The sequence below is a fragment of the Cyanistes caeruleus genome, unplaced genomic scaffold (genome assembly GCF_971803275.1).
Source record: "Cyanistes caeruleus unplaced genomic scaffold, bCyaCae1.hap1.1 HAP1_SCAFFOLD_11, whole genome shotgun sequence".
Lineage (NCBI taxonomy): Eukaryota > Metazoa > Chordata > Aves > Passeriformes > Paridae > Cyanistes > Cyanistes caeruleus.
Genome location: NW_028255883.1, coordinates 1,342,172 through 1,411,077, shown reverse-complemented (window position 1 = coordinate 1,411,077; position 68,906 = coordinate 1,342,172). Strand labels below are relative to the sequence as shown.

General features: G+C 52.4%; 3 protein-coding genes across 7 annotated transcripts in view; 1 reads left to right on the top strand and 2 right to left on the bottom strand.

Annotated features, from left to right (window-relative positions):
• Nucleotides 1-3,804, top strand: part of LOC147647302 (uncharacterized) — a 4,564-nt gene extending 760 nt beyond the window's left edge. Inside the window, exons 1-8 of one of the 2 annotated variants that reach the window (XR_015281626.1) lie at nucleotides 1-325; nucleotides 448-498; nucleotides 703-1,069; nucleotides 1,625-1,801; nucleotides 2,058-2,205; nucleotides 2,389-2,617; nucleotides 3,165-3,299; nucleotides 3,586-3,804. The exon at nucleotides 1-325 is cut by the window's left edge and continues 760 nt beyond it. Coding sequence is in view for 1 of the 2 variants with exons in the window: in XM_086872309.1 (XP_086728435.1) it covers nucleotides 1-325; nucleotides 448-498; nucleotides 703-1,069; nucleotides 1,625-1,801; nucleotides 2,058-2,164 (1,027 nt within the window). In the remaining variant the exon portion in view is untranslated. Of the gene's footprint in view, nucleotides 326-447; nucleotides 499-702; nucleotides 1,070-1,624; nucleotides 1,802-2,057; nucleotides 2,206-2,388; nucleotides 2,618-3,164; nucleotides 3,300-3,585 lie in introns of those variants that run through there. The other variant, XM_086872309.1, reaches the window with a different exon arrangement.
• Nucleotides 3,805-22,145: 18,341 nt separating this feature from the next.
• LOC147647301 (serine/threonine-protein kinase pim-1-like) lies at nucleotides 22,146-28,542 on the bottom strand. Of its 4 annotated transcripts, XM_086872317.1 has the most exons (9): nucleotides 27,756-28,542; nucleotides 27,576-27,626; nucleotides 27,005-27,371; nucleotides 26,273-26,449; nucleotides 25,877-26,024; nucleotides 25,465-25,693; nucleotides 24,783-24,917; nucleotides 23,989-24,496; nucleotides 22,146-23,941 (listed from the first exon to the last, which is right to left on the bottom strand). In XM_086872317.1, the coding sequence occupies exons 1-5, from the start codon at nucleotides 28,311-28,313 to the stop codon at nucleotides 25,918-25,920; spliced, it is 1,260 nt and encodes a 419-aa protein (XP_086728443.1). In that variant the 5' UTR covers nucleotides 28,314-28,542; the 3' UTR covers nucleotides 22,146-23,941; nucleotides 23,989-24,496; nucleotides 24,783-24,917; nucleotides 25,465-25,693; nucleotides 25,877-25,917. The 4 variants fall into 4 exon arrangements, with proteins under 4 accessions (XP_086728443.1, XP_086728442.1, XP_086728444.1 ...); XM_086872316.1 differs by having other exon boundaries at nucleotides 22,146-24,496; XM_086872318.1 differs by having other exon boundaries at nucleotides 22,146-24,496; nucleotides 25,465-25,645.
• Nucleotides 28,543-37,668: 9,126 nt separating this feature from the next.
• Nucleotides 37,669-42,930, bottom strand: LOC147647300 (olfactory receptor 14C36-like). The gene has a single exon (XM_086872325.1). The coding sequence runs from the start codon at nucleotides 38,731-38,733 to the stop codon at nucleotides 37,801-37,803; it is 933 nt and encodes a 310-aa protein (XP_086728451.1). The 5' UTR covers nucleotides 38,734-42,930; the 3' UTR covers nucleotides 37,669-37,800.
• Between the last annotated feature and the right edge of the window lie 25,976 nt (nucleotides 42,931-68,906).

The following is a 68,906-nucleotide window of genomic DNA, read 5'->3' as shown; positions in this document are numbered from 1 at the left end:
CGCGGAGGACACAGGCGGTGCAGCCGTTGCCGCCGCCTCCGCTGCGGCTTCCCCGGCCCGAGCTCCGCCGCTCGGCAGCGCGGCCGCTGGCCCCGAGCCGCCGCTGTCGCGTTCCAAGGAGCGGACGCCTGCGGATGCTCGGCCCGGAGAGGTCGGGGAGCGCTCGGGGGCCGTTCCTGGCCCCGGGCCGAGCGCTGACGGCCGCGTCTCGCCCCCAGGGAATGCGCACAAGGGCCCGAAGGAGCGGTACCGAGTGGGTTCGTTGCTCGGCCGTGGCGGATTCGGCAGCGTCTTCGCAGCCACGAGGCTCTCGGACGGTGCCCCGGTGAGCAGCGGGGCCGGCGGCGGGCGGAGGAAGAAGAGGAGGAGGAGGAGGGGGCGGAGGAGAAGGCGGGGGCGCTGCGGGGTGGGCATCAAGCTCAACTTTCTGCTGCCCCTTGCTCGCAGGTGGCCATGAAATGCGTGCCGCGGGATCGCATACGGCACTGGGGCGAGCTGGTGAGTGAGCGGGGCCAGCGGCAGAAGCCGGGGCGTGCCGGACGGGGATGAGCCGGGGCCCGGCAGGGTGGGAGCCACCAGGACACCTGGAGGGAGAGCGGGCGTGGGGCCAGCGGAGGGCACAGAGCATCCCGGGCTGGCTGAGGGCTCCCCGAGCCCTGGCACGGGCTCAGCCCCACTGACGGCACCGTGCTCCTCCCGCAGCCCGACGGCACCAGCGCACCACTGGAGATAGTGCTGCTGGACAAGGTGTCCACAGGCTTCTCCGGTGTGGTGCACCTCCTGGAGTGGTTTGAGCTCCCAAACAACATCGTGATGGTGCTGGAGCGCCCAGAGCGGTGTCAGGACCTGCGGCATTTCATTCGGGCACGGAGGTTCCTGTCAGAGGAAGAGGCGCGGGAGCTGTTCCGGCAGGTGCTGGAGGCCGTGCAGCACTGCACCAGCTGCGGGGTCCTGCACAGAGACATCAAACCTGAGAACATCCTGGTTGACCTGGACACCGGGCAGGCAAAATTGATTGACTTCGGCTGTGGCACCTACCTGCAGGACACAGCCTACACTCAATTTGCAGGTGAGCCCACCCAGGAGTAGGCTCCCGGTCCCGGCATCTCCTGGCCCAACATCTCCTGGCCCAACATCTCAGGGCCCAACCAGGGTGTGGCAGCAGGGATTCTCCCAGGATTGGGGCAGGGGCTGGGGCAGCCAGCCTGACAAAATCCCCTGTGGGTGGGGGTAGCAGAGAGGGGGAGCCAGGACCTGTGCACCAGCTGGTTTGGTGTGCAGGTGAGAATGGGCTTGGACTGCTGTGCTTCCCTGCTTTGCCTTGGTTCATAATATTTTTTGGGCAATGCCAGCAGGGAGGATGTGGGTATGGTTTTTCCCCAGCACTGTGAGCGGGTTTTTCCTTTGTGTGCCATGGTCGGGCCTTGCCAGGGTTTCTGCTGCAATCTTCCAGCACCAGTGCCTTCTTTTCCAACCCTGGGTTTGTACACAAGTGCCAGGTGCTGGCGAGAGGGCAGCAGGTCACCCCGTGTGCCACTGGGGCAGCCCCACATGCCCAGGGATGCTGGGCTCAGGCTCTGGGAGCAGCAGCATCCCCCTGATGAGCTCCATCCGTATTCCATAGGAACACGATCATACAGACCCCCGGAATGGACCAACTTCAGGTGGTACTATGGCGAGGCAGCAACCGTCTGGACCCTGGGCATCCTGCTGCATGAGATGGTCTGCGGGAAGCACCCTTTCAGGAGGGGCAGGAACATCAGCTGGGGCCAGCTCCCGCTGCCACAACGGCTCTCCCAAGGTGGATCCTCATCTCTGGGCACGGGGGGAACACCAGTGTTGGGAGACAGCAGCGGGCTCGTGAGCATCCCGCTCTGGCAGCTGCCGAGGAGGTGGCACATGTCCTGCTCTCCTGCTCTCCTCCAAAACAGAGAATTGATGGGAAAGTTTAGGCCCAGCTCTGGGCACATCCAGCGTGGCCTGGGCACGGGTATAGTGAGGCAAAGCAGACAGGAGCCTTCTCCAACTGACCAGTGGTTTGTGGTTTCTCTCCCCAGATTGCCAAGTTCTGATCAGGCGGTGTTTATCCCTGCACTACTTGGACAGGCCCTCATTAGAAGACCTGTTCAGTGATCCCTGGATGCAGGATATTCATCAGCCATAGAAGAAGGGAGAGAGCCACGGGCACAGTGATGCAGGGACCTGGTAAGTTACAGCTCCACACATACCCTGGCAATCAGAAGCAAAGAAACCCAGACTTCTTTGTCCTGCCTGTGTCACTGCACAGGGCTCATCGAGTGAGAACACGCAGCCCTTGTGCTGGAGCTGAGCTGCTCTGCCCAGCACTGGTGGCCGCCATCTGAGCTGGTTTTGCTTGTCCTGGTTCAGTGACAGCCGGGCCCTGGGCAGAACCCTGACAGCCTGGTGTCACCCCAGGGAAGAAGGAGCCCCTGGAGAAGCTGCACCAGGTGGGGCTGCTGCTGCTGCTGCTGCTGGGGACATGGAGGACAACAGCAAGGATGACAACCTCTTCCTCCACCTGGCCAGCGGCAGCTGGCGATGATGGACTTTGATTCTGGCACCTTCTTGAAAGCCAGGCTCCACAGAGAATTTTCAAGTAAGTCCAGACCCAGGGGGATGCTCCCAGATTTGTGCATTGGCTGGGAACCAAAGGTTTCCCCTTTGCTGGGGTGGATGCAACTGATTCTTCAGTGGCTGCCCAGCTGGTTTTTGGCAGGGCTGGGGGTGTGGGCTGGGGTGGTTACGAAATGGGAGTGGGCTCCTGGTCCTGCCAACAGCCCCCAGCACCCTCCGTGCCCCAGGCTGGGGCTGGGGCAGCCAGCCCAACACAAACAAACCCCCATGGCAGGAGCACAGGTGGGACTCCAGAACCTGAGCACGGCTGCTTTGCTGTGCAGGCAAGGAAGGGCTTGGGCTGCTCCACTCCCCTGCTTTGCTTTGGGATCACCGTGATTTTGGGGGACAGTGCAGGGGGGAAGGGAGAAAGCATGGGCTTCCCTCACCCGTGGGTGGGTTTTTCCCTAGAATGTAGGGGTTGTGCCTTCCTCAAACTCCTGACAGACATAAGATTTTTTACCTTTTTTCTTCTTTCCCCTTTTTGTCTATAACCTATTTTCATTAATTTGTTGTTTGTTTTTCTAAAGGAAGAATTCTGGGTGGGGTCCAGTCTGGATCGGGAAGTGCTTGGGACCAGCTGTGGTGTGGATGGACTGTGCCCTTGGAGAAGGCTGAGGACATCGTTTGGGACCAGCTTTTCTTCTGGCAGCAGATGGTGTGAGGTGGGTCCTCATCTCCTTGGCATGGGTGGGACAAGAGCTTTTGGGAGATGGCAGCGGGCACAGGAGCATCCCGCTCTGGGCAGCTGCTGAGGGGCTGGATCTGCCGTGGCTGGCTGCAGGCTGGGCACATGTCCTGCCCTCCTGCTCTGCTCCCAAAGGCAGCAGTGATGGGCAGCTTTGGGCTCAGCGCTGAGCATGGCCAGCATGGCCTGGGCACCGTGGCTGGCTGGGACAAGGGGACAGGAGCCTTGAGCTGACGGGCGGTTTCTGGTTTCTCTCCTTGCAGCCGGGCTCTGCGGATGCTGAGGCTGCTCTGGGCTCTGCCAGGGCTCTGCTGGGCTCAGCACCGGGCCGGGATCAGCCAAAGAAGAAACGATGTGACCTCCAGCAGAGACTTGAGCATTTTGGCAATGCAGCTCAAGTCTGCAGAGTGTCCACCTCCAAAGGAAAACATGACACCCCCCCCAAAATTAAACTTGTTCCATAACTTCTGAAATTACATCAATCTGGGATGACCCCAAATGTCATTCTTCAGCTTTCTCAAGCTGTAGCTCAGCCCTTCTCTGAACAGTTCTCTCCCCCACCTGCCTTTTACTACACAACTGCTCCCTCCTTTCCCCCAGTGATTTCCCAGCCCATCACAATCTCCATCACACTGCAGCCTTCCTTGATGCCCCTCACCACGAGGAAGGCCAAGCCCCAGGCTCAGGAATTCATCCTGTCACTGGCTGAAGAGCAGCAATGTCTGTCAGTGACAGGGGCCCTTGGATGTCTCTGAATTCATGGACAGAAGGGTCTGTCAGTGCCAGGGGCTCTTGGATGTCTCTGTATCCATGGACAGAAGGTCTGTCCTTACAAAGGTTTCCATAATATCTTTGTACCCATGAGTATGGAATGAACACAGAGGGTGAAAGTGTCAGTCACGTTGTTTGCACACTCCTTCCTTTCCATACAAGACACATCCATGCACACCCCCATGTATAGCTATATTAAAAGGATAGGGATGGATAGAGATTTCCCACAGAGCTCTAACTTTGGCATAACTCACCTTGTAAGCCATGGCCAGGGGATTTTTTTCCCCAGCTCTGTGTGAGTAGGTGTCCAAGAACTGAAGGGAACAGCATTTAGAAACAGTTTCAGGATTTCTAGGCAGTAAAGGGAGCTGACAACCATCCACATAACTCACCATATTCGTCAGGATGGGCTGCTGGTTCTTTAGGAATATGGCACAATGGAGACACGAGACTTGGGATAATCCCAGCTCTCTGTGGATCTGTGCAAAGGTGGAGTAGCAGAAACACCTTGTGTCTTCTTTGGGGACACAAGGTCCAAGGAGCTGGGCTGGTGGCAGAGTGTGACCTGGGCTGGTGGCAGGTGAAGTCCCATTTCATGACATCCTGGAGTGGCACAGGACAAAGCTGCTGAACACGGGCACACGCAGAGGGGCCAGAGCAGCTGCCTTTGTCCACCTGGAGCTCCAAGGCCAAACTCTGAGCAGGCATGGCTGGAAGAGACTCGCAGGCTCTTGTCGGCTCTGTCTGTGGCTAACAAGGCTTGCTGGGGTCCTTTTCCCTTCGGCTGGAGAGGAGCCAGGTCCCAGTCCCTGAGGGGCACCCAGGCTCCTGGCTGGAATTGGTGTGGAAGTCCCTCAGTGTCACATCAGCCTTCACATGGAGCCCCGTGGATCAGCGTATTTCCCCAAGGGGCCGTTGGGGCAAACAGGGAGATTTGGTCTGGCAGCATCTGTAAAACAATATCCCATCCCATGGACTTGTTCTGGCAAAGAACACTTGGCTGCAGGGACATATCCCCATTGTTCCTGCCCAGGTCTCAGGATTCAAACCGTGATGTCTTTGCCCAGAGCTGTTCCTTCAGCTGGCTCAGGAGGGCCATTTGGACCTCTGGACACACATTCTGGCCCAATTATTAGGACTGGTGCATCCAAACATTTTATCTCTACAGTCAGTGCTGACTGGAGGTGGATGACCTTTTTCCACAATCATTTTTAAACTGTAATATCAATATTTGTGCTACCCTGTCATGGGGTTGAATAATCCAATCTTGTTCATTATTTTTACAGAATTATTTTAATTTCTCCTTGATGATCTGCATCAATTCCTCTTCCCATGACATGAACCCTCCGCAAGGCCAAGCTCCAGTGAGCAGTTACCAAACCAAAGTGTCCAAGAGGAATGTGAATTCCTGTTTCAGTATTGTTAACTCTCATTTGCTTCTGATTTCTCCTAATGAATTCCAGTGCATGAAGGTCCAGCCCTGCAGCCTCTGGCGTGGCCCTGGCAGGGGCCATCACAGCCAGAACAATTTCCCAGGCAGTCCAAGTCTCACTGCCCACGGCTGTGTTTGCAAATTGGGTGCAGCCATGCACACCCAGGGGTTTCCATTTCCCAGTGGGCCCATTGTTAAGGGCATGGAGCACATCTGGGAGATGGGGTCTCCACCAGGACAAGTTCCTATCTCTCCTCATTTTTTCAACTTCTTTTTTAACAGCCCCTTCACCTGTGCAACCAATCCTGCAGCTTGTGGATAGTCTGGTACATGAAAAACCAAGCAGTCTTAATCACTGTGTTTTTCACAGGAACAGACAAAGCATTTCACATCACAGCATCACCAATCCCTATAAAAACAGGCAATTTCATCCCTTCCCCCTTTATTCCATGTATACAATTCACAAAGTTTACCACTGACATTTGGGTCTTGGCCAGTTCTTTTTTGTAGTATTTTTAGTGTTACAGTGAGCAGCCAAAGCTAAGAAATTGGTATTGTCAGCATTATTTAACATTATTAATTTTTAATTATGGATCCTTATATATATTATTGTGTTATATATTCATTATTATTATTGTTGTTGTTGTTGTTATTTCACTTGCAGAAACAAACCTGAGCTCAAGACTAAAACCTTCTTCTGGACCTTCATGTGGGAGCATTCCAAAAACACTTGTTCCTTCTGTTGGTGCTGTTTCCAATGTGCCATTAACAAAATCCATCCTCATCTTCTCAAACCCACAAGTTCTTTTCCTTTTTCCACATGCAATTTTTGGATGCATTTTAAGATTGATTTTCTAACATATGGATATTATCTAGTATCAATATCCAACTGAGACAGACAAAGACTCCTTAACTGGTTTAGGGTTAAAAAGTGTATGTTTATTAGCAGTGCTGGGTCGATGTGTCGGGTCACCCCTTAATACACAAGGCCCCAAATACAGGTGAATACAGGCTTTTTATTTACAGAAGTACTGAATACAAATACATATTCATAACCCAGTTACCACCCACTTTTTGCTTCCTATGCCACTTAGGAAAAAAGCAATTAAGCATGCATAGTTTGATCTTTGAAATGGGTCACTGGTCTTTTTATGGGGAGGGGTCACAGAAGGGAGGAAGGGATATGGCTCTTCCTCCTTCTGACCTTTCTACCTTTTCAAAGCAAAGTGACAAATGGACCCTTGGCTGGGCTCCTAGATTCGTATCTTCAATGAGTTTCTGATGTGCAACTGTCTTCTGCTCTTGAAGTTCTTTACCAGATACTGTTTCTCATTAGAAGCCCAGGTGAACAAGCATAAAGCTTACAAAAAATTAGTTATTAGCTAATGATTAAGCTCTAATTTAAGCAGAGCCTCTCTACCTTTAATTTTAGCAAGGCCCATCTATTTATTTTAATTAGATTTAGCAAGGCTTCTTTTTCAATAAGGCCTCAGCTTCTTTAAAATCTTAAATTCTTCAAAGTTTGTGTCTGACCACGCCCCTCTGCTTTTTGTGTGTTTTGTTGTAAGAAGCCAGAATTTGATGGTTTCAGTCCTGAAGCCAATTCTGCAGCTCCTACCTTGTGGGGAACCCCCCAGCAGTCTGTGGTCTGTTGTGGAGAGCTGGAATTGGCAGGTTCTAATCCTGAGGCTGATTCTGCAGCTGCTGCTGCCTTGTGAGGCTGGTGTTGTCCCTGTGCAGGCCTAGGTATTTCTCATGCAGCTTTCTCTTTGTAGGCTACAGGAAAACTTTAGGGGAAAGTATTTGATTATCTTTCCTTGGTTAATTTGTTCGTCACCTCCCTACACCTAAGATGGACTTGATGTGAAAAACTGGGACAGGGAGTAATTGGTTACTAGAAAAAAAAATGTGATTGGCTTTAGGCAGTGGCATTGCTTGCCACTGAACTGGATCATGTTTGAAGGGAAAATGACTGGAGCAAAAGGAGGGAAAATGGTACAACAACAATTGGCATGGACAGTCCTCCCACAGGGATATACAGAGTCCCTGGTTTTGTTTGGGCAAGCTTTGCAGAAAATATTGGGAGAGTTTACTCCAGCCTCAGGAGTTAGGTTGTTGCAGGATGTGGATGATTTGCTTTGTCAGGGGAACAGGAGAAGGTGGTTGAAGAGGCTACTGTAAAGCTACTTAATTTTCTTGCTAAAAAACAACTTAGAGTGTCTGAAAAGAAGGCCAGTTCGTAGAAAAAGAAAAAGGTCAAATCTTGAGCTCACATTCTAACTGGAGAGTTATGGTGTATTGATTCAGAAATAATACATTTATATTATTAATTTATAAAATTATTATTAATTTATAAAATTAATTTATTCAGAAAGAATACAGGGGATTTTATAAGTACCATTACCCCAGACAAAAATGAGTTATGGCACTTTTTAGGATTGGTAAGGTACTGCAGAGTATGGATTGAAGATTTTTCTGTTGTGGCCAGACCTTTATATGACGTTTTAAGCCAAGACAATCCTAATGTCATGGTATAGACACCAGAAGGAAAGCAAAGCTTTAAAAAATTAAAAGAGAAAATGGTTAATGCCCTAGTCTTAGCTCTTCCAGTCTCAGAAAAGGAATTTAAACTCTATGTGGATGTTCAACAGGGTCATGCTAAAGGAATTTTGGTGCAAGAGCATGGGGGAACACGGAGGCCTGCTGCCTGTTTTTCTAAAATGTTAGAGCCAGTGGCCAGAGGCTGGCCCCATTGTCTGCAGAACTGTGCAGCCACAGCTCTGATGGTGGCTGAGGCCCGAAAGCTGACAAGGGGAAGGTATCTGATTGTTGAAGTTTCACATCAGATTAAAGCTTTGTTGACTGAGAGAGCCTCTGAGTGGATGACCAGTGCTAGGTTATTACAGTATGAATTTTGCTTAATGGAGCAAGAGGATGCAGAATTTAAAAGTGGGGAAAATGGTTTACAAGAGATGGTAAACAGTGGATACGTAAAGCTCTGTCCTTACAGTTGCTAAAACAACTTGATGAAAGAAGTCATTGAGGCTCCCAGGGACTGGGAAGAACCTTCCTAAAAATATATGCTGCTCTGGGTCTTTTTTCACTCTGGCAAAGCGGGCTATTGAGGGTTGTTTGATTTGTGCTAGAACCAATAACAGAGTTACAAAGAAACTTGCCAGGGGAGGGAGGCCTTGGGCTGTATGTCCCTTGCAGAGATGCCAGGTAGATTTTAGTGAAATGCCTCAAGTGGCAAGATTTAAATTTCTCTGCTGATAGTGATAGTAAAAGATTTTAAAATCATAGCAATTCAGGGATATAGAAAGAAAGTTAGGCTTGGCAAACCCTGGGAAAAGTAGGCCCTGGGAAATGTTAGGCCTTGTGCTTGCTAAAGATCATGTGAAACTGCACCTGTGTAACCAGTATATGATAAATGATACAATTGTTAGATGTGATTAGATAGAATTATTGTTAGAGAACATGAGAAACAATGTTAGGGGCTTGAGAGGGGATCATGAGAAATCCATGCTTGGGTAAAAACAGTACATACAATAGAACAATGTAAGTTTAATAATTAATATGTAAGTTATATAACAATAGAGTATAAAAACATGTTCAGCTCAAAACCAAGGCAGGTCAGATTTGGATATGTGTACTCCTGACCCCCAGAGCTCTTAATAAAGCACCTTCATATAATCAGTCCATGATTGGGTGTGTTCCTGAACACTAACAATAGTATATCAGTTGACAGGTTGGCCAGAAGCATTTCCATCCCTTTCAGCAACTGCAGAGTCAGATATTAAAGTATTTTTGGAACTAATAATTCCAAGATATGGGATTATGGAAGCAATAGACTCAGACAGGGGAACTTATTTTACAGAAAACATTCTCAAAGGAGTTATGACAGCTTTGAGGGTCCAATGGAACCTCCATACCCCCTGGCACCCCCAGAGTTCAGGCCAGATTGAAAGGATAAATGGAGAAATAAAGAAACACCTTCTGAAGCTAGTAATAAAAACTAAGATGCCGTCAGTCCAGCTCTTGCCACTGGCTTTAGCAAAAATAAGGGCCAGACCCAGGGAGGATACTCAATTATCCCCCTTTGAATTGATGTTTAGAATTCCTTATCCTTGTAATTCTCAGCCTTGTGAGCAGGTAGAGATAAGTGATATATATTGGAAACTGTTTGTAGCCCGGATACTATCTCTTGTGAAATCTCTTTGACAAGAAGCTCAGCTAGCACAGACCCTGCCTTTAGACTTTGGTGTTCACAACATCCAGCCAGGAGATTGAATCCTAGTGAAGGAGTAGAAAGAAGCACCAGCAGCAGCAAAGCAGCGCAGACCTGTGCAAGTGTTGCTGAGGACAGAAACAGCCGTCAGGAGAGCTGAACACGGGCAGACCCATCACACTCGAGTCAAGGTCTCTTAGGCCCCAGAAATTCAGACACCTCAGCTAGAGGAGAAGCACAGGAGGCCGCCACTGATGCTCCACAAAAGTGGACTAGAGCAGTAGCCAGGACATCAACATCAGGGGAAGCCCTGTGTGCCTCCCACCAACTGGCTGCTGAAACAGTTTGTGTGGGCATCACTTCTCCCAAATCTCCAGCCAATCCTTGCTGTCATTGTTTTCTTTATGTTAGGATCTTTCTGTGCCTTCACTCGCTACAGGTAGTGCAGAAGACAACGTGAAAGTAAAAATTAAGTTAGGAAATTAAATTTCACCATTAAAATGTTTGCCTTAATAATCTTAGCTTTATATTGTCAGCCAGTTGATATTGAAGCCAAAAGTAGAAAAGCAATTTTTTTAACCTTAAGAGATGAAGTAGCAAAAACCTTTAACCTTATAAATTGTTAAGTCTGTGGAAGGCCAGAAAGATCTGAAAACTGGCCATAAGTGGCCAGCCCAGTCAAAGCTAAACAGTGAGTTAGGTCCATGATAAAGAAGATTTTTGAGATGTAGACGGAAATCCATGGCGGCTTCATTCTTCTGAAAAAAGCATTTATTGTCTAAATAGAACAAGAAGTAAATATGTGGGAGAAAGTGTTTGTGACTAGACTTTAGGTTTAGATTGTTAGACCCCCTTATAATTGTTTCAGATATCACGGCAAATAGAATCAAACGCGTATTCAGTTCACTAATAGTAGCTAAGCAAGGTGTTCCTTCCATAATTACCAAAAAGATTCTGAAGGCTATGAAGCAGTGGAAAAAGAGAAGGCTTTTTGGACCCCTTATTTTTAAGCTGCCCCCAAAACAATTTCACAAGCAGGACACACGTTTTAGATGACTATCAGTGGAAGTAGCAACACCAACACGAAACTCAAACCCTTTGTAAAAGGTTCTGCTCCAGATCTAACAGAACAGATCTAAAATGTAACTGCAGGTAGAAACCTCATGTGACAGCTTAGAAATACAAATACTATCAGCAGAAGAAGGGAGAGTGTGTGGCAAATTATATGATAGATAAAAGGTGGTGAAACAAATTACAAAAGCAATAAGAAAGTTAACTCATGTGTCAGTCCAAACATGGAAAGAATGAGAATAAGGCATGTTTTGGTGGTTACCTAGTAAATTATGGGTTTAACAAATGCTTTTTCTTGTGCTGTAGCAACTCTAATCTTTTTAGTATGCATGATCCCCTGCTTAGTACAACTTATTCAACATGTGATGAAAAGGATGCCGGTAGTAGCCATCCCTACTACTGCAGGAATAGCTACAAAAGGGCAGAAACTGATGTCATTGCAAATAATTGCAAAACAAAGAAAAAAAAACCCCAGGAACAATGAGCCTCAATGAGTCAATGAAAACTAATGTTTGTAAAGACAATTATTAAAAAAATTAAAAAAAGATTGATAGGAATGAGAGATTTGTGTTTACAAACAAGCTGTGGGTCTGCTGATAGATAAAACTAGCACTGAGATATAAAAGAAACAATGGGAAAGATTCCAGTGATTGATGAATGGAAAAAAGATATTTCACTTTACAAACAAACTGTAGGTTTGCTGATAAATGAAACTGGATATGGAAATACGAAAGAAACAATGGGGAAATACCATAAATTTCTGAGAATTAAAAATTAGGCGGGAGGGTTATACATTAGAGGGGAATGTTAGGTATCAGGCACTCTGGGAAATCTTTACCTCTCAAGTACCTCAGCCAGTGGGGAAAGAGGGAGGGACATGCGGCCAGGAAATTAGGATAAAAAAGAGGCTGCGTCCTCCAAAAAACTTGAGAGACCCCAGGGGAATGGCCCATGGCCTCTCCCTTTATTTAAATAAAGTAAATGAGTCCTCTGTCTCCTTTTTGGACATCAACCTCTGGTGTTTGTGGATTAATTTTCCTGACACCTTCATGTCCCCAGTGAGCAGGGGATGGCTCTGGGCAGGGTCCCTGGCCAGGAGCGGGCCCCAGAACGCCTCTGCCATTCAAGGGCAATCTCGTCTCTGCTCTTTCTCCTGCCCACCTTGCTTTGCCTCTGCCCACTGCTCCTGGGGCTGCCCTTGGCCAGGCAGCCTCAGTGGCAGCCAGCACTGGCTGCAGCCCCAGCGGGCTCCCCAGGACAAGGCCCAGCAATTAAGAGGCCAAAGAAAGGCCTGGGCAGCAGCAGAACTCTCAGCAGAGTGATTTGGGCAACCAAGGACTAGCCACAAGTGCACAGCAGCCTCACTGGGAATGTTTCCTGACTATGAGCAGCCTTTCAAGAAGCTGTTTGAGGCTGAGATCAGCAAAACACTCACCCTTCTCTCTTCCAGCAATACCAGATTCCAGCATAGCACATCATCAGGAAAAGTGCTCCACCAGCCACAATGGCCATTAACTTAATCAAACACTGTGTTCCTCAGCAGAAAACTCTTCTCATGCTTCTCCAGATATTGTGAGCTTGTCTGGTGGTGCTGGCTGCATCTCTGGGAGCAATGGGCAGCGTGAGCCCGTGCTGTGCTCCACTGCTGAGCTGGCAGCACGCTGGATACGGCCAGGATGTTCTCTGTTTCCCCAGAGCCGGGGCCTGCAGGCACCTTGCCACCCCTTGGCACAGGCTGTGCCAGCCAACAGAGCCCAGAAGGCTGAGAGCAGAGCCCGGGGTCAGTGCAGCTGCTTGGGCAGTGGCTCCTTCCAGGGACATGGGCCAAGCCCATCCTTGAGCAGCCACTGCCACCCCTGACCCGACCTGCCCAGTGACAGCTCCCACAGACTGAGAAGAAGAAAAAAGTTCCTTTGTTTGTCTGCAAAAAAGTTCTTTTGTTTATTCCCACTACCTGCAGGGTCCTGTATATAGTAATGCTCTTGAGAATCTGATTATTTTAAAATTTTTTGGTATTTTTTTGTTTGTTTGTTTGTTTTTTGTTTTTTTTTTCTTTGAGACATATGAGACAGTGTTACTGTTTTTAGATTTGGTAGGTCTGTTTTTTCTCTTAGAATGTTTGTTTTCTTATAAATCCACATGTAAACTTATTTGTAGTTAGGTATTTTTGTTTCCCAAGCAGTTATTTTGACAATCTCTTGTTCACTTCTTAGTTAATTTTCCATTTATAAACAATTTTGACTCTGTTTTCATAGGAATAAAAAGATCTCAGATAGCTGTATTTTTAATTTTGTTGACATTCTCTCTCCCTGCTCCCAGCTTTTACTATTACACATTTTGAAACATCCCTGAGGATAGGTAGAGTTATTTGGGAATTGCTTGGTTTAACCTGGGAAATGGATTATTAATTTTGGTTCTCTAAACCTACATTGCTTCCAGCTTCACAGCCACAGTCCTGATATGTTGCTCACTTCATGGACGCCTGTGTGAATTGAAACAATGTTTGTGAGGCAGCTGAAGAGTTCAGGCTTCAGGAATTAAATTCCTGGGAGGAAGAGGAGGAAGAAAACATAAAATCCTGTTTGAAAGATTGTTTTTTCGTTTCTAGTATGCCAGAAGTATGGTAGGCTGCAGCTGTCTTCCAGTATCATTGAATTAGAAAAAAACTCTCTCCAGGGCAAATTCTGCAACACTTTGCCTCACAATCCATCAGCCTTAATTACACAGAGAGGTTGGTGTTAATTACAATCCGATTAGAGCAAATCAACATTGTGTGAATGGCAAGGAGAATTTGCTTCTCAACAGATGAATATGTCCCACTGAATAATGAACAAAATCTGCCTTTACTTGGAAGAAAGTAGGCATGGAGCAATGCAGTGTTTGTGTTTTATCCAGTGATAAATGGGGCAAGAAGCTGTAACAACTCACCTGTTTTACAGAACACTGTTACCGCTGAAGATGAATAAATCACGCGGACACAGGTTGAGGTGTGGTGAAAGAAGAGCAGAGTTTATTTTTCCTCCCAGGATTTATAGGCTTGTGACCACAGCCAGGGGTTGGATGGTCAGGATAACACTTTCCCCCTGCACTGGCCATGAGAGATGCCCTTCACAAGACGTGTAACAGAAAGAATGTACACATATCTATGTTTACAGTTACTGTCCTGGGAAAGTCCTTAGAAAACTATGTTAGCAAGCTCAGAAGCTGAGTTTTCAGGGTGACATCTCACCCTTTTTGGTTTAACAAAAAGAAATGAAAAAAGAAAAATGAACAAAGAAACTAGCAACATTATAAACAATCAAAAAGATAAATAACAGGAAAATAGAATACTCCATATAATTAGAAGGCTGTAATTTCAGGGTGATATCTCATGCTTTCGTTATTACAAAAAACAAACAAACAAACAAAAAACCCAGAAAAAAACCAGAAACCCCCAAAAATAAATGAAACAAATGTCCAACATCAATACCTGCTTCTGGATGGCTCTCAATTTGGTCACAGAGGCAGAATCCATGGCCAAACTGAAAGGTGCCTGGGAAAACCTATGAAATGCTATGACAGCAGTCTGTAATTCTATTAATTATGCTGATCCAGCCTCATGACTCTCCAAAAAAAAAAAAACAAACTAAAAACAAAACAGCGACATCAATGGAAAGATTAATGTAATAAACTTGAGGAGCAGAAACTGCTCACAGAACCTCCTCCAGCATCTACTGTGCCTCTGGGGTCAGTGTCAGAGGTGACTTTAAAATCAGAGACCCCCTTTTAATAGACCAAACAAGGGAGACAGTTGTGTTGTGGTCAGTCCCATCTAGGGACACAACCATGTGAAAGTCCATTAATATTTGGACATCATTCATGCAGTGTATGCACTGAATGCAAAAAAAATTAATTGCACCTCCAAATGCGGGATTGTTTGTCCCAAAATTATTTTTGACCCTCAAATAATTTCAGGGAGGTTATAGAGACAAGCAGCAGGAAACTGCTTGCAAACTCCAGAGAGGGCTAGAGCCTCATATCATCGGCAAATGCAGGCAAATTTTCACAAGCCTTATGGCAAAACCTCCATTGATATCTCTGTGTGGGCTCAGCATCAATGATAGCTGGCACCAGAAAGGCAAATTTTGGTCTGTCATTGGGATACAAAGGAATCGTAAAAACAATCCTTCAGATCCACGATGAGGACTAGCCAATTTGCAGGAAGCATGGCAGGTGAAGGCATGCTAGCCTGCAACATCCCCATGCTTTCCATCATAGCAGTAACTTTCTGGAGGTATTATAGCAACCTCCATTTCCCAGACTTGTTCTTGACACAGAAAACAGGAATGTCCCAGGGACTGGTTGAAACTCCAGATCACTGTGATCCAACTGTTCTTGCATCAAGTCACGGATGGTGTCTAGTCTATCATGAGAGAAGAGAACAGAATCTGCTGAACAAAGAGTCAGTCTCAAGTTCTTCTTTGCATGGAATGTGTCAGCATCGGGTCCAAGGGTCACTCCGGGGGCCCGTCAGCAAACCTGACAATCGTGATATCCATGCCAGTGTCAAGAACCCGCAGAAGCTAGTCTCTGACAGCATCTCACCAAGGATGGACAGGGTGTAGACCCATTCAGGATGACCCCTGGCTGTCAGAACAGCAGTCCAGTGACCCAGGGAGGTCCAGGGAACCCGAAGCCACCATCTCCCCGCAGCTGGTTCTCAGCTCTGCGAACATAAAACTCAAAAGGCACAAGGTGAGCAAATCCAGGTCCCGCAGGGATAGGAACAGGAGGGGTGAGTGTGGAACCCATGGCAGAAATGCCCCCCAGGAAATCCGAATCAACGTCTCCTAGGTGAGCAATGATGCCTTGAGCAGTGGCATTCAAGCACGCCACAAGAAGAGCACTCATTCCCTCATCCACCGGACCAAAGCATTCGGAAGCACATGGAATGCCTGATACACTCAGCTGCACAGTCATTTGACAGGAGGACAAAGTCCACAGGACAGCCGAAGAGGCTCCAGCAGCCTGGGACCCCTGGCCCGTCAAGGCCACCGGCTTCGCCCCCGCGGCAGCACCACCTGAGCCAGTGCTAAACAGCTCAGGACCTTGGTCTGCCACAGCCACAGGAGGCGACAGGGGAGGGCCGGCTCCAGCCGCAGGCTCGAGTGATGCCTGGGAACCTGAGGCGGGGGGGGTTAGAGGCAGCTCAGCACAGCCTGCTCCCGGCGTGGTGGGGGCAGCACTCGGAACCGCCCCTAACAGCGTTTCTTCAGGGGCGAAAGGTCCAAGAAGCGGTGCCGGCCGCTCCTGCACTGGAACAGCGTGCGCGGCTGCCGGCGCGGAGCCCGGGCCCTGCCCGTCCCCCACCACGGGGCAGGGCACGGCCCAGCCGCAGCAGGGACACGGGACAGACCCTGAGGCATCCCCCAGGCCCCCCGTTCAAGCACCCCCCCATTGGTCTGTGCCGGGAAAGCATACGGAGGAGGCGAGCCCGCCCCGGGCTTCTATCGCCGGGGCGCGGGCCAAGGTGGGTGTTGCTATCCTTCTCCCCGACGGGACCCCTCTGTCCCACCCTCTGTGGTGAGAGCTTGCTCGTCTCAGGGCACAGGCCACGGAGGGGGTCCTGGAGTGGATACAACACGGACTCAAAGTATCTAGACACAGGAGGCTCAAACTTGCTGGAATTATCCCGGGTTTGTTGTCTGTCGTCCATCTGGGACAAGAGAGAGAGCGAAATGCTCTGGGTCTTATCTCTTATACCAGGGGGCAGGGGTGATTAGGGGATGCAGGGAGGTCACAGCCAATGGGAAGGGGGGTGGAAAGAAGGTTCTCAGGTAGGAACTAACATTACACAAACCAGAGGTGAGTTTTACCCTTGGGAGGTACCAAGATTTTTAGATGCACTACAACAGGTGGGGCTACACCCCCCGGGTCCGCGGCGCCCCTGACAGCCTGCCGGCAGGGATCCAACCCCGCCCCGGGCCTACACCGCCGGGGCGCCGGCTGAGGTGGGGTCACGGCCACCGGTCCCGCGGCGGCTCCGTTCAACCCGCCGGGGGCCCCGGCGATCCCGGGGGAGCCGACCTCGGGACCCGACCTCAGAATGCCGCCACACCTTTGCCAGATCCCCAGCAACTGGAGCACCTGGGGCTCATAAACGACCAGCAGAGCCTCGATCAGGGAATCGCCTAAAGCCTCCCAAGCCTACTGCGAAAAAATCGCTTCAACCACAGGGAAAAACCCCTCAAGTCTGCCATACTCACACAATTGCTGAAAGTCAGCATACGACACATCAGTCCCTCTCTGATCACGCACTGCACGCCATATCTCCAGAACCAGGCCCTCCCTAAGAGAAAGCCCAAAACCATCCATAGCCACAGGCTAGACAGTACCCTGTAACACACGTGCAAGACACGGCGAGGCCACCAGATGTTACCGCTGAGGATCAATAGATCACGCGGACACAGGTCAAGGTGTGATGAAAGAAGAGCAGAGTTTATTTTTCCTCCCAGGATTTATAGGCTTGTGACCACGGCCAGGGATTGGATGGTCAGGATAACACTTTCCCCCTGCAATGGCCATGAGAGATGCCCATCACAAGACGTGTAACAGAAAGAATGTACACATATCTATGTTTACAGTTACTGTCGTGGGAAAGTCCTTAGAAAACTATGTTAGCAAGCTCAGAAGCTGAGTTTTCAGGGCGACACCCCCTCTCTGGGCTGCTGGGGCTCCTGGCAAGCCAGGAGGCTCCCCTTCTCTGGCCTCACCACTCTGGCATCCCAGGAGTTTTGGACGGGCAGCACTGTCTGGGCTCCCTGTTTCAGGCTCCTGGGGTATCCCTGGGCCCCCTTGTTCATGCTCCCAACATCTGCAGGCTTTGGGAGCACCCCCAGCACTGGCACTGCCAGTTTCTGCTGCCCCCATTGCCGCTTTCCCTGCCAGCCCTGCTGGTCCCGGGCCATCCCCACGCGGCTCCGGGCTGACAGTGCAGCCCCTGAGGCGGGCAGAGCAAGCCCCAGCACGGGGGGAGCCTGCATGCTCCGCTCCCTCGGCAGCCGCGCCCAGCCCCGGGCACAGAGCTCCGGCAGCCCCCATTGCCGCCCCCTCCCCAGAGACCCCCGGGGACCCCCGCAGCCGGGGCTGCCTCAGAGCCAGGCGGCCCCCGAGCCCGGCTGCGTGGCCAGGGGGGCACGGCGAGCCCGGGGCCTCTGTGCCAGTGCTTGTCCCGCTCTCCGTCAGCCTCTGCCCGGCCCGGTCCCCCGAGCCCTGCCAGGCCCCGCACGGCCACGGCTGGCCCGGACCGCTCCCCTCGGAGCCCTCTGCGGACACGGCACCGGCCCGGCCACACGGACCCGCCTGTGCCGGGGGCCCACGGGCCGCCCAGCGCTGCCCGGGCCTCGGCCCCGAGCACAGAGCTCTGCCCGGGGGGCTCCCGGCCCGAGGCGGCGGCTCCGGGCCTGCCCGGCCGCTCCCGGCTCCCACAGCCCGCCCGGGGCCGCTCCGCCCAGGCCGGGGCTGCGCCAGCGCTCCCCGCACCTGCGGGGCTGCAAACCGCTGGGCACAGCTCACAAAAACACATTCCCCCAGCCCCACAAAAACACCAAAATCACAATCGGACATCTCTCCCACAAAAAAAACATCCAAACCCTGAAACTACAAACGCATCGCTTCCACCTTCTCCTCGTTCGCCTTCCCAGGGACCCCGAGCCCGCGGCAATGGCCCCGGAGCGGGACAAAAAGTTGCTCCGGCCGAGGCACTTTGAACACCCTGAGCTCTCCTCAGGGGGCCCTACAACACCCGCCAGTGGAACTTTGCCGTGCAAAGGAACCATTTTGGTGATCCCTGCGGCGGCCAGAACTGAAACTTTGTTCCTTTTGCCTCGGCTAAGAGACCCTCGGGCTGTTTTCTGCACACACTTCCAACCCCCAGCGCTTGCAGCAGGCGCTGCCTGCAAATGTCCCACTGCCAGGGCCCTGTCCTTGCTGTCACCCGCTGGGGCTGGCCATGAACAGAGCTCCTGCACTTGCATTTCCAGCTGCTGTGCAACCAGAGCTGAGGCATCTGCAGCTGCCTGAATGCAAAACCTGGCAGAGGAGCCTCTCTCGAGGGGGAAATCTCCCCTTCCTGAGCCAGCCCGGGGCAATGCTGCCATTCTCTGCTGCTGCTGCTGCTGCTGCTGGGGCACTCGGGGCTCTGGCTGAGCAGGAAAGGTGACCCTGAGGCAGGAGCTTTCCTTGGCTGCAGCAAAGGTTCGATGCACCAAGACCTTCCCGGCGCTGTGCTTGTTTGTTTTTTCCAATTAACTGTCCCTGTCAGCTCTGGGCAGAGCTCTGTAACTGGGTGTGACACTTGCCTGTGGCACTGTCGGGGTGGCCAAGGGGACCTTCCCTGAGCTGTGTGCAGAGGAATCCACAGCAGCCCAGGCCAGGGGTGCTCAGTGGCCGCTCAGTTCCACTGACTGGACGTGGCTCTGGCCGCTTCCCTTGGAGCGTCTCCAGGGAGGGAACGCTGGGGCTGCTGGCCCGGCTGTGGTGTCACTGCCAGGGGAACGCTGGGGCTGCTGTCCCGGATGTGGTGTCACTGCCAGGGGAACGCTGGGGCTGCTGTCCCGGCTGTGGTGTCACTGCCAGGGGAACGCTGGGGCTGCTGGCCCGGCTGTGGTGTCACTGCCAGGGGAACGCTGGGGCTGTCCCTGCTGTGGTGTCACTGCCAGGGGAACGCTGGGGCTGGCCCGGCTGTGGTGTCACTGCCAGGGGAACGCTGGGGCTGCTGGCCCGGCTGTGGTGTCACTGCCAGGGGAACGCTGGGGCTGCCCCGCTCCTGCCCCACCCCATCAGCTCTGCCAGCGCCTCCAGGGGACACAAAGGCTGAGCCAAAGGGTGAGAGTTGCACAAGGGGCTGAGCTGGGATCTGGGACCCATTGGGATCATGGAGTCCAGCCCCCGGCCCTGCACAGACACCCCAACAATCGCAGCCTGTGCATCCCTGGCAGCGCTGGCCAAAGGCTCCTGGAGCTGCGGCAGCCTCGGGGCTGTGCCCATTCCCTGGGGAGCCTGGCCAGTGCCCCCAGCCCCCTGTGGGGGAAGAAGCTTTTGCTGATCTGCAGCCCAGCCCTGCCCTGGCCCAGCTCCAGCCGTTCCCTCGGCTCCTGTCCCTGCTCACCTGGGCAGAGATCAGAGCTTGCCCAGAGAAGCTGGGGCTGCCCCTGGATCCCTGGAAGTGTCCAAGGCCAGGTTGGAAGGGGCTTGGAGCAGCCTGGGATAGTGGAAGATGTCCCTGCCATGGCAGGGGGTGGAACGAGATGAACATGAAGGTATCTTCCAAGCCAAGGCATTCTGTGATTCTGGGATTTTGGGAGAGATGCTGAAGCTCTGGCTCAGCTTTGTAATACATGGAATTGAATCGTGCTAACTAAATTGGAACTATTTGGAAAGTTATTTAGAAGCAATCAAAAGGATCAGTGCTACAACGCACCTCTGCAGATGTTACATGTTAAAATTAAGGTGCAGGATGTAGTTTAGAAGATAAGTGATATCCCAAGTTGAAAACGGCCTTGAGATGGACAAAATTAGAATGACTTTAGGCATAGGGCCTGAAAATCAGTAAATATCAGACTAATTAGTAGACTTACATAACACAACGCTTAGTACGCACGCGCAAACCTGTAAGGTTATCCAAAGGACAATGAGGATGAGGAGAAGCCTTCGCCAAAAGACCCCCAAAAGAAGACTGAAGACCCCCTAGCAACAAGTGAGGCATGTGGTGTGAAGAAAAGTGATGTAAAGTCAGAAAAATTGGAAATAGGAGGAGAATTAGGGGAAACATTAACGAATATGAATAAGCATACAGTATATAAGTTTAGCTTAAAGTGCTTTGTTTTCAATGTGAGGCAGGGTGGGAAGCCCCCTCCGTACCTCGGTCAGTTTTGTACCTCAGGTGGGGTGAGAAGCCCTCCCTGTACCCCAGTCGGTTTTGCTTATACTTTAATCATACGGAATTACTTGCAAATTACATCTATAAATTGCATTTTTTTATTAAATTGTATTCTTTTACTAAATTGCAGTCTTTTATACGAATTTTTTATTCAATTTACTAAATTGTATTCATTTTTAATTAAACTGTTATTAACTCAAGAGACCAAGTTGTCCAAATTCTAATTTCATTTAGAACAGTTTTATCTCACCCAATGTCTGGACCCAGCAGCAGCCATGGGTGGGCTCCTCCCTCTCGCTGTGGCTGTAACTCACCCAGGAGCAGCAAGTGAATCCTGTCCCTCATGGGCCAGCGAGTGCCAGAAAGGAACATAGAAAGGAACACTGCTCCTTGGAGAAACACAATGTCCTTGGGCTTCAGCAGAGCATTGAAATGGGCCCCCTCGAGCACCTCAGCTCCAGTGAAATCTCCTTTACTGGGCTGGGCCCAGGAGATCTCCCAGAGCAGCTGCAGAGGAGTCGCTGTCAGGAGGAGGGACATTTCTCAAAGTTTGATGTAGATCAAAACAAGCTCTGTTGGTAGCTCATTTCTGTTAGTGTTCTAAATGAAATTAGAATTTTGACAACTAGGTCTATTGAGTTAATAGTAATTTAATAATAAAGAAAAAATGGATAGAATTTAGTGCATTGAATACAGTTTTGGTATAAAAGAAATACAATTTAGTGAAAGAGTACAATTTAGTAAATATATTCAGGTATGTATATATATATATATATATATATATATACACACACACACACACATATATATATATATATATATATATATATATATATATATATAGTTTGTCAGTAATTAAGTATGATTAAAGCATAAGTAAAACTGACCGGAGTATGGGGAGGGCTTCTCACCCTACCTCATGTACAAAAAAAGCAATTCAAACTAAACTTATATACTGTACGCTTCTACATATTCATTCATGTTTCCTGCAAGTTTCCCCCTACTTCCAATTTTTAAATTACTATTCTTCTATGGTCCATGCTTCACTTGTTGCTAGGGGGTCTTCAGTCTTCTTTTGGTGGTCTTTTGCTTGAAGGCTTACACACATCCTCATTGTCCTCTGGATAACCTCACAGGTTGCACGTGCGTACTAAGCCTAGTGTTATGTAAGTGAGCATTGCGCTCCACTAATTAGTCTTATATTTTGTAATTTTCAGGCCTTATGCCTAAAGTCATTCCAACTTTATCCATCTCAAGGTCGATTTTGTCTTAGGACATTTCTTATCTCAAAATTACATCATCTACCTTAATTTTAACATGTAACATCTGTAGGGGGGTACATCTGCCTTGTAACACTAATTCCCTTGATTGCTCCTAATAATAACTTTCCAAACAGTTACAATTTAGTTAGCACAAATCATTGCCATTTATTACAGAAGGGTGTGAAAACAGGAGCATTGTTTGGTGTGGCCTCCTCTCTGCCTTTCACACCTTTCAGCGCTTTGACCCAGCCAAGAGCTTTCTCCAAGAGTGCAATGAAGCAGCTGCTCCTGCTCCCAGCTCTGGCTCTTCCCAGTCTCTGACCCTGCCTGGTTTTGTCCCTCTTGCTGCGCCCTCTGTTCCCCCAGGGGCCTGCCCCAGACTGAGGGATCAGATCCAGGCACTGCTGCTGCTCCCTCGGGACCAGCCCAGTTTGGTTGTTGCTGTCAGTGCCAGCAGAAGCCGTGGCTGGAGCAGCAGGTGCTGACAGTGGCCCAAGGCCTGGGGCTGGAGGGGTCCCTGGGCTGGGGCTGGGAGGGAGCTGCCCCTTGTTCTTCCTCTGCCTCACACAGAGCTGGGCCAGGCACAAGTGGGGCAGCAGAGCCAACAGGGAGCCTGCAAGACTCTTCCAGCTGTGCCTGCTCAGAGTTTGGCCTTGGAGCTCCAGGTGGGCAAAGGCAGCTGCTCTGGCCCCTCTGCGTGTGCCCGTGTTCAGCACTGCTGCTCCATCAGTCTGTGCCCAGCAACGGGGAAAAGCCTCAGCCCTGCAGGGCGGGGAGCTGCCGGGCTCTGCCTGAGCAGCTCAGCCAGCGCGAAGGGAGCTGCTCCACACGGGAAGCCAGAGCAAAGGGCATGCCTTTTCTAGGACATGTTTTCTGTAGAAAAACAAACAAACAAACAAACACGAAAAAAACATGAAAGATAAAAATTACTCGCAAAGATGTAGTGAAAAATCTTCTATAACTCTGGAGTAAGAAAGAGGTAACTGATCCTTTGAAAAAGAGAACTCAGCTTTGATTTTAGTTCCTTAGTTTGTACACGTGCTAGTGGAAAGGATCCATTAGCTGCCTTCCTTTACAGATTTGATGGATGTTTTCCAATGTTAAGATATTTTACACTGCAGTTAAAGGAATAGGAAATACATGTTCTTCATGACTGTGTCTTGAGTGTCAAAATTTTGCAGTTTGAAACTTGGACCTAAAGCGTTGCAAATGGAAATGATAAATCCCAATGGACTGAGTGAATGCAGCTTTTCCTACGGGATGTGCAGCACTCCAAGGACTTCCTCAGTGGGGCTGTGGGTGCTTGGAGCTTTGTCTTGTGCCACTCCAGGATGTCATGAAATGGGACTTCACCTGCCACCAGCCCAGGTCACGCTCTGCCACCAGCCCAGCTCCTTGGACCTTGTGTCCCCAAAGAAGACACAAGGTGTTTCTGCTGCTCCACCCTTTGCACAGATCCACAGAGAGCTGGGATTATCCCAAGTCTTGTGTCTCCATTGTGCCATATTCCTAAAGAACCAGCAGCCCATCCCGACGAATATGGTGAGTTATGTGGATGGTAGTCAGCTCCCTTTCCTGCCTAGAAATCCTGAAACTGCTTCTAAATGCTGTTCCCTTCAGTTCCTGGACACCTACCCACACAGAGCTGGGGAAAAAAATCCCCTGGCCATGGCTTACAAGGTGAGTTATGCCAAAGTTAGAGCTCTGTGGGAAATCTCTATCCATCCCTATCCTTTTAATATATCTATACATGGGGGTGTGCATGGATGTCTTGTATGGAAAGGAAGGAGTGTGCAAACAACGTGACTGACACTTTCACCCTCTGTGTTCATTCCATACTCATGGGTACAAAGATATTATGAAAACCTTTGCAAGGACAGACCGTCTGTCCATGGATAGAAAGACATCCAAGAGCCCCTGGCACAGACAGACCCTTCTGTCCATGGATTCAGAGACATCCCAGAGCCCCTGGCACAGACAGACCCTTCTGTCCATGAATTCAGAGACATCCAAGAGCCCCTGGCACTGACAGACATTGCTGCTCTTCAGCCAGTGACAGGATGAGTCCCTGAGCCTGGGGCTTGGCCTTCCTCGTGGTGAGGGGCATCAAGGAAGGCTGCAGTGTGATGGAGATTGTGATGGGCTGGGAAATCACTGGGGGAAAGGAGGGAGCAGTTGTGAAGTAAAAGGCAGGTGGGGGAGAGAACTGTTCAGAGAAGGGCTGAGCTACAGCTTGAGAAAGCTGAAAAATGACATTTGGGGTCATCCCAGATTGATTTCATTTCAGAAGTTATGGAACAAGTTTAATTTTGGGGGGAGTGTCATGTTTTCCTTTGGAGGTGGACACTCTGCAGACTTGAGCTGCATTGCCAAAATGCTCAAGTCTTTGCTGCAGGTCACACCGTTTCTTCTTTGGCTGATCCCGGCCCGGTGCTGAGCCCAGCAGAGCCCTGGCAGAGCCCAGAGCAGCCTCAGCATCCGCAGAGCCCGGCTGCAAGGAGAGAAACCAGAAACCGCCCGTCAGCTCAAGGCTCCTGTCCCCTTGTCCCAGCCAGCCACGGTGCCCAGGCCATGCTGGCCGTGCTCAGTGCTGAGCCCAAAGCTGCCCATCACTGCTGCCTTTGGGAGCAGAGCAGGAGGGCAGGACATGTGCCCAGCCTGCAGCCAGCCACGGCAGATCCAGCCCCTCAGCAGCTGCCCAGAGCGGGATGCTCCTGTGCCCGCTGCCATCTCCCAAAAGCTCTTGTCCCACCCATGCCAAGGAGATGAGGACCCACCTCACACCATCTGCTGCCAGAAGAAAAGCTGGTCCCAAACGATGTCCTCAGCCTTCTCCAAGGGCACGGCCCATCCACACCACAGCTGGTCCCAAGCACTTCCCGATCCAGACTGGACCCCACCCAGAATTCTTCCTTTAGAAAAACAAACAACAAATTAATGAAAATAGGTTACAGACAAAAAGGGGAAAGAAGAAAAAAGGTAAAAAATCTTATGTCTGTCAGGAGTTTGAGGAAGGCACAACCCCTCCATTCTAGGGAAAAACCCACCCACGGGTGAGGGAAGCCCATGCTTTCTCCCTTCCCCCCTGCACTGTCCCCCAAAATCACGGTGATCCCAAAGCAAAGCAGGGGAGTGGAGCAGCCCAAGCCCTTCCTTGCCTGCACAGCAAAGCAGCCGTGCTCAGGTTCTGGAGTCCCACCTGTGCTCCTGCCATGGGGGTTTGTTTGTGTTGGGCTGGCTGCCCCAGCCCCAGCCTGGGGCACGGTGGGTGCTGGGGGCTGTTGGCAGGACCAGGAGCCCACTCCCATTTCGTAACCACCCCAGCCCACACCCCCAGCCCTGCCAAAAACCAGCTGGGCAGCCACTGAAGAATCAGTTGCATCCACCCCAGCAAAGGGGAAACCTTTGGTTCCCAGCCAATGCACAAATCTGGGAGCATCCCCCTGGGTCTGGACTTACCTGAAAATTCTCTGTGGAGCCTGGCTTTCAAGAAGGTGCCAGAATCAAAGTCCATCATCGCCAGCTGCCGCTGGCCAGGTGGAGGAAGAGGTTGTCATCCTTGCTGTTGTCCTCCATGTCCCCAGCAGCAGCAGCAGCAGCAGCCCCACCTGGTGCAGCTTCTCCAGGGGCTCCTTCTTCCCTGGGGTGACACCAGGCTGTCAGGGTTCTGCCCAGGGCCCGGCTGTCACTGAACCAGGACAAGCAAAACCAGCTCAGATGGCGGCCACCAGTGCTGGGCAGAGCAGCTCAGCTCCAGCACAAGGGCTGTGTGTTCCCACTCGATGAGCCCTGTGCAGTGACACAGGCAGGACAAAGAAGTCTGGGTTTCTTTGCTTCTGATTGCCAGGGTATGTGTGGAGCTGTAACTTACCAGGTCCCTGCATCACTGTGCCTGTGGCTCTCTCCCTTCTTCTATGGCTGATGAATATCCTGCATCCAGGGATCACTGAACAGGTCTTCTAATGAGGGCCTGTCCAAGTAGTGCAGGGATAAACACCGCCTGATCAGAACTTGGCAATCTGGGGAGAGAAACCACAAACCACTGGTCAGTTGGAGAAGGCTCCTGTCTGCTTTGCCCCACTATACCCGTGCCCAGGCCACGCTGGATGTGCTCACAGCTGGGCCTAAACTTTCCCATCAATTCTCTGTTTTGGAGGAGAGCAGGACATGTGCCACCTCCTCAGCAGCTGCCAGAGCGGGATGCTCACGAGCCTGCTGCTGTCTCCCAACACTGGTGTTCCCCCCGTGCCCAGAGATGAGGATCCACCTTGGGAGAGCCGTTGTGGCAGCGGGAGCTGGGCCCAGCTGATGTTCCAGCCCCTCCTGAAAGGGTGCTTCCCGCAGACCATCTCATGCAGCAGGATGCCCAGGGTCCAGACGGTTGCTGCCTCGCCATAATACCATCTGAAGTTGGTCCATTCCGGGGGTCTGTATGATCGTGTTCCTATGGAATACGGATGGAGCTCATCAGGGGGATGCTGCTGCTCCCAGAGCCTGAGCCCAGCATCCCTGGGCATGTGGGGCTGCCCCAGTGGCACACGGGGTGACCTGCTGCCCTCTCGCCAGCACCTGGCACTTGTGTACAAACCCAGGGTTGGAAAAGAAGGCACTGGTGCTGGAAGATGGCAGCAGAAACCCTGGCAAGGCCCGACCATGACACACAAAGGAAAAACCCGCTCACAGTGCTGGGGAAAAACCATACCCACATCCTCCCTGCTGGCATTGCCCAAAAAATATTATGAACCAAGGCAAAGCAGGGAAGCACAGCAGTCCAAGCCCATTCTCACCTGCACACCAAACCAGCTGGTGCACAGGTCCTGGCTCTCCCTCTCTGCTACCCCCACCCACAGGGGATTTTGTCAGGCTGGCTGCCCCAGCCCCAGCCCCAGTCCTGGGAGAATCCCTGCTGCCACACCCTGGTTGGGCCATGAGATGTTGGGCCAGGAGATGTTGGGCCAGGAGATGCCGGGACCGGGAGCCTACCCCTGGGTGGGCTCACCTGCAAACTGAGTGTAGGCTATGTCCTGCAGGTAGGTGCCACAGCCGAAGTCAATCAATTTTGCCTGCCCGGTGTCCAGGTCAACCAGGATGTTTTCTGGTTTGATGTCTCTGTGCAGGACCCCGCAGCTGGTGCAGTGCTGCACGGCCTCCAGCACCTGCCGGAAAAGCTCCCGCGCCTCTTCCTCGGTCAGGAACCTCCGTGCTCGAATGAAATGCCGAAGGTCCTGACACCGCTCTGGGCGCTCCAGTACCATCACGATGGTGTTGGGGAGCTCAAACCAATCCAGCAGCTGCACCACACCGGGGAAGCCTGTGGACACCTTGTCCAGCAGCACTATCTCCAGTGGTGCGCTGGTGCCGTCGGGCTGCGGGAGGAGCACGGTGCCGTCAGTGGGGCTGAGCCCGTGCCAGGGCTCGGGGAGCCCTCAGCCAGCCCGGGATGCTCTGTGCCCTCCGCTGGCCCCACGCCCGCTCTCCCTCCACGTGTCCTGGTGGCTCCCACCCTGCCGGGCCCCGGCTCATCCCCGCCCGGCACGCCCCGGCTTCTGCCGCTGGCCCCGCTCACTCACCAGCTCGCCCCAGTGCCGGACGCGGTTCCGTGGCACCTTTTTGATGGCCACCTACAAGCCAAAGGGAGCAGCGGATTCAGCTCGCCGCCTACCAGTGTCCAGCCCCATCCTCCTCCTCCGCCCTCTCCTCCTCCTCCGCCCTCTCCTCCTCCTCCGCCCGCCGCTGGCCCCTCTGCTCACCGGGGCGCCATCCGAGAGCCGAGTGGCCGAGAAAACCCTGCCGAAGCCGCCGCGCCCCAGCAGCGAGCCGATCCTGTAGCGCTGCTGCAGGGCCTCCTGCGCCTTCCCTGGGGAAGAGACGCGGCCGTCAGCGCTCGGCCCGGGGCCAGGAACGGCCCCCGAGCGCTCCCCGACCTCCCCGGGCCGAGCATCCGCAGGCGTCCGCTCCTTGGAACGCGACAGCGGCGGCTCGGGGCCAGCGGCCGCGCTGCCGAGCGGCGGAGCTCGGGCCGGGGAAGCCGCTGCGGAGGCGGCGGCAACGGCTGCACCGCCTGTGTCCTCCGCGGGCCCCGGGAGGAGCCGGGGCAAGGGCCGGGACCAGGGCCAGGGCCGGGGCAGGGCTCGGAGCAGGCGGAGCCAAAGGGCGGCGATACCGCCCCAGCCCCAGGCACTGAGGCCCGCCCAGAAGCGCCAGCGCCAGCTCGGCCAGAGCCGGGCGGAGGCGAGAGCGAGGCGGGACGCCCGGGGCAGGCGCCGGGGCCGGGGCCGGGGCCGGGGCCAGGGGCGGGCCGGGGGCATGTCCCGGGCGGGCAAGGGGAGAGGGAAACTGGGAGAGGAGGGGAACAGAGAGAAAAGGAGATCGGGAATGGGTGAGGGACCGCGGGAGAGAGGGTGGAACAGTGGGAGAGGGAGAGGAGAAGATACAGAAGGGCGATAATGTCGCTTCTTTCGCTGCTTTTTCTCTTTGCGCTGCTGCCGCCGCCGCTGCTGCTGCTGCTGCCGCTGCTGCCGCTGCAACTGAAGCACCGGGGCCGTTTGTCCCCGGGGCCGTTTGTCCGTTGCCCGCTCGGCCCCGCGCCGAGCCCCGCGCTCCCCGGGCAGCCCCTGAGCCTGGCCAAACACGGGAACTTTGCCGTGTTGAGCCAAGAGCCAGAGTCGTGATTCCTGCACAGGGGCACAGCAATGCCCTTGGCTGCTGCTGTGCCTTGTCCCTGCTGAGCGTCAGACACTGTCTGAGCACATTCCCTGAATGCAGAATTTGTACCTGACCCAAGCACTGCACTTGTGTCTCCAGCATTGCTTTCCAAGAAAAACGGGGGAAGGAAAACTGGGTATCGCTCATGGTATTTTACAATGTCTAAAACTTGCCAAATCTCAGATCTTAGAGGTGAGATCCATTTAGAATGAATGGGATGGAGAAATAGTGCAAGATGGAAAAGGGAAACATAAAAATAAATAGAGAAAAATAGAGAAAAACATACTGGTCGTTTCTTTTGGTTTTATTTTCATTTCTTAAAAAAGCTGTTTCAGTTTTCCCAGAATCTTCTCCACAGTCCTGTCTGTTCTTTCCAAAAACCTGTCCTGGAGAACAAGGTGCAGCTCCTGTCTCAAGATGTGCCCCCAGCTGCAGCTTCTCTTGGCTTCCCACACTGTGTGTGCAGCACAACTCTTGCAGCAAAGCAGGACAAATTATCTGAAGAACTTGACAACTTGTTCTTGCTTTTCCTTGTGGACAGTGGAGTTGTGCCATTGCTAAGGTTTTCATTGTTACTCTTCTACCCGAAGAAATCATGATGAGCTGCCAGGAATTGTTAGGGAATACAAGCCTGGCTGAATGTGGAGAAAGAATCTCCAGAGCCTGCAGCCAGCAGTGGAGAGCTCATCATTCCAATAGCCCCATGGACACCTTGAAAGTGATCTGGAACATGAAAATGGGCTGACAGAGGGAGTTTGTGTGTTCAGTTTAGATGATTCTACATCTCTTGCACTGGTACAAATCAAGAGCACAATCAGTGGATGACAAGCAGCAGAACATGATAAGCTGGACCTCTCAGTAGATGAGAGAAAGAATGTGAAAACGACAAATGGAGGGAATGACTTGGTGAACTTTGTCTGTTAAGAAGGGTCATTTTTTCCTAATAATTCCCAATTAATTCCCTTTGCTTTTGTCCTTTCTGGCAAGGCTGTTTGCATGGCAGATTGCCCAGGAAATGAGAACCTGGAGCTTGTGGAAGTGCCTGAAAGATGCCCTGTTCCTCTGCAGGGACACTCAGGCTGAAACAGGAGCCTGAGGCCTCTCTTGGGAAGCCTCCTCGGAGCTGGAATTTGTGCCATGCCAGGAGAGGAGGAGGGGGAGGACGATGGGAGCTGTGTGTGAGGAGCAGGAGGTTTGGGCCGCAGGACATTCCGTCTGTGCCGCTGCCCCGCAATGGGCGGCCGTGCCCGGGGCTCTGGGCCTGCCCCGCGTGCGCTGAGCTCCCGACACTGCGGGAGCTGCCCGGGCTGGGCTCAGGTTCCCACTGGGACTGGGCAGCAGGCTGGGCTCCAGCTGGGATCAGCAGCAGCTGGAAATACTTCTGGGCATCTCCACTTTCTGCTGCTGCTTGGAAAAAATAATTAAGTGACAAGTTCTGTTTTTCCTTTCTCCTGGTGGATTTTTTCATTTTATTTGCCACTGCAGAAGCAATTTCTGTGATGGCCTCTGTCACTTGATTCTATTTCAGCTGCAGCAGCAACAGGGCTGTGTTTGAGCACTGCAAATGTCCAGCTGTGTGGCTTTCATTCCCCTCGACTTAGTGCTCAGGGACTTGAGGGCATTTCAAAATCTGCTACTCATGATGTCTGAGACAAAAAATCCTGAGTTACTGATCACTAAAGCACAGTGGGTAGCACTGATTGAAAGAGGCAATTGTAGTTTTGCAGATAAAATTCAGGTGGCAGGCAGAAGAGGGACAAAAGCAGACGAGATCTACAATTGCCAAGGCAAAGGCACCAACAGCCTCCTGCTGTCACCTCAGGGTGAGTAAAACAGAGCTGAAAACAGCGCTGGAACCCGATCCTTTCTTCCTCTGAGGGCTGGCTCAGGGCAGCAGAGGCGGGCCCTGAGGAAGCCTGAGGGCTGTTTGTGGGGGATTGTTGCTGTAGTCCAGAATTGCCCTGGCAAAAGCCCTGGGGAGCCGAGGCAGGAGCAGGTGGGAAGGGCCGGCGCTGCTGCTGCTCGTGGCCGGGAGCCCCGGCCGGGCCGGGCCTGCGCCCGCTGCGCTGCGGCTGCTGCTGCTGCCAGAGCCGGGCGGGACTCGGGGACAGGGAATGGACACGGGGGGACAGCAAAGGCCTTGGGGGCTGCAGGGATGTTGGTGCTCGGGCCAGCGCCAGCACAGAGCTTCAGCCCGCAATGAAGCCCGAGGGAAACGCTGGCGAAAGGCTCCATTCAGCCTTTCTTTACTCGGCGCTGTGAAGGGACCGAAATAAAAGGAGAACAAGCAGGGCCCGACCCCTTCTCCTTTGGGAGGAGCCCCGCGCCTGGGGCTGTGAGGGGCCGTGAGGGGCTGTGAGGGGAAATGAAGGGCTGTGAGGGGCTATGAGAGGTTCTACAGGGCCATGAGAAGTTCCATGGAGCCGTGAGGGGCTGTGAGGGGCCATGAGGAGCCTCAGCCCTGGCAGGAGGGGGTGCCACCATGTCCCCAGGGCAGGGCAGCCGTGAGGGGCTGTGAGTGCAGACGTGGCAGCAGAGCGGGCTTGGGGCAGCTCTGGGAGAGGATGAGACCCTTCCCCAGCTCCAAACCACACCAGACCCACCATTAACAGGATTTTCCATCTTGAGAATGCACTTGCAACTTGGACTTGACTGTACAGTTTTATCCCAGTGGGAAAAGCAAGAGACTTTCAGTCATTGTTTTTCAATGTGTGTTTCACATACATTTCAGTGTGACATCCAGCCATTGTTATTAGTGTCTAAGATTTAAAAGTCTTAACAATGAAAAGTAATACTAATAAATAATAATAACAACAAGAACAAGAAATGAAGCCCTGAATCCCAACAATCAGCTCAGAAACATGCTTTTGTTTGTAGTAAAAGATTAGTACTAAAGGAATAAATGAAAGAGTTTTAATTTGTAAATCAGACAAAAGACGTTTCATCTTTTTCCAAGGTTCTGGTCCCCTACCACCAGGGTCATTTCCTTTACTCTCCCACTTTCTAATAGTTAGAAAGGAGTTAAGCACACCAGAAAAGGCAACAGCTCCTGTTTCAAAGGGAAGCAGCCACCACTCCAGTGAACCTGAATTGTCCCCAGGCACGTGTGTGCACTTGAAGGGTGAGCAGGTGTTGGGAGAGATCTCAAACTCCTTCTAAGGCTGTGAGAAACCCACAAGTGGCAAAGTATCATTGTGGGTCAACTCCAGCTGAAATTCCATTCCCCCACACCCTCCAAATGGGCAGGCAGGGCTGGGCTCTGGCACGGTTCAGTTTTGAGTGCCTTGTGCTCCCTGGTAGGGAAGTGATCCTATCAACTCTGGTACTGATGGATTGTGGTATGGCTGCTGAAGGAGGAGAGGGAATCTCAGCAGACAGGAAAGTCTCTTCTTCTCCTTTCTCACTGTAGAAAGAGAAATTCTCTCCAAAGAGAAATGCCTGTGCTGGGTTTCCATGGGACCCCTTCCCTCAGCCCACTGAGGCTGACCCACTGTGTGCTCTGCAGGAGCCAAAGCCAGAGGAGTCCCAATATCAGTCACCACATGGTCCCCACACAGCAGGAGAAAGCACTGCTTGCAGTGGGGCTGCTGATCTGTGACCCATCCTGATTCCATCCACCCCACTCCTCTCAACCACAGACACCAGAAGGATCCCAGGAAAGCCACAGTGCTGTACCAGATGCCAGGAGCACTCCCTGCTGTGGCCTCAGGGATGCTGGGTGACCTGGTTGATGAGCATCTCTGGTTGGTGATGGAATGTGTGGATGGAGGCCCTTGACAGGAGGTTGTTTGAGATAAGTGTGGGGCTGAAGGAGAGATGGCAGCTGTCAGTCGAGAGGGCAGGGACCCCGCTTGTGAGTCCATTGCCTTGGACACCCTCAGCCACAGGATGTCCAAGAAGTCACACAAGGCTTTGGCACTCTCATCCTTCTTTTCCCCCAAGTTCCTGCTTTCTGTACATTTACAGCAGAGAATCTTGTTTGTTTTTAGAACTAGAACAAAGATCCCAGAGGGAACAAGCCTTGCTGGTTTTAATCAGAAGCATCAGTGAACAGAAGTTGTGTTTTCTTTTCTTTGGTCACATCTTTGTTCCTTCTGAGTGTCCAGGCTGGGCTGGGGGGGTGTCCTCGTTTGCTGCATTTTCTGAGTTCCTCTTGGATCCTTTGGAGGGCAATAGGTTGTGCCCTCTGAGGATCCTTTGTGCTCCTTGGTGACCCAGGAGAACCTTCCAGGAGGTTTTTGGGTGAGCTGCTGCTGTGATGTCACAGGAATGTTGCCATGTCCTTGTGGTGTTCCCGTTGCTGTGGGGCACAGAGGCCTCAGTGTCAGAGCGGCTCTGGGTGCCTGCTCATTGCCTGAGGATCCTCCTGCCTGAGGCATTCTCAGCAGCCAGCCCAGCCCCTGACGGGTGTCCTTCTGTCCTGGCAGGGGGACAGACAGTCTGCAGATGTGAGCAGCACAGCCAAAATGATCCAGTAAGTGGTTGCTGCAGTTTGCACTCTGGACTCTGGGGCTTCTTATGGGTATTTTTTAACCCACTTGGCCCCTAAGTCGAGCATTTCCCCAGGTGTACCATATGTGCCTTTGGGATTGCTGTGGGCTTTCTGTTCTTCCTTTGGAATGGATGTGATTTTGAAAGAAAATTGCCATTAAATGCCATATGTTTGGGAGAGCTCCTGCCAAAAGTTTCTTAAAAAAAGGGTTTATTTCTAAGCCAGCAGGGTGTGCACAGCATTTGGAATGGAGCCTGGGGGGGTTCTGTTCCCCAAGAGGAGAGTCTGTGGCAGTGGACCCTGGCACTCCCTCCGTTTGCTGGTCCAGCCAAAACCTGGACACAGCCAAGTATTTTGTGTTGTTCTCTTGCCTGTTGTGTGATCCAAAAGGACTGTGGCTCCAGGAGGGAAGTTGTGAAAGGAAAATGCTCTCTATAGGCATTGACTTGTTGTGTGGGAGTTCCCATCACAGGCAGCTTTTTCTCCTAACAGCGTCGGGTTCAGGTGAAGGTCACCTCACACATGGATACTGTGAAGCTCCTTTTTCAGAGAGTGGGAAAGGAACCTGTGGTATTCAGAGATCCCAGTTACTCCCTTTCAACACCCATATGAGCCCTGTAAGTTCCAGGATGATCCTTGTCACATGCCAGCACTCCCAGGATGGTCCCAGTTGCCTCTGGCTAGATCAACCCAGTCAGTCCCAGTATGATGCCATTTGCCCCCAGCGTGCTCCTAGTTGCTCCCAGTCACCCCCAGTATGAGGGATGATGTGCAAGGTATGTTGCCAGTCACTCTCAGATACTCCCAATATGAGTCCAGTCACTCCCAGTATAATCCAAAGATGGATGGATGGGAGGCCTGATGGAATCCTGGAGACCATTGTGACACTCTAGGGCCCCATGGAACCATGGTGACACCGAGTTGTCTGGGAGTGTTGATGTGCTGCAGGGTCGGAGGGTTCTGCACAGGGACCTGGACAGGCTGGATCCAGGGGCCAAACCCAACAAGGTGAGGATTAACAAGTTCAAGTGCCGGGTCCTGCACTTTGGCCAAAACAAGCCCTGCAGTGCTCCAGGCTGGGGACAGAGAGGCTGGCCAGCAGGCAGGCAGAAAGGGACCTGGGGCACTGATGGACAGCAGGCTGAGCATGAGCCATCAGTGAGCCCAGGTGGCCAAGGAGGCCAATGGCACCTGGCCTGGATCAGGAACAGTGTGGTCATCAGGACCAGGCCAGGGATTCTTCCCCTATGCTTGGCACTGGTTGAGCTTCATCTCGAGTGCTGTGTCCAGTACTGGGCCCCCAATTTTGGAAAGACATGGAGGGGCTGGAGCATGTCCAGAGAAGGGCAACAAGGCTGCTGGAGCACACATCTTGTGAGGAGCGGCTGAGGGAGCTGGGGTTGTTTATCCTGGAGAAGAGGAGGCTCAGGGGAGATCTCATCACTCTCTGCAACAACTTGACAGGAGGGTGCAGCCAGGTGGAGGTCAGGCTCTTTACCCAGGGAACAGTCCCAGGACAAGTGGACACAGCCTGAAGCTGCACCAGGGGACGTTTAGGCTGGACATTAGGAAATATTCTCCACAGGAAGGATGATTGGGCATTGGAATGAGCTGTCCAGGGAGCTGGGTGAGTGACCGTCCCTGGAAGTGTTTAAGGACAGTCTGGATGTGGCACTGAGTGCCATGGTCTGGGTGACAAGGTGGTGTTGGGTCACAGGTTGGACTTGATGCTCTCCAAGGCCTTTTCCAGCCTGGTTGATTCTCTGATGATTGTGACCCTGCAGGGCCCTGGGGAAGCAAGGGGGCCACTGTGACACTGCGGGGCCTGGTGGAACTCAGAGGACCACAGTGACACTGTCCCACATGGCACCAAAGAGCCAAAGAGCCATTGGGACACCGTGGGGCTACATGGAAACAAGGAGTCCATGGTGACAGTCGGGGTCCTTGTGGAACCACAGAGGCCACTGTGACACTGCTGGGCCTTGTGGAACCAAGGGGCCACTGTGGAACCAAGGAGACCCTGGTGAGACCCTGGGCCCCAGTGGGATCAAGGGGCCATTGTTCCATTGCAGGGACTCCTGGAACTAAGGGAACACCTGTGACATTGTAGTGCCCCATGGAACCAAGGGTGACACTGCAGGATCTTGTGTAACCTGGGCTCCACTGTGGCACTGCACCACCAAGGGATTCATTGTGGCACTCGGAGGCCTCATGGAACCAAGAGGCCCCTATGACACTGCAGGGCCTTGTGGAAGCATGCAGAACATTGTGACAGAGCAGGACGTCATGTCATGATGGGGCCATTGGGATACTGCAGGGCCCCAGGGAACCAAAGGGACTTTGTGACTCTGGGCGGCCTGATGGAATCCTGGAGACCATTGTGACACTCTAGGGCCTCATGGAACCGTGGTGACACCAAGTTGGCTGGGAGTGTTGATGTGCTGCAGGATAGGAGGGTTCTGCACAGGGACTTGGACAGGCTGGATCCAGGGGCCAGACCCAACAAGGTGAGGTTTAACAAGTCCAAGTGCTGGGTCCTACACTTTGGCCGCAACAACCCCTGCAGTGCTCCAGGCTGGGGACAGAGAGGCTGGCCAGCAGGCAGGCAGAAAGGGAGCTGGGGCACTGATGGACAGCAGGCTGGGCATGAACCATCAGTGTGCCCAGGTGGCCAAGGAGGCCAATGGCACCTGGCCTGGATCAGGAACAGTGTGGTCATCAGGACCAGGCCAGGGATTCTTCCCCTATGCTTGGCACTGGTTGAGCTGCACCTCGAGTGCTGTGTCCAGTTCTGGGCCCATAATTTTGGAAAGACATGGAAGGGTTGGAGAGTGTCCAGAGAAGGGCAACAAGGCTGGTGACAGGTCTGGAGCACACATTGTGTGAGGGGAAGCTGAGGGAGATGGGGTTGTTAATCCAGGAGAAGAGGAGGTTCAGGGAAGACAAGGTGGTGTCATGGCACAAGTTGGACTTGATGATCTCCAAGGTCTTTTCCAACTTTGCTAACTCTGTGATTCTCTGAAACCACCCTTGGAGCAGGTGCAGGATGAGCCCTGGGCCTTCTCTTCGCAACTTCCAGCAGCCCAGGTCCCTCAGCTTCTCCACACAGCCCCCAAAACCCATCCTGTCAGTCCTTCAAAGCCTTTCCAGCTCCTCGTCGTTGCCCAGAAAAGGGAGCCCCACAGCCAGACACAGTAGCCCAGATGTGCCCCCCTGGCCTGTGCTGCCTCTGGCAAGGGAGCAGCATGAGGCACTGCAGAACCCTGCAGACAATTCCTGAAGCACCTGTAGGATGATCCTGCTCCCCGAGGGACCTTCTCATGGTGCCAGCTCAGGAACTGAAATGGGGAGTGGGGGCAGAGAGGAAAGGGCAAACAGGGATGGGCTGTTTGCAGGGGAGGGAATAGGGGTGGGAAATAGGAAGAAATCTGGAGCAGGAAGAGTAAAGAAAGCAAAGGTAAAGTAAAGGAAATGCTCAAGGCAGTCTGGGGGTGACTGCCAGGCAGCCCTGGCTCTGAGCAACAACATCTGCAGTGGCACAGGAAACTCACAGCTCATGAGTACAAACTTTCTGTGTGACTTCAGAGGCCACGACAAACCTGAGTGTTTTCCCTCCCGTCCCCCAGCCCTTCCTGGCCCCTGGGGCTGATGGCATTTGTGCTCCCTCAGGTTCATCTCCCCACAGCAGCACCATAGGGGTGCTGACACCTGCTCTGGGCAGTGCAAACAGGGGCTCCTGAGCCAGTGCTGCTGTGTCTGTGCCTGCAAGGATGCGGCACCTCTCTGAGCTGGGGGAGGGGCCAGGGCTGCACAGGGGGGATGTTGTTGGCAGCTCCATGAGGATTCTCTGGGATGCTGTGCTGGGGTGTCCAGAGCAATGGGGATGGATCAGCCCCTGCTCTGCTGCTCCTTCCTGTCTCCCCCAGGGACCTTGCAGAGCCCCAGCCATGCTGTTTGCCCCCAGCCTGCCCACGGCCACCCTGGGGCTGCTCACGGGGGTTTTCTGTGCTGAGCATTGGCCTGGGTGTGTTCTTGAGAGAGCCTGGACAATGAGCCTGGAGCCCCCAGGCCCTGCCCTGAGGCGTCAGCGCTGCCCCAGCAGTGCCCATGGCCTGTCCCTGCTGCAGCCCTGGCACTGCCACCCCCAGGGCTGTGCCCGGCCCCGAGAGCACTCAGGCCCTGCAGCAACACCAGGGCAGGAGGGCAGCGGGGCAGTGGCACGGGAGCAGCACTGGCAACACCAAGTGCTGCTGCTCCTGGGCACAGCTGCTGTGCCAGCACTGATCTGCCCCAGCTCTGCACACAGACACTGCTGCTGCAGCTCCAGAGAGGGGAACAAAAAGGAGATCTCAGGAGAAAACTTTTCTAGGAGATCCTTTAGTTCCTTTAAAGCTACCAAGAGCGCAGCCACTCATTGGCACAGTCTGTGGCCAAAGGGAAGATGAAGAGAGAAACAAAATGAGAAATGGCACAAACAATGATATTTTATTGTGGACAAGATCTAAAAATGAAAACAAAGAAAACATCCAAAATGAAACCAACAAGAAGAATCAAAGATGACTTTTATTACAAGTGATTTGCAGAAATTGGCCTGCAGTTTAATGTTTCTGAAACCATCCAGTCATCAGTGTCCACACTGCAGCCTTGAGCTCCTGGTTCCTCAGGCTGTAGATGAGGGGGTTCAGGGCTGGAGGCAGCACCGAGTACAGAACTGACAGGGCCAGATCCAGGGATGGGGAGGTGATGGAGGGGGGCTTCAGGTAGGCAAATGCTGCAGTGCTGAGGAACAGAGAGACCACAGCCAGGTGAGGGAGGCAGGTGGAAAAGGCTTTGTGCCATCCCTGCTCAGAGGGGATCCTCAGCACAGCCCTGAAGATCTGCACATAGGAGAAAACAATGAACACAAAACAACTAAAAGTTAAACACACACCAACAGGAAGAAGCCAAATTTCCCTGAGATAGGATTTGGAGCAGGTGAACTTGAGAATCTGGGGCACCTCACAGAAGAACTGGCCCAGGACATTGCCATGGCACAGGGGCAGGGAAAATGTATTGGCTGTGTGCATGAGAGCACTGAGAAAGCCACTGGCCCAGGCAGCTGCTGCCATGTGGGCACAAGCTCTGCTGCCCAGGAGGGTCCCGTAGTGCAGGGGTTTGCAGATGGACACGTAGCGGTCATAGCACATGATGGTCAGCAGGGAATACTCTGCTGAGATGAAAAAGACAAGAATAAATAACTGTGCAGCACATCCTGCATAGGAGATGGTCCTGGTGTCCCAGAGGGAATTGTGCATGGCTTTGGGCACAGTGGTGCAGATGGAGCCCAGGTCAGTCAGGGCCAGGTTGAGCAGGAAGAAGATCATGGGGCTGTGCAGGTGGTGGCTGCAGGCTACGGCGCTGATGATGAGGCCGTTGCCCAGGAGGGCAGCCAGGGAGATGCCCAGGAAGAGGCAGAAGTGCAGGAGCTGCAGCTGCCACGTGTCTGCCAATGCCAGCAGGAGGAAGTGGCTGATGGAGCTGCTGTTGGACATTTGCTGTGGCTGGGCATGGGGACCTGTTCATGAGGAAAAAGACAGTGAAGAGTTACAGGAGAAATCAAAACCATTTCTCATGCACCTTCCTCTGCAACACAGAGTTTTTCTTTTTAAGCCCCCCCCATGTCTCTCCTGGTATTTTTGGCTATCAGAAACTCTCAGCATTTCTGCTGCCCTCTGGTAGAACAGAGTGAGTTCCCTGATGCAAGCTGATGACTGGAGACTGAGGGGAGATGATCTGTCACTTCATTCATTTGGAGTTTCTCTGGGCTTTCACTTTCCTCACATGAAGGATGTTTACTCTCCCCTGTTTTCCTTAAAGATCATCTGATATTTCCTTAAAGATCATCAGGTATTGCTGAGAGCAGATGGATCCACCACAGCCCAGCTCCACCTTTGTATCCAAGGACTCACATTGCTCATCTCACCAACCCAACAGCATTGTCACTGTCAGAACACCTCTACCTTCCCCCGTGGGTCTTTCAGATAACACAAACATGCTCTAGGACAGGTTTGCATTCTGCATTGAAGCTCCCAGCTGGGACTGAAATCTCAGGGAGACTTCCAAGTGTCCATATGATGGCTTTGGATGAAGGGAGATCCAGCTCCTTCCCTGGCTGCACTGCCAGCATTGCCCACAGCCGGGCACTGGGGACAGCGTCCCCCTGAGCCAGCTGTGCCCCCCGCCAGAGCCCCCAGTGCTGGGCAGCTGCTCCCAGCCCTGTGCTCTGCAGAGGAACCTGGGCCCGGGGCTGCAGAGCTGCCCCACGGCTCTGCTGCAGCTCTGCCTGCACAGGAGGGGCTTCACACCTGGGAGCCCAGCCCTGAGGGCAGAGGCTGGGCTGGGGGGACAGGAGGGAGGGGGCTTGTTCAGAGGGAGGGGCTGCACTGCAGGGGCTCCTATGGACATCTCTAAACTCTCTGTCACAGGATTTCTGGGCTTTTGTTTACTCTCATTCCCTGATCTTCTCTCTGCTTCCTGGAGATTTTCCTCCTGCAGGTGTTTCCCTGTGTCTGATCTCTCCCTGCCAGCACCCACAGATCCCAAATCTCTGTGCACTCTCCTTGGCCTGACAGAACGCTGCCTGTTTGCAGGGCTCTGGCTGGGGGCAGGTTCTGTTTGCAGCTTGGAGAAAGGACAGCTCAGATTAAGGCTGATGGGTCCAGCAAAGGTGATGCTGGTGCTGTCCATGGGCAGAGTGGCTGAATGCACATTAGCTATCTCCTGTGAAGCTACTGATCACTAAAAGTAACAGTCTGCATGTCTCAAGAACTTGTCAAAATTCATAATATCTTTAATATTTATCCTCCCCCCTCCTCCCTGCCGTTCTGCAATATTAGGAATTTGAATACAAAGTCTTAGGAAATGTCCTCATTTTTATGAAAATCCTTGTCTTGGAAATATTCTATGACTGATCAGAAGGCCTCAGCATGTCAGAGCTTCATGAGCATTCAAGTTCCCCTCCAGCAGAAATACTCAGAGCTGTACTCACAGAGTCCCTAGGCACTTGGGATGTTCCAGCTTTAGGAGATGGCTCCAGGAGCTGCAGCTGCATTGTCCTGCAGCCAGAGGCTTCCTGTGTCAAGGGCTGGGAGGGATTGTGCCCCAGGCACTTCTCAGCACCTTCCCAGCCCTGACTGATTGAAGCTCTCTGTGCCTCTGGGCTGTGCCCCAGGGTGGCTGCAGGCAGTGCCCCAGCCCTGCTGGGCTGGGAGAAGAGCTGCTCAGCAAGAGAAATGTGCTTTTGAAGCTCCTCTTGGTTTCCAGTAACTGCCTCTGTGCCAAGAGCCTGGCCCAGCTCAGCAGCACAGACACAGCAGCAGGACTTTAATGACCCTCTTGGGCCTTTGTGCTGAGGCCCTGAACATCAGTCCCTGAGAGGGAGGGGAAGAAACTTCTCAAGAAGTCCAAGTCAGAATCCAACTCCAAAGTTTCTTTTCCTTTTAATGGGTCCCACTGAGGGATGTGACTGAGAAAGTGTCCCCAGGCCCCAGGCAGGGCAGAGAACAGGAGGCACTGATGACAGGTGGGGATAAAGAGAAGCCAAGTCTTGGTGCCCTGGGCCACAGCAGCCTCTGTGCCAGCAAGGGCTGTGAGGAGACACCTTGTCCTGGGGCCCTGGGGCCTCCTGGCACAACCCCAGCAAGGCTGGCCACTGTCACCCCCTTGGCCTGCCCTCAGCATCCCCCCTAGGCCACATGCCAGTGGCCTCAGGGATCTGCTGGAAGGAGTCCCTGAGGAGCCTTGCTCAGGAATGGCCCTGGGGGCTCCTTCATGCTCTCAGGAACTGCAGCTTTTTCAAAGGACTTTGGCTTTTACTTTTGCCTTGGAGTCTCTGAGAGGTTTGTGCAATCATGATCTCCAATTATCTGCTGTAATTAGTCCCTTGAGAAGCTTTGTCAGTAACAACACTCAGTGGGGCTCATTAATGCTTCAAGGTACTTCAGGTTCTTAAGGCACTTTCCTTTCTCCTTCCCACTTCTGAGAAAACTTCTTCTGAGAAGTTTGTGCAATCATGGCCCCAATTATCTGCTTTAATGAGTCCCCTGGGAGCTTTGCATTGACACTGAGTGGGGCTCATCAATACTTTGAGATACTCAGGGTTTTTTCAGCGACTTTGGATTTTCCTTTCCACACTGAGTCTCTCTGAGAGATTTTTGTGCAATCCTGGCCTCCAATTCTGTCCTCCAAAGAGTCCATGAGGAGCCTGTGTTGGGGATGGACCTCAGTGGCACCCATTAATGAAACGAGACACTTTGGGTTTTTTTCTGACTTGGACTTCTGGAAAGGCTTATGCAATCTCCTCTCAGGCCCTGAGGTTCAAGGGCTGAGCTCCAAATGCACCATGGGACTCATTAGGATCAAGCAAGTCCTAATAAACCATGGCTCTGCCTTGATTTCCCTCTGGTCTGGTGCAGTTTTTAGGAAAGTTTTCTACAATCGTTACGGAGAAATAGTTCTATGAGCTTCTAAGAAATATGTATTCCTATTTTAAGGGGCATCTTTTATTCCTGTTCTCTTTGGAGCAGAGGGATTGTAGCATTCAGTAATGGATATTGGTCCAGGGTCTCTCCTAAGAAGGTCTGGCCAGGTCAGAGAAGCTGTGTCTTGAGGTCTGACCCAGTGTGGACGACCTTGCTCCACATTCCCCAGCCCCATCCTGTCTCTCCTCACTCCCCTGGGACCTGCTTTGCTCACACAACTGGCTGCACTCAGGCAAAGAGGGGTTTTCCTTCTTTAATTTTAGCATTCTAAAACTCCTGAGTTTCCGTATGGAAAACAGACACCCTCCTCAAGTGTGTGCCAAGCCCAAGGTGCCACCAAGGAGCTTCCCCTTCCCCAAGGCAGAACCATGCAAGGAATGTTTCAGACACACAGGAAGTTCTACAATGAACACAAAGCCAGAGTTGGCTGAAGGCAGAATTAGAGCAGCTGCTGAAGGCCAGCCAAGCTTTGAACTCCTGGCATCTGAAAGCACCAAGTGGGTTGTTGGGAGGTGTGTGAGTGAGCCAAGAGTGAGGGAAGGGAAGTGCTGAGAGCCCTGGGAGTGTTTCTGTGCAGACAGGCTGTGGGGAAGGGCACTGCAGAGCTGCCCTGGGCCAGCTGTGTGGGTGGATTATCATCCCAACCTGCCCTGGGCCATTGCAAGGGGCTGTTGCCATGGACACTGCACTGACCCCACTGCTGGGTTTGGGTGCCATGGCAATCCCCATCCAATCTGGAAACATGAATCAAGTGGTTTCCAGAGGTTTGGCTTGTTAAGGTGTTCAGAATGTGAGTGAGCCCTGGGGCACTGAATTCCTGACCTGAAGAGCTGAAGGCTGAACAAGCCTCTGGAGAAGGAAAAGGCAGCAGCAGCAGCAGCCTCCAAGTTGCTGAGGATGTCAGCAGCCCCCACTGAGGCCGTCCCTGCCCAGAGACTGTGGGGGAATGGGCAGACAAGGAGAGCGTCCCTGGGGCTGGGGAAGCAGAACTCAGAGGCACCAGCGGCTCCAGGTGGGAAATGGAGTGTGGAATGGGGCTGTGAAAGCCCTGTCTGGGCTGTGCCAAGCAGGAGAGCCAAGGCCTGAGCCCCATCCCCCAAACAACTCTCTCAAGGAGACCTTTAAAAGGAATTACATTTCTTTGTGTCCTCTGAGTTGGATGCACTGGAGAAATACTGATAAGAGATCTTCTGATAAGAGGACAAAACCAGAAAACAGTCTTTATTGGTAAATCAGAGAAAGTTTGACAAATGGTTTAATATGGCATTCAATCAACAATAAACATTTCTCAAAGCATTAATTTGGCCCATTCAACTTCACAAACTATAAACCCATTCAATTTTAGGTTAATCCAAATTTGCAAGAGTACCGAAAAAGACACAAAAAGAGAGAAAGACAAAGAAGATACAGAGAAAGACACACAGATCTACCAACTCCTGGATTCCAGCAGTGTTCAGAGAGAAATCCCAAGAGGAGGTAGGGTCAAGATGTGTGTTTTCCTTGTGGTCAGCCTTAAATACCCCTTGGTCTTCCTGAGCCCTTCCCCAGGTGGGATTTCCGATCATTTGGTCACTCAGGAGCTGGGCTGGTGGCTCCAGAGGTGAGTGTGGAGCATCGCCTTTGATGTGCCAGGGACTGGCAGTCAGTCCTGGGCTGGGATAGAGGCTCTAGTGGGATTGGGGTTCCAGGGCAGTGCAGTGCTGGGGTTACAGGGCTGGGCAAGGCTGGACCTGCCCCTTCCTGCCCCCACACAAAATGTTTCCAGCCAAAATCTCCTCCAGTCTCTCACAACAGGCAACGTTGGAAGTGGAATCCCAATTTTAGTCATGGGCACCTGGCTGAGAAGGACAATTCTTTTCTATAGGAAGGAAAGCACAGAGGTCTAGGGTTTGGAAAGCAGGTGAGAGCTGGACATCAGGAGGCCAAGGCCAGCCAAACTTGTCAGTAATGGCAGAATATGTCTGGGAGCAGTCTTTGGATCAAGGGAATGTTGGAGGTGGAATCCAAATTTTGGCCATGGATGCCTTGAGAAGCAGGACAGTTCTTTCCCACAGGAAGGAACTCACAGTGCCTTCCCAGTGTTTCAGTAGCAGATGAGAAGAGACCCTCAACATGTCAAGGTCAGTTGGACCAGTCAGGTGGCCCCTGGGAGGCCAAAGCAGCCAGACCTCTTCTGTGTTCCCTTGATTTTATGGGGCCCCATAGAGTCACAACGGACCCTTACTTCAATGGGGCCCTGCAGTGTCATAATGGTGCTGTGATTCCATGGGATCCAGCAGTGTCATAGTGGAGCACTGATTATAAGAAGACCTGCAGTGTCACAGTGGACTCTTGATTCCATGGAGTTGTCACAATGGCCTCAGGATCCATCAGGCCCTGCAGTGTCACAATGGTCCCAGCGATTCCGTGTGGCCTTGCAGTGTCACAATGGTCTCTGTGGTCCCACAGGCCCCTCAATGTCACGTGACTCCTCTGTTCCATGAGGCCTGAAATGTCACAATGGAGCTTGGGGATTTGCAGTGTCACAAAGGTCTCCTTTGGCTCCACAGTGTCACCATGGACCACTGATTACAGGAGGCCCCTCAATATCAAAATGGACCTTTGGTTCCGTGTAGCCCTGCAGTGTCACAAAGGCCTCTTGGTTTCACAAGGCCCCACAGGATCCCAATGGTCCTCTTGGTTCTGTGGGGACCACAATGGTCTCACTGTTCCATGAGGCCCCACAGTGTCACAATGCTTTGTTTATTCCATGGTGCCCCACAATGTCACAGATGTCCCTTGGTTCCATGGGGCCCTGTGCTGGTGCATTCCCCCCTGCCCTTCTCAGGCCGCCGTGCCAGCTGAGAAATGTTCCTTGGGCCTGGGCCTTGGCCAACAGCCCCTGGGCTCAGCTCCTGTGCAGCTCATCAGAAACACTGTCTGCTCCCAGGCACTGCTGCTGCCAACCAGCTCCTGCTTGCTTCAGGAGCAGCCCTGGGAACTGTTTCTGTTCCCTCCGTGGCACAGCATCCCTGTTCTCAGCCTTGCAAAGAAAGCTGTTGATGCCAAGTGCGGCCTGGATGAAACATTGCTGTGCCTGAAGTCCCTCTCTTGGGGCCCTACAAACAGCGCTCCAAAAGGAGCCCCTTGCAGCTCTCCTGGGCCAGCCACCTCCCTCGGAGTGGGGCCTCTGCGAGCCGGGAACTCTCCCGTTTGCTGCACTTGGGGCATCCCCGAACAACGACGGAGCCTGGGCCAATCCCCCCACTCCTCCAGGCTCAGCCCTTCGCCGGCTGGGGAGATGTCAAAGCATCCACAGGGAGCATTTCCCTGCCCTGCAGGGGAATTTCTCACAGCTGCCTTGCACTGCCTCTTTGTGTCTGTGTGCACACACCAGCACTGTACCCTGGCAAATGTGGCAGAAATGTTGCTCTCGGAGGGGCTGGGGTGCCTTGGAGATCTAAGTCAGTCAGGCCTGTGAGTGAGGGTAAGTCACGAGGTATAAACTAAGTTAAATGCTGCCTACTGTTGCTCTTTGCTGAGTTAAGTTGAATATAAGTTATAAGCTAAGTTGAATATTGTTAAGGGTTATCCCCCTGTTAAATCAAAAAGTCATAGGTTATAAGTTAGGTTAAATATAGTAAATACAGACCTTTTGCTAAATTGTGACATTTGTGCTATCAGTTAAGGTTGAGGTCTAAGTGAAGTCCTGTTAAGTTTGAGCTGTGTAGAGCTTTTAGGCTGTATTCCTTTTATCCTTGCCCTCACTGTCCTCTTGTCACACACACACACACACACACACACACACATACACACACACACACACACACACAAACAAACACAGGGACAGTTCTGGGTTCATTTCTGGTTTAATTGCCTGGATTTTGTTTGGTTTTGTTGTTGCTTTGTTTCCTTGCTGTGCCTGAAGTGTCCAGTCAGGAGCAGAGTGACTCTTGCCAAGGAACTTTGTGCTGCTGGTGCTTAATATTAAATCTGGTTTTTGCTGCTCCCTTGCTGGGGATTTTTTAAGTGCTCTCAAGCCCTTGTTGGTGACAGGGTGAAGGAGCCCTGGCTCAGGTTCTGGCCCTGGGGGACATGGGGACGCTGCCGGGGAGGTCCCTGTCCCCCTGTCCCAGACCCCACTGCCCTTGCAATGTCCCACAGCCATTCTGTGATGCCCCAGCCCCTCTGAGGTGGCAGAACCCACTCTGATGTCACAGCCTTCTCTCTGACATCATACACTCTTCTCTGTGATGTCACAGGGAACACTGTGATGTCACACTGCTACTCTGTGATGTCACAGTCCGCTGTATGATGTCACATCACTGCCATGTGGCCTCACAGCCTGTTCTGTGATGTCTCACAACCAACCAGTGATTTCACAGTCCAACCTGTAGTGGCTTTGTGATGTCATCCAGCAACTCTATGATGTCACAACCTGATCTGTGATGTCAGAACACTCTCTATGATGACATACATTCAACCTTTGATGTCATAGTAATGTCTGTGATGTCACAACCTACTAAGTGGTATCACCCAGCCCACACTGGGATGTCATACAGCCACACTCTGATGTCACACCCTGATTTCTGATGCCACAGAATCCCCTCTATGATGCTGTAGCTGCTCTGTGACCTCACACAACAAACTCTGTCATGTCACAGCCCCATCTGTGACCTCACACAACCCACTCGGAGCTGTCACACAGCCCCTTTCTGACATCCCAGCTGCTCTGGGGCTCCAGGACACAGCCCCAGAGGTGCCGCTGTGACACAGCCCCCTCTGGGACATCGCACAGCCCCTGCCAGTGCTGAGCCCCTGGGAGCTCTGTCTGGGCCTGCTCGTGTCCCTGAGATGCCCAGGCAGGGCCCCAGCCCTGCTGGGCTGTGCTCAGGAGCTGCTCCTGGCCAGAGCTGTCTCTCTGCAGTGCTGCCCTTGCCAGGAGCTGTCTCTGGGCCAGGAGCCCGGCCCAGCTCAGCAGCACAGACACAGCACCAGGACTTTCAGAACCCTCTCAGGCCTTTGGGGCTCTTTGCATCACACTCAGTCCCTCAGAGTGTGCTCTAAAAAACTTCTCAAGAACTCCAAGTCAGATGGAAACACTGAAGTTTCTTGTAGTTGAAATAAGAGAGACACGAGTGAGAAAGCGTCCCCAGGTTCCAGGCAGAGCAGAAGACTGGAGGCCCTGATGGCAGCTGGGGACAAGCAAGGGAAAGGTGTCTGTGGTGCTGAGCAAAGCTGGATGTGTTTCAGGAATGCCAAGGGCCAAGGGCTGAGCCCCAGCCCCTGGCAAGGCAGATGCTGTCCCTCCCTCATTGCTCAGGGCTCTTCCTTGGCCACTGCCATGTGGGGATGTGCAATGCCAAGGGCAGCACCATGGGGCAGCCCCTGCCAGGCTGCTGAGCAGGGACAAGGAGGCAATGAGGCCCCAGGGCTGCCAGGGTCACTTGTCCCCTGCTGGCCTCAGGCCCAGGGCCAGCAGCCATGGCCAAAGGGCTGCACAAGTTGCCTCTGGCAGGGCCTTGCAGCTGCACAGCCCAGAGCCCTCAGCCTCTGCCTCCTGCGTATGTGACGAGGCCTCCAGACCCCATCCTGGGCGATTTTTGGGTCCTCTCCATGGTCTGTGGAAATGGGAACACTGGTCAAAATTATTTTCTACCAAATCTTGCAGTGACAGAACAAGGATCAATATCACTAAACTGAACAAGAATGGATTTAGATTTGTTACAAGTAGGAAATATTTTACAATGAGTGTGGCACAAAACTGCAACAGTTTTTCCAGAGAAGTGGATGCCCCATCCCAGGATTGCTACCAGAGCAGGAGCTGTGTCACCTGACATAGTGAAAGTGCCCACCTGTCCCCAAGGATGGAATTGCTGTTGTGTGGGTTCTCTGATGTGCTGGGTGCCCTCACAACCCTCCTGGCCAGAATGTCTGCTGAGGGCCAGCCAGGCTGCTGCAGTGGCAGTGACTTCAGAGCCATCACCATTTCAGCTATGTCCCCTGGGCCAGACTCTCCCCTTTCCTCTGCCCCTGCCTTGTCTCTGCTGGCATGAACAGTTTGTTCATTATTATCTTGTCCCCAGGGTGCTGGGGCCAATTGCTTCCCAGTCAGGCTCCTGGAGCAGAAGTGGCTTTTCAGAGCCCAGCCAGAAATGAGCCCTGAAGCAGCAGCTCTGCAGTGCTGGCCACCAGGCCGGGGTGCCAAGGGAGCCTTCTGGCCATGGCCTGGAAGCAGCTGCTGCTGCCAAGGTGCCTTTGGTGCCTTGTAGGAGACGGGTTCGGGAATCAAGAGACGACCCAATGTGAGTTAGCTGCTTCTTCGCAATTTATTACAATCTTAGCTATATTTTTATAGTATTTTGAAAAGGTAACATGCGATCTGTATTATACTATGATTGGATAATTGCTATTTTTCACGTGTTAATTTCTACACTTCTATTGGTCCAGCTCATAACACCCGAGCTCTATAAGATAGTTTTAGTAAAACTTATTAAGATACATTTAGCAGATTTCTCATCCTAAATTCGAACTCTTCATTGTCTTATTAAAAATTAGTCTTCTTCATTTCCTTGGTACAATATTCAGCCAAGGACTTAGACTAGCTCACTCAGAGTTGTGCAGGCCTTGCAAGGAGCTGTGCCCTGGGGAAGCAAGCCATTCTTCAACAAGGTAATAGGGGCTGTGACTGCTGAGGTGTCACAGAGAGGGAAACACTGGGCCTGTCATTGCTGTGGTTTCATGGATAGGGGAACACTGAGGCTGTCATTGTTGTCACAGAGTGTAGGAAATTTGGGCTCTCACTTCTGTGGTGTCCCAGAGAGGATTAAATTGGAGCTCACACTTGAATGGTGTCCAGGACAGTGGAACACTGGGCCTGACATTGCTGTGGTGTGACAGAGAGGAGGCAATTTTGGATGTCACTACTCTGGTTTGACAGAGAGGAAAAGAGTGGGGCTATCACTGCTGTGATATCACCGAGAGGGTGAAATTCAGGCTGTTACAGCTGTGATGTTACAGACAGGGGACACTGGGCTATCGTGGCACTACTGTCACAGAGAGTGGAACTTCGTGGTTGTCACTTCTGTGGTGACACAGAGAGGAGGAAACTGGAGCTCACACTGCTATGGTGTCTCCGATGGAAGGACACAGGGCCTGACATTTCTGTGGTTTCAAAGAGAGGAGGAAATAGGGGGCTGTCACAGATATGGGGTCACAGAGTGGAGAACACTGAGAGTCTAACTGCTGTGGTGTCACAGAGAGGAGGAATTTTTTTGTTTTGATTGCACTGGTGTCACAGAGGGCGGAACTTTGGGGATCTCACTGCTGTGGTGTCACAGAGAGAAAAACAGCGGTGTTGTCGCTGCTGTGGTGTCAGAGTGGAACACTGGGCCTGACATTGGTGTGGTTTCCCAGAGAGGAGGCAATTTTGGCTGTCACATCTCTGGTTTCACAGAGAGGGCAACTTTTTGGCTGTCCCAGCTGTGGTGTCACGGAGAGGGGTAAAGTTGGGCTCTAACTGCTATGGTGTCTCCAACAGGGTAATCCTGGGCCTAAAATTGCTGTCCTTTCACAGACAGGAGCAATTTTGGGCTGTGGCTGCATTGCTGTCCCAGAGAGTGGAACTTTGGGGCTCACACTGCTCTGGTGTCCCAGAGACGGGAACATTGGAGCTGTCACTGCTGTGTTGTCACAGAGAGAGAGGAACACTGGAGCTCTCCTTATTCTGGAGTCACGGAGAGGAGGAAATTGGGCACGTCACTGCCCTGGTGTCACAGGGAATGGAAGAGTGGGGCTGTCACTGCCGTGGAGTCAGAGAAAGGAGGAAATTTGGTGTGTGACTGCACTGCGGTCACAGCGAGTGGAACTTTGGGGCTCTCACTTCTGTGGTGGAAGAGATGAAGAAATAGGTGCTGTCACTGCTGTTGTGGTGTGAGGGAGAAGAGGAAATTTGGGCCTGTCATTGCTGTGGTGTCACGGAGAGGAGCACTTTGGAGCTCACACTGCTATGATGTCACAGATAGGGTAACACTGGCTCTGATAATCCTGTGTTGTCACAGAGAGGGGGAAATTTCGCCTCTCACTGCTGTTGTATCAGTGAGGGCGCAACATTGGGCTGTCATTGTTGTGGTGTCCCAGAGAGGATTAAATTGGAGCTCACACTTCTATGGTGTCCTAGACAGTGGAACACTGGGCCTGACATTGCTGTGGTGTAACAGAGAGGAGGAAATTTGGGGCTGTCATTACTGTGGTGTCACGGAGAGGAGCACTTTGGAGCTCACACTGCTATGCGTCACAGATAGGGTAACACTGGTTCTGATATTGCTGTGTACTCCCAGAGAGGAGGAAATTAGGCCTCTCCCTGCTCTGGTGTCACAGAGAGGGGGAAATCTGGCCTCTCACTTCTGTTGTATCAGTGAGGGCGTAACAGTGGGGCTGTCATTGTTGTGGTGTCCCAGAGAGGATTAAATTGGAGCTCACACTTCTATGGTGTCCTAGACAGTGGAACACTGGGCCTGACATTGGTGTGGTGTAACAGAGAGGAGGCAATTTGGGGCTGTCATTACTGTGATTTCACAGAGACGGGAAGAGTCGGGCTGTCACTGCTGTGGTTTCAGCGAGAGAGTGAAATGGAGGTAGTTAGAGCTGTGATGTTACAGACAGGGGAATACTGGGACTCGGAGTGCACTGCTGTCACCGAGAGCTGAACTTTGGGGATCTCACTGCTGTGGTGTCACAGAGAGAGAAACAGTGGTGTTGTCGCTGCTGTGGTGTCAGAGAGTGGAACACTGGGCCTGACATTGGTGTGGTTTCCCAGAGAGGAGGCAATTTTGGCTGTCACCTCTCTGGTTTCACAGAGAGGGCAACTTTTTGGCTGTCCCTGTTGTGGTGTCACGGAGACGGGAATATTGGAGCTGTCACTGCTGTGGTGTCTGAGAGAGGGAAACACTGGGCCTGTCATTGCTGTGCTGTCATGGAGCGGAGCACGTTGGAGCTCACACTGCTATGATGTCACAGGTAGGGTAACAGTGGCTCTGACATTGCTGTGGTGTCCCAGAGAAGAGGAAATTTGGGCCCTCACTGCTCTGGTGTCACAGAGACAGGTAAAGTTGGGCTCTAACTGCTGTGGTGTCTCCAACAGGGTAATCCTGGGCCTAAAATTGCTGTCGTTTCACAGACAGGAGCAATTTTGGGCTGTGGCTGCACTGCTGTCTCAGAGAGTGGAACTTTGGGGCTCACACTGCTCTGGTGTCCCAGAGACGGGAACATTGGAGCTGTCACTGCTGTGTTGTCACAGAGAGAGGAACACTGGAGCTCTCCCTGCTCTGGAGTCGTGGAGAGGAGGAAATTGGGCATGTCACTGCCCTGGTGTCACAGGGAATGGAATAGTGGGGCTGTCACTGCCGTGGAGTCAGAGAAAGGAAGAAATTTGGTGTGTGACTGCACTGCGGTCACAGCGAGTGGAACTTTGGGGCTCTCACTTCTGTGGTGGAAGAGATGAAGCAATAGGTGCTGTCACTGCTGTTGTGGTGTGAGGGAGAAGAGGAAATTTGGGCCTGTCATTGCTGTGGTGTCACGGAGAGGAGCACTTTGGAGCTCACACTGCTATGATGTCACAGATAGGGTAACACTGGTTCTGATATTGCTGTGTTGTCCCAGAGAGGAGGAAATTAGGCCTCTCCCTGCTCTGGTGTCACAGAGAGGGGGAAATCTGGCCTCTCACTGCTGTTGTATCAGTGAGGGCATAACACTGGGGCTGTCATTGTTGTGGTGTCCCAGAGAGGATGAAATTGGAGCTCACACTTCTATGGTGACCTAGACAGTGGAACACTGGGCCTGACATTGGTGTGGTGTAACAGAGAGGAGGCAATTTGGGGCTGTCATTACTGTGATTTCACAGAGAGGGGAAGAGTCGGGCTGTCACTGCTGTGCTTTCAGCGAGAGAGTGAAATGGAGGTAGTTAGAGCTGTGATGTTACAGACAGGGGAATACTGGGACTCGGAGTGCACTGCTGTCACCGAGAGCGGAACTTTGGGGCTCTCACTGCTGTGGTGTCACAGAGAGAGAAACAGCGGTGTTGTCGCTGCTGTGGTGTCAGAGAGTGGAACACTGGGCCTGACAGTGGTGGAGTTTCCCAGAGAGGAGGCAATTTTGGCTGTCACCTCTCTGGTTTCACAGAGAGGGCAACTTTTTGGCTGTCCCTGCTGTGGTGTCACGGAGACGGGAATATTGGAGCTGTCACTGCTGTGGTGTCTGAGAGAGGGAAACACTGGGCCTGTCATTGCTGTGCTGTCATGGAGAGGAGCACGTTGGAGCTCACACTGCTATGATGTCACAGGTAGGGTAACAGTGGCTCTGACATTGCTGCGGTGTCCCAGAGAAGAGGAAATTTGGGCCCTCACTGCTCTGGTGTCACAGAGAGGGCTAAAGTTGGGCTCTAACTGCTATGGTGTTTCCAACAGGGTAATCCTGGGCCTAAAATTGCTGTCCTTTCCCAGACAGGAGCAATTTTGGGCTGTGGCTGCACTGCTGTCTCAGAGAGTGGAACTTTGGGGCTCATACTGCTCTGGTGTCCCAGAGACAGGAACATTAGAGCTGTCACTGCTGTGTATTCACAGAGAGAGAGGAACACTGGAGCTCTCCCTGTTCTGGAGTCGTGCAGAGGAGGAAATTGGGCATGTCACTGCCCTGGTGTCACAGGGAATGGAAGAGTGGGGCTGTCACTGCCGTGGAGTCAGAGGAAGGAGGAAATTTGGTGTGTTACTGCTGTGGTGTCACAGCGAGTGGAACTTTGGGGCTCTCACTTCTGTGGTGGAAGAGATGAAGAAATAGGTGCTGTCACTGCTGTTGTGGTGTGACGGAGAAGAGGAAATTTGGGCTTGTCATTGCTGTGCTGTCATGGAGAGGAGCACTTTGGAGCTCACACTGCTATGATGTCACAGATAGGGTAGCACTGGCTCTGACTTTGCTGTGTTGTCCCAGAGAGGAGGAAATTAGGCCTCTCCCTGCTCTGGTGTCACAGAGAGGGGGAAATCTGGCCTTTGACTGCTCTTGTATCAGTGAGCGCATTACACTGGGGCTGTCATTGTTGTGGTGTCCCAGAGAGGATTAAATTGGAGCTCACACTTCTATGGTGTCCTAGACAGTGGAACACTGGGCCTGACATTGCTGTGGTGTAACAGAGAGGAGGCAATTTGGGGCTGTCATTCCTGTGATTTCACAGAGAGGGGAAGAGTCGGGCTGTCACTGCTGTGGTTTCAGCGAGAGAGTGAAATGGAGGTAGTTAGAGCTGTGATGTTACAGACAGGGGAATCCTGGGACTCGGAGTGCACTGCTGTCACCGAGAGCGGAACTTTGGGGCTCTCACTGCTGTGGTGTCACAGAGAGAGAAACAGCGGTGTTGTCGCTGCTGTGGTGTCAGAGAGTGGAACACTGGGCCTGACATTGGTGTGGTTTCCCAGAGAGGAGGCAATTTTGGATGTCACTCCTCTGGTTTCACAGAGAGGGCAACTTTTTGGCTGTCCCTGCTCTGGTGTCACGGAATATTGGAGCTGTCACTGCTGTGGTGTCTGAGAGAGGGAAACACTGGGCCTGTCATTGCTGTGCTGTCATGGAGAGGAGCACGTTGGAGCTCACACTGCTATGATGTCACAGGTAGGGTAACAGTGGCTCTGACATTGCTGTGGTGTCCCAGAGAAGAGGAAATTTGGGCCCTCACTGCTCTGGTGTCACAGAGAGGGCTAAAGTTGGGCTGTGAATGCCATAGTGTCTCCAACAGTGTAATCCTGGGCCTGAAATGGTTGTCGTTTCACAGACAGGAGCAATTTTGGGCTGTGGCTGCACTGCTGTCTCAGAGTGTGGAACTTTGGGGCTCACACTGTTCTGGTGTCCCAGAGACGGGAACATTGGAGCTGTCACTGCTGTGTTGTCACAGAGAGAGGAACACTGGAGCACTCCCTGCTCTGGAGTCACGGAGAGGAGGAAATTGGGCATGTCACTGCCCTGGTGTCACAGGGAATGGAAGAGTGGGGCTGTCACTGCCGTGGAGTCCGAGAAAGGAGGAAATTTGGTGTGTGACTGCACTGCGGTCACAGCGAGTGGAACTTTGGGGCTCTCACTTCTGTGGTGGAACAGATGAAGAAATAGGTGCTGTTGTGGTGTGAGGGAGAAGAGGAAATTTGGGCCTGTCATTGCTGTGGTGTCACGGACAGGAGCACTTTGGAGCTCACACTGCTATGATGTCACAGATAGGGTAACACTGGTTCTGATATTGCTGTGTTGTCCCAGAGAGGAGGAAATTAGGCCTCTCCCTGCTCTGGTGTCACAGAGAGGGGGAAATCTGGCCTTTCACTGCTCTTGTATATTTGTGGGCATAAAACTGAAGCTGTCATTGTTGTGGTGTCCCAGAGAGGATTAAATTGGAGCTCACACTTCTATGGTGTCCTAGACAGTGGAACTCTGGGCCTGACATTGCTGTGGTGTAACAGAGAGGAGGCAATTTGGGGCTATCATTACTGTGATTTCACAGAGAGGGGAAGAGTCGGGCTGTCACTGCTGTGCTTTCAGCGAGAGAGTGAAATGGAGGTAGTTAGAGCTGTGATGTTACAGACAGGGGAATCCTGGGACTCGGAGTGCACTGCTGTCACCGAGAGCGGAACTTTGGGGCTCACACTGCTCTGGTGTCCCAGAGACAGGAACATTGGAGCTGTCACTGCTGTGTTGTCAGAGAGTGGAACACTGGGCCTGACATTGGTGTGGTTTCCCAGAGAGGAGGCAATTTTGGATGTCACTCCTCTGGTTTCACAGAGAGGGCAACTTTTTGGCTGTCCCTGCTGTGGTGTCACGGGGACGGGAATATTGGAGCTGTCACTGCTGTGGTGTCTGAGAGAGGGAAACACTGGGCCTGTCATTGCTGTGCTGTCATGGAGAGGAGCACGTTGGAGCTCACACTGCTATGATGTCACAGGTAGGGTAACAGTGGCTCTGACATTGCTGTGGTGTCCCAGAGAAGAGGAAATTTGGGCCCTCACTGCTCTGGTGTCACAGAGAGGGGTAAAGTTGGGCTGTGAATGCCATGGTGTCTCCAACAGTGTAATCCTGGGCCTGAAATGGTTGTCGTTTCACAGAGAGGAGCAATTTTGGGCTGTGGCTGCACTGCGGTCTCAGAGAGTGGAACTTTGGGGCTCACACTGCTCTGGTGTCCCAGAGACGGAAACATTGGAGCTGTCACTGCTGTGTTGTCACAGAGAGAGAGGAACACTGGAGCTCTCTTTGTTCTTGAGCCGTGGAGAGGAGGAAATTGGGCATGTCACTGCCCTGGTGTCACAGGTAATGGAAGAGTGGGGCTGTCACTGCCGTGGAGTCCGAGAAAGGAGGAAATTTGGTGTGTGACTGCACTGCAGTCACAGCAAGTGGAACTTTGGGGCTCTCACTTCTGTGGTGGAAGAGATGAAGAAATAGGTGCTGTTGTGGTGTGAGGGAGAAGAGGAAATTTGGGCCTGTCATTGCTGTGGTGTCACGGACAGGAGCACTTTGGAGCTCACACTGCTATGATGTCACAGATAGGGTAACACTGGTTCTGATATTGCTGTGTTGTCCCAGAGAGGAGGAAATTAGGCCTCTCCCTGCTCTGGTGTCACAGAGAGGGGGAAATCTGGCCTTTCACTGCTCTTGTATATTTGTGGGCATAAAACTGGGGCTGTCATTGTTGTGGTGTCCCAGAGAGGATTAAATTGGAGCTCACACTTCTATGGTGTCCTAGACAGTGGAACTCTGGGCCTGACATTGCTGTGGTGTAACAGAGAGGAGGCAATTTGGGGCTATCATTACTGTGATTTCACAGAGAGGGGAAGAGTCGGGCTGTCACTGCTGCGCTTTCAGCGAGAGAGTGAAATGGAGGTAGTTAGAGCTGTGATGTTACAGACAGGGGAATACTGGGACTCGGAGTGCACTGCTGTCACCGAGAGCGGAACTTTGGGGCTCACACTGCTCTGGTGTCCCAGAGACAGGAACATTGGAGCTGTCACTGCTGTGTTGTCAGAGAGTGGAACACTGGGCCTGACATTGGTGTGGTTTCCCAGAGAGGAGGCAATTTTGGATGTCACTCCTCTGGTTTCACAGAGAGGGCAACTTTTTGGCTGTCCCTGCTCTGGTGTCACGGGGACGGGAATATTGGAGCTGTCACTGCTGTGGTGTCTGAGAGAGGGAAACACTGGGCCTGTCATTGCTGTGCTGTCATGGAGAGGAGCACGTTGGAGCTCACACTGCTATGATGTCACAGGTAGGGTAACAGTGGCTCTGACATTGCTGTGGTGTCCCAGAGAAGAGGAAATTTGGGCCCTCACTGCTCTGGTGTCACAGAGAGGGGTAAAGTTGGGCTGTGAATGCCATGGTGTCTCCAACAGTGTAATCCTGGGCCTGAAATGGTTGTCGTTTCACAGAGAGGAGCAATTTTGGGCTGTGGCTGCACTGCGGTCTCAGAGAGTGGAACTTTGGAGCTCACACTGCTCTGGTGTCCCAGAGACGGGAACATTGGAGCTGTCACTGCTGTGTTGTCACAGAGAGAGGGGAACACTGGAGCTCTCTTTGTTCTTGAGCCGTGGAGAGGAGGAAATTGGGCATGTCACTGCCCTGGTGTCACAGGTAATGGAAGAGTGGGGCTGTCACTGCCGTGGAGTCCGAGAAAGGAGGAAATTTGGTGTGTGACTGCACTGCAGTCACAGCAAGTGGAACTTTGGGGCTCTCACTTCTGTGGTGGAAGAGATGAAGAAATAGGTGCTGTCACTGCTGTTGTGGTGTGAGGGAGAAGAGGAAATTTGGGCCTGTCATTGCTGTGGTGTCACGGAGAGGAGCACTTTGGAGCTCACACTGCTATGATGTCACAGATAGGGTAACACTGGTTCTGATATTGCTGTGTTGTCCCAGAGAGGAGGAAATTAGGCCTCTCGCTGCTCTGTTGTCACAGAGAGGAGGAAATTAGGCCTCTCCCTGCTCTGGTGTCACAGAGAGGGGGAAATTTGGGCTCTCACTGCTGTTGTTTCAGTGAGGGTGTAACACTGGGGCTGTCATTGTTGTGGTGTCCCAGAGAGGATTAAATTGGAGCTCACACTTCTGTGGTGTCCTAGACTGTGGAACACTGGGCCTGACATTGGTGTGGTGTGACAGAGAGGAAGCAATTTGGGGCTGTCATTACTGTGATTTCACAGAGAGGGGAAGAGTCGGGCTGTCACTGCTGTGGTTTCAGCGAGAGAGTGAAATGGAGGTAGTTAGAGCTGTGATGTTACAGACAGGGGAATCCTGGGACTCGGAGTGCACTGCTGTCACCGAGAGCAGAACTTTGGGGCTCTGACTGCTGTGGTGTCCCAGAGAGAGAAACAGCGGTGTTGTCGCTGCTGTGGTGTCAGAGAGTGGAACACTGGGCCTGACATTGGTGTGGTTTGACAGAGAGGAGGCAATTTTGGCTGTCACCTCTCTGGTTTCACAGAGAGGGCAACTTTTTGGCTGTCCCTGCTGTGGTGTCACGGAATATTGGAGCTGTCACTGCTGTGGTGTCTGAGAGAGGGAAACACTGGGCCTGTCATTGCTGTGCTGTCATGGAGAGGAGCACGTTGGAGCTCACACTGCTATGATGTCACAGGTAGGGTAACAGTGGCTCTGACATTGCTGTGGTGTCCCAGAGAAGAGGAAATTTGGGCCCTCACTGCTCTGGTGTCACAGAGAGGGGTAAAGTTGGGCTGTGAATGCCATAGTGTCTCCAACAGTGTAATCCTGGGCCTGAAATGGTTGTCGTTTCACAGACAGGAGCAATTTTGGGCTGTGGCTGCACTGCTGTCTCAGAGTGTGGAACTTTGGGGCTCACACTGTTCTGGTGTCCCAGAGACGGGAACATTGGAGCTGTCACTGCTGTGTTGTCACAGAGAGAGGAACACTGGAGCACTCCCTGCTCTGGAGTCACGGAGAGGAGGAAATTGGGCATGTCACTGCCCTGGTGTCACAGGGAATGGAAGAGTGGGGCTGTCACTGCCCTGGAGTCAGAGAAAGGAGGAAATTTGGTGTGTGACTGCACTGCGGTCACAGCGAGTGAAACTTTGGGGCTCTCACTTCTGTGGTGGAACAGATGAAGAAATAGGTGCTGTCACTGCTGTTGTGGTGTGAGGGAGAAGAGGAAATTTGGGCCTGTCATTGCTGTGGTGTCACGGAGAGGAGCACTTTGGAGCTCACACTACTATGAAGTCACAGATAGTGTAACACTGGCTCTGATATTGCTGTGTTGTCACAGAGAGGAGGAAATTAGGCCTCTCCCTGCTCTGGTGTCACAGAGAGGGGAAAATCTGGCCTTTTTCTGCTGTTGTATCAGTGAGGGCATAACAGTGGGGCTGTCATTGTTGTGGTGTCCCAGAGAGGATTAAATTGGAGCTCACACTTCTATGGTGTCCTAGACAGTGGAACACTGGGCCTGACATTGGTGTGGTGTAACAGAGAGGAGGCAATTTGGGGCTGTCATTACTGTGATTTCACAGAGAGGGGAAGAGTTGGGCTGTCACTGCTGTGCTTTCAGCGAGAGAGTGAAATGGAGGTAGTTAGAGCTGTGATGTTACAGACAGGGGAATACTGGGACTCGGAGTGCACTGCTGTCACCGAGAGCGGAACTTTGGATCTCTCACTGCTGTGGTGTCACAGAGAGTGAAACAGCGGTGTTGTCGCTGCTGTGGTGTCCCAGAGAGTGGAACACTGGGCCTGACATTAGTGTGGTTTCCCAGAGAGGAGGCAATTTTGGATGTCACTCCTCTGGTTTCACAGAGAGGGCAACTTTTTGGCTGTCACTGCTGTGGTGTCACGGAGACGGGAATATTGGAGCTGTCACTGCTGTGGTGTCTGAGAGAGGGAAACACTGGGCCTGTCATTGCTGTGCTGTCATGGAGAGGAGCACGTTGGAGCTCACACTGCTATGATGTCACAGGTAGGGTAACAGTGGCTCTGACATTGCTGTGGTGTCCCAGAGAAGAGGAAATTTGGGCCCTCACTGCTCTGGTGTCACAGAGAGGGCTAAAGTTGGGCTCTAACTGCTATGGTGTCTCCAACAGGGAAATCATGGGCCTGAAATGGTTGTCGTTTCACAGACAGGAGCAATTTTGGGCTGTGGCTGCACTGCTGCCTCAGAGAGTGGAACTTTGGGTCTCACACTGCTCTGGTGTCCCAGAGACGGGAACATTGGAGCTGTCACTGCTGTGTATTCACAGAGAGAGAGGAACACTGGAGCTCGCTTTGTTCTGGAGCCGTGGAGAGGAGGAAATTGGGCATGTCACTGCCCTGGTGTCACAGGGAATGGAAGAGTGGGGCTGTCACTGCCGTGGAGTCAGAGGAAGGAGGAAATTTGGTGTGTGACTGCTGTGGTGTCACAGCGAGTGGAACTTTGGGGCTCTCACTTCTGTGGTGGAAGAGATGAAGAAATAGGTGCTGTCACTGCTGTTGTGGTGTGACGGAGAAGAGGAAATTTGGGCTTGTCATTGCTGTGCTGTCATGGAGAGGAGCACTTTGGAGCTCACACTGCTATGATGTCACAGATAGGGTAGCACTGGCTCTGACTTTGCTGTGTTGTCCCAGAGAGGAGGAAATTAGGCCTCTCCCTGCTCTGGTGTCACAGAGAGGGGGAAATCTGGCCTTTGACTGCTCTTGTATCAGTGAGGGCATAACACTGGGGCTGTCATTGTTGTGGTGTCCCAGAGAGGATTAAATTGGAGCTCACACTTCTATGGTGTCCTAGACAGTGGAACACTGGGCCTGACATTGCTGTGGTGTAACAGAGAGGAGGCAATTTGGGGCTGTCATTCCTGTGATTTCACAGAGAAGGGAAGAGTCGGGCTGTCACTGCTGTGGTTTCAGCGAGAGAGTGAAATGGAGGTAGTTAGAGCTGTGATGTTACAGACAGGGGAATCCTGGGACTCGGAGTGCACTGCTGTCACCGAGAGCGGAACTTTGGGGCTCTCACTGCTGTGGTGTCACAGAGAGAGAAACAGCGGTGTTGTCGCTGCTGTGGTGTCAGAGAGTGGAACACTGGGCCTGACATTGGTGTGGTTTCCCAGAGAGGAGGCAATTTTGGATGTCACTCCTCTGGTTTCACAGAGAGGGCAACTTTTTGGCTGTCCCTGCTCTGGTGTCACGGAATATTGGAGCTGTCACTGCTGTGGTGTCTGAGAGAGGGAAACACTGGGCCTGTCATTGCTGTGCTGTCATGGAGAGGAGCACGTTGGAGCTCACACTGCTATGATGTCACAGGTAGGGTAACAGTGGCTCTGACATTGCTGTGGTGTCCCAGAGAAGAGGAAATTTGGGCCCTCACTGCTCTGGTGTCACAGAGAGGGCTAAAGTTGGGCTGTGAATGCCATAGTGTCTCCAACAGTGTAATCCTGGGCCTGAAATGGTTGTCGTTTCACAGACAGGAGCAATTTTGGGCTGTGGCTGCACTGCTGTCTCAGAGAGTGGAACTTTGGGGCTCACACTGTTCTGGTGTCCCAGAGACGGGAACATTGGAGCTGTTACTGCTGTGTTGTCACAGAGAGAGGAACACTGGAGCACTCCCTGCTCTGGAGTCACGGAGAGGAGGAAATTGGGCATGTCACTGCCCTGGTGTCACAGGGAATGGAAGAGTGGGGCTGTCACTGCCGTGGAGTCCGAGAAAGGAGGAAATTTGGTGTGTGACTGCACTGCGGTCACAGCGAGTGGAACTTTGGGGCTCTCACTTCTGTGGTGGAACAGATGAAGAAATAGGTGCTGTTGTGGTGTGAGGGAGAAGAGGAAATTTGGGCCTGTCATTGCTGTGGTGTCACGGACAGGAGCACTTTGGAGCTCACACTGCTATGATGTCACAGATAGGGTAACACTGGTTCTGATATTGCTGTGTTGTCCCAGAGAGGAGGAAATTAGGCCTCTCCCTGCTCTGGTGTCACAGAGAGGGGGAAATCTGGCCTTTCACTGCTCTTGTATATTTGTGGGCATAAAACTGAAGCTGTCATTGTTGTGGTGTCCCAGAGAGGATTAAATTGGAGCTCACACTTCTATGGTGTCCTAGACAGTGGAACTCTGGGCCTGACATTGCTGTGGTGTAACAGAGAGGAGGCAATTTGGGGCTATCATTACTGTGATTTCACAGAGAGGGGAAGAGTCGGGCTGTCACTGCTGTGCTTTCAGCGAGAGAGTGAAATGGAGGTAGTTAGAGCTGTGATGTTACAGACAGGGGAATCCTGGGACTCGGAGTGCACTGCTGTCACCGAGAGCGGAACTTTGGGGCTCACACTGCTCTGGTGTCCCAGAGACAGGAACATTGGAGCTGTCACTGCTGTGTTGTCAGAGAGTGGAACACTGGGCCTGACATTGGTGTGGTTTCCCAGAGAGGAGGCAATTTTGGATGTCACTCCTCTGGTTTCACAGAGAGGGCAACTTTTTGGCTGTCCCTGCTGTGGTGTCACGGGGACGGGAATATTGGAGCTGTCACTGCTGTGGTGTCTGAGAGAGGGAAACACTGGGCCTGTCATTGCTGTGCTGTCATGGAGAGGAGCACGTTGGAGCTCACACTGCTATGATGTCACAGGTAGGGTAACAGTGGCTCTGACATTGCTGTGGTGTCCCAGAGAAGAGGAAATTTGGGCCCTCACTGCTCTGGTGTCACAGAGAGGGGTAAAGTTGGGCTGTGAATGCCATGGTGTCTCCAACAGTGTAATCCTGGGCCTGAAATGGTTGTCGTTTCACAGAGAGGAGCAATTTTGGGCTGTGGCTGCACTGCGGTCTCAGAGAGTGGAACTTTGGGGCTCACACTGCTCTGGTGTCCCAGAGACGGAAACATTGGAGCTGTCACTGCTGTGTTGTCACAGAGAGAGAGGAACACTGGAGCTCTCTTTGTTCTTGAGCCGTGGAGAGGAGGAAATTGGGCATGTCACTGCCCTGGTGTCACAGGTAATGGAAGAGTGGGGCTGTCACTGCCGTGGAGTCCGAGAAAGGAGGAAATTTGGTGTGTGACTGCACTGCAGTCACAGCAAGTGGAACTTTGGGGCTCTCACTTCTGTGGTGGAAGAGATGAAGAAATAGGTGCTGTTGTGGTGTGAGGGAGAAGAGGAAATTTGGGCCTGTCATTGCTGTGGTGTCACGGAGAGGAGCACTTTGGAGCTCACACTGCTATGATGTCACAGATAGGGTAACACTGGTTCTGATATTGCTGTGTTGTCCCAGAGAGGAGGAAATTAGGCCTCTCCCTGCTCTGGTGTCACAGAGAGGGGGAAATCTGGCCTTTCACTGCTCTTGTATATTTGTGGGCATAAAACTGGGGCTGTCATTGTTGTGGTGTCCCAGAGAGGATTAAATTGGAGCTCACACTTCTATGGTGTCCTAGACAGTGGAACTCTGGGCCTGACATTGCTGTGGTGTAACAGAGAGGAGGCAATTTGGGGCTATCATTACTGTGATTTCACAGAGAGGGGAAGAGTCGGGCTGTCACTGCTGCGCTTTCAGCGAGAGAGTGAAATGGAGGTAGTTAGAGCTGTGATGTTACAGACAGGGGAATCCTGGGACTCGGAGTGCACTGCTGTCACCGAGAGCGGAACTTTAGGGCTCACACTGCTCTGGTGTCCCAGAGACAGGAACATTGGAGCTGTCACTGCTGTGTTGTCAGAGAGTGGAACACTGGGCCTGACATTGGTGTGGTTTCCCAGAGAGGAGGCAATTTTGGATGTCACTCCTCTGGTTTCACAGAGAGGGCAACTTTTTGGCTGTCCCTGCTCTGGTGTCACGGGGACGGGAATATTGGAGCTGTCACTGCTGTGGTGTCTGAGAGAGGGAAACACTGGGCCTGTCATTGCTGTGCTGTCATGGAGAGGAGCACGTTGGAGCTCACACTGCTATGATGTCACAGGTAGGGTAACAGTGGCTCTGACATTGCTGTGGTGTCCCAGAGAAGAGGAAATTTGGGCCCGCACTGCTCTGTTGTCACAGAGAGGGCTAAAGTTGGGCTGTGAATGCTATGGTGTCTCCAACAGTGTAATCCTGGGCCTGAAATGGTTGTCGTTTCACAGAGAGGAGCAATTTTGGGCTGTGGCTGCACTGCTGTCTCAGAGAGTGGAACTTTGGGGCTCACACTGCTCTGGTGTCCCAGAGACAGGAACATTGGAGCTGTCACTGCTGTGTTGTCACAGAGAGAGAGGAACACTGGAGCTCTCTTTGTTCTGGAGCCGTGGAGAGGAGGAAATTGGGCATGTCACTGCCCTGGTGTCACAGGGAATGGAAGAGTGGGGCTGTCACTGCCGTGGAGTCCGAGAAAGGAGGAAATTTGGTGTGTGACTGCACTGCGGTCACAGCAAGTGGAACTTTGGGGCTCTCACTTCTGTGGTGGAAGAGATGAAGAAATAGGTGCTGTCACTGCTGTTGTGGTGTGACGGAGAAGAGGAAATTTGGGCCTGTCATTGCTGTGGTGTCACGGAGAGGAGCACTTTGGAGCTCACACTGCTATGATGTCACAGATAGGGTAACACTGGTTCTGATATTGCTGTGTTGTCCCAGAGAGGAGGAAATTAGGCCTCTCCCTGCTCTGTTGTCACAGAGAGGAGGAAATTAGGCCTCTCCCTGCTCTGGTGTCACAGAGAGGGGGAAATTTGGGCTCTCACTGCTGTTGTATCAGTGAGGGCGTAACACTGGGGCTGTCATTGTTGTGGTGTCCCAGAGAGGATTAAATTGGAGCTCACACTTCTGTGGTGTCCTAGACTGTGGAACACTGGGCCTGACATTGCTGTGGTGTGACAGAGAGGAAGCAATTTGGGGCTGTCATTACTGTGATTTCACAGAGAGGGGAAGAGTCGGGCTGTCACTGCTGTGGTTTCAGCGAGAGAGTGAAATGGAGGTAGTTAGAGCTGTGATGTTACACACAGGGGAATACTGGGACTCGGAGAGCAGTGCTGTCACCGAGAGCAGAACTTTGGGGCTCTCACTGCTGTGGTGTCCCAGAGAGAGAAACAGCGGTGTTGTCGCTGCTGTGGTGTCAGAGAGTGGAACACTGGGCCTGACATTGGTGTGGTTTGACAGAGAGGAGGCAATTTTGGCTGTCACCTCTCTGGTTTCACAGAGAGGGCAACTTTTTGGCTGTCCCTGCTGTGGTGTCACGGAATATTGGAGCTGTCACTGCTGTGGTGTCTGAGAGAGGGAAACACTGGGCCTGTCATTGCTGTGCTGTCATGGAGAGGAGCACGTTGGAGCTCACACTGCTATGATGTCACAGGTAGGGTAACAGTGGCTCTGACATTGCTGTGGTGTCCCAGAGAAGAGGAAATTTGGGCCCTCACTGCTCTGGTGTCACAGAGAGGGCTAAAGTTGGGATGTGAATGCTATGGTGTCTCCAACAGTGTAATCCTGGGCCTGAAATGGTTGTCGTTTCACAGACAGGAGCAATTTTGGGCTGTGGCTGCACTGCTGTCTCAGAGTGTGGAACTTTGGGGCTCACACTGTTCTGGTGTCCCAGAGACGGGAACATTGGAGCTGTCACTGCTGTGTTGTCACAGAGAGAGGAACACTGGAGCACTCCCTGCTCTGGAGTCACGGAGAGGAGGAAATTGGGCATGTCACTGCCCTGGTGTCACAGGGAATGGAAGAGTGGGGCTGTCACTGCCGTGGAGTCAGAGAAAGGAGGAAATTTGGTGTGTGACTGCACTGCGGTCACAGCGAGTGGAACTTTGGGGCTCTCACTTCTGTGGTGGAAGAGATGAAGAAATAGGTGCTGTCACTGCTGTTGTGGTGTGAGGGAGAAGAGGAAATTTGGGCCTGTCATTGCTGTGGTGTCACGGACAGGAGCACTTTGGAGCTCACACTGCTATGATGTCACAGATAGGGTAACACTGGTTCTGATATTGCTGTGTTGTCCCAGAGAGGAGGAAATTAGGCCTCTCCCTGCTCTGGTGTCACAGAGAGGGGGAAATCTGGCCTTTCACTGCTCTTGTATATTTGTGGGCATAAAACTGAAGCTGTCATTGTTGTGGTGTCCCAGAGAGGATTAAATTGGAGCTCACACTTCTATGGTGTCCTAGACAGTGGAACTCTGGGCCTGACATTGCTGTGGTGTAACAGAGAGGAGGCAATTTGGGGCTATCATTACTGTGATTTCACAGAGAGGGGAAGAGTCGGGCTGTCACTGCTGTGCTTTCAGCGAGAGAGTGAAATGGAGGTAGTTAGAGCTGTGATGTTACAGACAGGGGAATCCTGGGACTCGGAGTGCACTGCTGTCACCGAGAGCGGAACTTTGGGGCTCACACTGCTCTGGTGTCCCAGAGACAGGAACATTGGAGCTGTCACTGCTGTGTTGTCAGAGAGTGGAACACTGGGCCTGACATTGGTGTGGTTTCCCAGAGAGGAGGCAATTTTGGATGTCACTCCTCTGGTTTCACAGAGAGGGCAACTTTTTGGCTGTCCCTGCTGTGGTGTCACGGGGACGGGAATATTGGAGCTGTCACTGCTGTGGTGTCTGAGAGAGGGAAACACTGGGCCTGTCATTGCTGTGCTGTCATGGAGAGGAGCACGTTGGAGCTCACACTGCTATGATGTCACAGGTAGGGTAACAGTGGCTCTGACATTGCTGTGGTGTCCCAGAGAAGAGGAAATTTGGGCCCTCACTGCTCTGGTGTCACAGAGAGGGGTAAAGTTGGGCTGTGAATGCCATGGTGTCTCCAACAGTGTAATCCTGGGCCTGAAATGGTTGTCGTTTCACAGAGAGGAGCAATTTTGGGCTGTGGCTGCACTGCGGTCTCAGAGAGTGGAACTTTGGGGCTCACACTGCTCTGGTGTCCCAGAGACGGAAACATTGGAGCTGTCACTGCTGTGTTGTCACAGAGAGAGAGGAACACTGGAGCTCTCTTTGTTCTTGAGCCGTGGAGAGGAGGAAATTGGGCATGTCACTGCCCTGGTGTCACAGGTAATGGAAGAGTGGGGCTGTCACTGCCGTGGAGTCCGAGAAAGGAGGAAATTTGGTGTGTGACTGCACTGCAGTCACAGCAAGTGGAACTTTGGGGCTCTCACTTCTGTGGTGGAAGAGATGAAGAAATAGGTGCTGTCACTGCTGTTGTGGTGTGAGGGAGAAGAGGAAATTTGGGCCTGTCATTGCTGTGGTGTCACGGAGAGGAGCACTTTGGAGCTCACACTGCTATGATGTCACAGATAGGGTAACACTGGTTCTGATATTGCTGTGTTGTCCCAGAGAGGAGGAAATTAGGCCTCTCGCTGCTCTGTTGTCACAGAGAGGAGGAAATTAGGCCTCTCCCTGCTCTGGTGTCACAGAGAGGGGGAAATTTGGGCTCTCACTGCTGTTGTTTCAGTGAGGGTGTAACACTGGGGCTGTCATTGTTGTGGTGTCCCAGAGAGGATTAAATTGGAGCTCACACTTCTGTGGTGTCCTAGACTGTGGAACACTGGGCCTGACATTGGTGTGGTGTGACAGAGAGGAAGCAATTTGGGGCTGTCATTACTGTGATTTCACAGAGAGGGGAAGAGTCGGGCTGTCACTGCTGTGGTTTCAGCGAGAGAGTGAAATGGAGGTAGTTAGAGCTGTGATGTTACAGACAGGGGAATCCTGGGACTCGGAGTGCACTGCTGTCACCGAGAGCAGAACTTTGGGGCTCTGACTGCTGTGGTGTCCCAGAGAGAGAAACAGCGGTGTTGTCGCTGCTGTGGTGTCAGAGAGTGGAACACTGGGCCTGACATTGGTGTGGTTTGACAGAGAGGAGGCAATTTTGGCTGTCACCTCTCTGGTTTCACAGAGAGGGCAACTTTTTGGCTGTCCCTGCTGTGGTGTCACGGAATATTGGAGCTGTCACTGCTGTGGTGTCTGAGAGAGGGAAACACTGGGCCTGTCATTGCTGTGCTGTCATGGAGAGGAGCACGTTGGAGCTCACACTGCTATGATGTCACAGGTAGGGTAACAGTGGCTCTGACATTGCTGTGGTGTCCCAGAGAAGAGGAAATTTGGGCCCTCACTGCTCTGGTGTCACAGAGAGGGGTAAAGTTGGGCTGTGAATGCCATAGTGTCTCCAACAGTGTAATCCTGGGCCTGAAATGGTTGTCGTTTCACAGACAGGAGCAATTTTGGGCTGTGGCTGCACTGCTGTCTCAGAGTGTGGAACTTTGGGGCTCACACTGTTCTGGTGTCCCAGAGACGGGAACATTGGAGCTGTCACTGCTGTGTTGTCACAGAGAGAGGAACACTGGAGCACTCCCTGCTCTGGAGTCACGGAGAGGAGGAAATTGGGCATGTCACTGCCCTGGTGTCACAGGGAATGGAAGAGTGGGGCTGTCACTGCCCTGGAGTCAGAGAAAGGAGGAAATTTGGTGTGTGACTGCACTGCGGTCACAGCGAGTGAAACTTTGGGGCTCTCACTTCTGTGGTGGAACAGATGAAGAAATAGGTGCTGTCACTGCTGTTGTGGTGTGAGGGAGAAGAGGAAATTTGGGCCTGTCATTGCTGTGGTGTCACGGAGAGGAGCACTTTGGAGCTCACACTACTATGAAGTCACAGATAGTGTAACACTGGCTCTGATATTGCTGTGTTGTCACAGAGAGGAGGAAATTAGGCCTCTCCCTGCTCTGGTGTCACAGAGAGGGGAAAATCTGGCCTTTTTCTGCTGTTGTATCAGTGAGGGCATAACAGTGGGGCTGTCATTGTTGTGGTGTCCCAGAGAGGATTAAATTGGAGCTCACACTTCTATGGTGTCCTAGACAGTGGAACACTGGGCCTGACATTGGTGTGGTGTAACAGAGAGGAGGCAATTTGGGGCTGTCATTACTGTGATTTCACAGAGAGGGGAAGAGTTGGGCTGTCACTGCTGTGCTTTCAGCGAGAGAGTGAAATGGAGGTAGTTAGAGCTGTGATGTTACAGACAGGGGAATACTGGGACTCGGAGTGCACTGCTGTCACCGAGAGCGGAACTTTGGATCTCTCACTGCTGTGGTGTCACAGAGAGTGAAACAGCGGTGTTGTCGCTGCTGTGGTGTCCCAGAGAGTGGAACACTGGGCCTGACATTAGTGTGGTTTCCCAGAGAGGAGGCAATTTTGGATGTCACTCCTCTGGTTTCACAGAGAGGGCAACTTTTTGGCTGTCACTGCTGTGGTGTCACGGAGACGGGAATATTGGAGCTGTCACTGCTGTGGTGTCTGAGAGAGGGAAACACTGGGCCTGTCATTGCTGTGCTGTCATGGAGAGGAGCACGTTGGAGCTCACACTGCTATGATGTCACAGGTAGGGTAACAGTGGCTCTGACATTGCTGTGGTGTCCCAGAGAAGAGGAAATTTGGGCCCTCACTGCTCTGGTGTCACAGAGAGGGCTAAAGTTGGGCTCTAACTGCTATGGTGTCTCCAACAGGGAAATCATGGGCCTGAAATGGTTGTCGTTTCACAGACAGGAGCAATTTTGGGCTGTGGCTGCACTGCTGCCTCAGAGAGTGGAACTTTGGGTCTCACACTGCTCTGGTGTCCCAGAGACGGGAACATTGGAGCTGTCACTGCTGTGTATTCACAGAGAGAGAGGAACACTGGAGCTCGCTTTGTTCTGGAGCCGTGGAGAGGAGGAAATTGGGCATGTCACTGCCCTGGTGTCACAGGGAATGGAAGAGTGGGGCTGTCACTGCCGTGGAGTCAGAGGAAGGAGGAAATTTGGTGTGTGACTGCTGTGGTGTCACAGCGAGTGGAACTTTGGGGCTCTCACTTCTGTGGTGGAAGAGATGAAGAAATAGGTGCTGTCACTGCTGTTGTGGTGTGACGGAGAAGAGGAAATTTGGGCTTGTCATTGCTGTGCTGTCATGGAGAGGAGCACTTTGGAGCTCACACTGCTATGATGTCACAGATAGGGTAGCACTGGCTCTGACTTTGCTGTGTTGTCCCAGAGAGGAGGAAATTAGGCCTCTCCCTGCTCTGGTGTCACAGAGAGGGGGAAATCTGGCCTTTGACTGCTCTTGTATCAGTGAGGGCATAACACTGGGGCTGTCATTGTTGTGGTGTCCCAGAGAGGATTAAATTGGAGCTCACACTTCTATGGTGTCCTTGACAGTGGAACACTGGGCCTGACATTGCTGTGGTGTAACAGAGAGGAGGCAATTTGGGGCTGTCATTCCTGTGATTTCACAGAGAAGGGAAGAGTCGGGCTGTCACTGCTGTGCTTTCAGCGAGAGAGTGAAATGGAGGTAGTTA

Coding starts and splice junctions, on each gene's coding strand:
- LOC147647301 (XM_086872319.1), bottom strand. CDS start 28,313: ATGCCCCCGGCCCGCCCCTGGCCCCGGCCCCGGCCCCGGCCCCGGCGC. Junction 27,372..27,575: donor TCCGGCACTGGGGCGAGCTG/GTGAGTGAGCGG, acceptor CTCCTCCCGCAG/CCCGACGGCACCAGCGCACC. Junction 26,450..27,004: donor AGCCTACACTCAGTTTGCAG/GTGAGCCCACCC, acceptor CGTATTCCATAG/GAACACGATCATACAGACCC.
- LOC147647300 (XM_086872325.1), bottom strand. CDS start 38,733: ATGTCCAACAGCAGCTCCATCAGCCACTTCCTCCTGCTGGCATTGGCA.